The 72089-nt window shown below is 35.2% G+C and overlaps 2 protein-coding genes and 1 long non-coding RNA gene across 3 annotated transcripts; 2 read left to right on the top strand and 1 right to left on the bottom strand.

Annotated features, from left to right (window-relative positions):
• Nucleotides 1–10214: 10214 nt before the first annotated feature.
• LOC137927313 (coiled-coil domain-containing protein 1-like) lies at nt 10215–12479 on the bottom strand. The gene is made up of 2 exons (XM_068771105.1): nt 12437–12479; nt 10215–10708 (listed from the first exon to the last, which is right to left on the bottom strand). The coding sequence occupies exons 1-2, from the start codon at nt 12477–12479 to the stop codon at nt 10215–10217; spliced, it is 537 nt and encodes a 178-aa protein (XP_068627206.1).
• A 17758-nt stretch (nt 12480–30237) lies between these two features.
• Nucleotides 30238–39424, top strand: LOC137922583 (uncharacterized). The gene is made up of 3 exons (XR_011107536.1): nt 30238–30287; nt 33586–33751; nt 39162–39424. It is a non-coding gene; the product is annotated as an uncharacterized lncRNA (long non-coding RNA).
• On the top strand, nt 39424–71122 carry VAChT (Vesicular acetylcholine transporter). Its single transcript, XM_068765597.1, has 2 exons — nt 39424–39509; nt 67894–71122. The coding sequence occupies exon 2, from the start codon at nt 68085–68087 to the stop codon at nt 69876–69878; it is 1794 nt and encodes a 597-aa protein (XP_068621698.1). The 5' UTR covers nt 39424–39509; nt 67894–68084; the 3' UTR covers nt 69879–71122.
• The last annotated feature ends 967 nt before the right edge of the window (nt 71123–72089 follow it).

Raw genomic sequence — 72089 nt, 5'->3', positions numbered from 1 at the left:
TTGATACTCTGCATCCTTGAATATTATATATGCATGATAATAGCCATTCTTGTGAATCTAAGAAAAAATTATCAAATGGATTAGTTTCTAAGATAATTTTTGAGGAATAATTTTTACTAGAATTTAAAAAAAGACAAAAGTAAATGAATTAACACGTTCACTGCGGCTTGAGGCCGATTCAGCCTCATGGTAGACTTTGCACTGGTGCGGCGCGTAAAACTCGTGTTTTCTCTCTAGTGCGGCGGCTGTTTACACTCAACCGTATGAGGTATGACAAAGACAAATATAGCTTTCTTTATGTCTGCGAAGCATTGACTCAATATTGTAAAAAAAATGATTGAAACATGAGGCAGAAAAGGCCCCAACCGCACTACTAGGTAGTTCAGCTTGAGGCTGATTCGACCTCAGCCGCACCAGCTGAAAGTTCTTCAAAATTGGGCCCGCAGTGAACGTGTTAAAAAGGTTCATACCATTAAATCTATGTCACATTCAATTCAACTGCTAATACCATTCAGGTTACAACGTCGCAATGATATAACTTTTATGGGACCTTAAAGGTAATGCAATAAAGATGCCTGCTCGTAGAGGCATTAGGAGACAGTAGCCGATGACGTCAGATGGCGTGCTCGCGTTTATCTGTGTACAGTCAGTCGCGTGACCTCAGCCCCTGTGACGTCATCGCGGGAATCTATCGTGACTCAAAGAATTTACAAATCACGAATATGCAAATACGTAATAGGTTCTTCTAAAAACATATATAAGATTTCGTTGCTAATTTCTTATTTAAAGACTTGGTTTATTCGCCATTGTCTCTACAACAACGCCCCTTGACCAAAAGGTGAAGGGCTTTTTCAACTTATTAAATTGGTCAATGTGAACACAACTTTCTTATTTAATACGGTTATATCAAGCATGAGAATCGGGAATAACTGTTACCTAGATATCAGTGATTTTATTTATGATGTATTTTTTATAGTTTTGGTGCACAATTAAGTGTAAATAAAAAACGAAGGAAGCAAACTGGATAATATGGTCGATAAATTTGTCTGTAAAAATTGTGTTTTAATATTAAACAGTGACGTAAGTAGAAGAGCGTCCCCCTTTGTAAAATCGAAGGAACTAGTTAGATTTATTGGCATTAACAATGGTAAATAAAGGTAAAGATGCGTCCACATGCCATGAATGTACTTAAAATGTGTACATATCTTTAAAGAAATGCTAAATTTTATGAAATATTTCATACACGAAAAACACAACAAGATGATCACAGATAACACAAAATTTAAAAAAAATATACACGTTCTTTCATGTCTAAATATAAATCAGTCTAAAACACTCAAAACTGTTAAGTAAACAGGAACAATTGACATGACAATGATAACAAAAGAACGCGATTGTATTGTGCAAACGACAGATGCATGTAAACGCATCTTTACCTATTATCCTATATCGTAATAATTTGTGCCTTTTATTGTATTATTTCGGTTTAGATCACTACGAAATTTACTGGTATTTAATTTTTAATTTAATTTTCTATTTTAGGTTCACAGACTTGTTGCAGATGTAATAATATATAATATTGACCTTATCGACAAAGAAGCGAGCAAATATCTCGATTTGAACAATGCTTGCATTAAAGTTTTAATATCTGTACATATGTTTGGTCTATATATGCTTGGAGTTTCACTAAAACTATTCAAGGAAAAAAATCAGGAATGAGGATATCTGCAGAAGAGCACCGATGTAGCTCGAAGAATTGCTCGTTTAAAGTGGCATCGGGCGGGCTCGTGCAACCGATGGCAACTGGCAGGAAGTCGCTGGCCAGGAGGCCTATACCTTGCAGTGGGCGTCCATCGGCTGAAAAGAAGATATATACGTCTATCACTCTCGAACGAAGAATGAACAAGAATATATATATATATATATATGTAATATTACTGCTAAATTTAATAATAATCACGGTTTACATAGAAAATTAACTTGCGGAATATGAAATAGCTAAAATTTATTATATTTGTCTAAATCTTTTTATTTTCATATTTCAGTATTACATGTAACAAGTGTTTAGAAGTAAATTTAGAAGCTCAGTAAAAGATCTAAAAAAAAATTTGTTGGAATTTTACGGTATCACAATTATATGCTGTTGACTGTACTCTCAATATTGAATATTCGCGCTGCGTCTAACGTAGGCGATGGTTCGTCATGGTGTTTCCCCACCGTAAAAACATCGCCCTCTGATCTTAACCTGCTTGGCGTTGCTCCATATGATTGTACTGCAAATAAGGACTAACTACTCAGTTAACCTTTTCTGGCTGCGATGTCTTATCGTTTGAAAACGTATCGTTCATCGTCAACACAGCAGTTCAGTATAGATATCATCTAAACACTTCCATTAGACACGGTTGGTAACGGCCGTGAAGCGTCTACCGACTTTGAAAAGCTTTTTTGTTCACCTTGTGGTTTTTCTATGGTCGTTACTGCAAACTATAAAACCCCAGAGGTTACCTGTTCTACGCGCTGTCACATAAGATAGACAGATCATCTTATCAAAATCGTCAGATGACTTCTAAGTAAGAAAAGGACCAATTTTTAGCCACTTTCGCACATGCAGTGGTAGTCATGCAATAAAATGCACCGCCCGCCAGCCCGTTGATAAATGCGTATGTGGGCGGAAGTGGCTAAATATTTGTCCTTTTCTTACTTAAGATGGACTTCCGCGAGGTAACGCCTGATTCCATTAAATAAATATAGAAGACTTCTAGATGAAGGCCGGTTTCAACGAGTCCTACTGGAAATTTATGGGAAAACTTCTGTCCAGCTGTGGACAACGATGGTCTTCACAGACCATCCACGAATCTGCGCGTGCGAAGAGCCTAAGTGATTCATCGATGTGGTGAAAACGGTAACCGCCGAGAACGACAATTTGGAGTGGGATAAGGAAGTGTTTACACGAACTGTAATATTAAAAACTGTACATTATTAGGGTGTCGTAAAAAACAAACAAAATAACAATGTTTTAAGAAACGCAGAAAACCCTTAATAACCAAGAGTTCAATTTTGATACCAACCTTTTAAACCGAATGTTTACATTACTCTTAGTTTTTTTTATTGGTTGGCTGTACGTATTTTACTGTTGTATAATATTCTTTCCAACGAAATTAAAAAAAAATCTATTTTTCCCTTCGTCTAGACCCTCAAGCAAACACAGTAATATTAAAAAAATCACTTTTGTAAATCAGACTACTAAGGGTTAAGTAAGGAAATAGTTTGTGACTGTAAATATGGTAACATACATAAATGCGATCACATAAAAATATAATTCTGAAATTTTAAATGTATATATAAAAACAAAGGTACGAATGCTAATGTCTGTGAAATAGAAAAAAGAATCTAGGTGAAGAAGAGATGGCAGTAATCACTCTTACTCTTTCAAAGGATGACGAGTCAGTTTTTTTGAGTTGATTTTGAAGTAACGGATTATGTGGGCATATCCTATATCCATTAGCCGGAACTGATAGGTTCTCAATTGGCGACCACTGGCCGGTAGATGCAGCTTAGGTAACCTTCCAGAAGGTAGACTGATGGCATAGTTAATGTTGTTAGAAGTCATTAGTTGCAGGTAAAGCAAAACCGAAGCTCTAAGCGTTCTTTAGGGAGAAACTATAAGATAATATCTAATATATAAAATTCTCGTGTCACGGTGTTCGAACTTGAACTCCTCCGAAACGGCTTGACCGATTTTTACCAAATTTTACATGCGTATTCAGTATGTCTGAGAATCGGCTACTATTTATTTTCCATACCCCTAAGTGATAAGGGTGGTCCACCTCTAAATTTTGTTTTTAATTTTTTAAACAATTTTTTTGGTTTTTATTTTATTATGATACAGCATACAAAAATACATACAAACCTAAATTTTCAAACCTAATTTTTTTAAATTTTCACCCCTCTACGATCAACTCTTATCTTACATTTGTTAATTAAAACTTTAATTTTTTTTGCAAAACAACGTTTGCGGGATCAGCTAGTAATCCTATATAAGTCGCCTCATGATCAACTGCCTTTCATAGTGAACTTTACAGAATCTAGTAACGGAAGTTATTCTAAGAGATATCATATTTGAGATGTTTTATAACAGCAATAAAACGTTTTAAGGCGTAGAACATTTGAGTTGTCGATTGGGAGCGATTTGACGCGTGAAAAGATAAGAAAAACAACTTGAACGCGAAGCGATCCGTCAAGCCGCCGGAGGCGCGCCGCGCTGGAGGCGAAGTCGAATTTGTAAGACCCAGATACCGACTATCTGTATGAGATAAGATGAAAAATGAATAACGATTCGGTTCACAGGAAAACTTTCAGGATTTCAAACACGGTGCTACTAACAAAATGTTTTTTAACACGTTCACTGCGGCTTGAGGTCGATTCAGCCTCATGGTAGACTTTGCACTGGTGCGGCGCGTAAAACTCGTGTTTTCTCTCTAGTGCGGCGGCTGTTTACACTCAACCGTATGAGGTATGACAAAGACAAATATAGCTTTCTTTATGTCTGCGAAGCATTGACTTAATATTGTAAAAAAATATTGATGAACATGAGGCAGAAAAGGCCTCAACCGCACTACTAGGAAGTTCAGCTTGAGGCTGATTCGACCTCAGCCGCACCAGCTGAAAGTTCTTAAAAATTGGGCCCGCAGTGAACGTGTTAAACATATTCAAATTGTTTATAAAATATTTTCAATTTTTATAATTCATGTATAATTTATGTCGTCATCATTTCATTATAAACACCCACTGCAAGGTATCGATCTCCGCTAAAGATGTCTATGGAGGGATAAGATATTATAATCGCCACACTAGGCAGGCAAGTTGGGGATAGCAGTGTGGTATTATGGTACGCAAAGGATGCTGCTGCCAAACCTCTGGAAACTTGTTTATGGGCATTGGCCATCCTATATTAATGCATAGTGTGAAATATATAAGATTGCATCCAGGGAATCGAATTTATGAGACTTAGTCGTCTGCCGCTGAACTAAATGCTTTGTAAGCTGATCACTCTTAAAAATTTTTTTTTTTTTTACTAAAATATGACAGGACAATAATTTGTGGCAGTATAAAGTATGTAGACAGATAATAAACGACAATAAATTTTAACGTATAGTTTTTTAAATTTTCAAAATTATTTTTCTTACTATATCAAAATAATTGTTTTTCGAATATGTTTCTCCTAAATTAATTGACAGGAAATTAGTCATAAATTCACCACTTTTAATATTTTATGCCTAAAACCAATCACCCTTTGTACAATTATAATGAATAATCTACAATAGATGTTTTTAATGAGAAACTTATTTTAAATAAATAATAGAGAAACATGTGTACGCAATAAATTTAATTAAAAAATAATAATTTAAAGTTAATCGTTAATAGCCTGTACTAAAAGCTTTATATATATATACACACACATACTTACATATATATATATATATAGATACATAAATTTATGTATTTTATTAACACCTTTATTACTTTTGATGTCCAAAACCAATCATCGGTATTTTAAGTATGATGATGTAGCTGAAATATTTGACACAATTACTGTATACTAACGATGCTAGTGTCCGTCCGTACGTTACACAATGCAATGTAATAAAAATAATATATCTATTAACCTCAATACTGATCAGTTAGCAACGTGATGAGACGCATTATGTTCTCAACGAGCATATCTACGGTCCACACTTGTATATAATAATGTTAGACAATTCTGTCAATAGAATATATAATAGAATATTAACATTAATTAAAAAAGTACCTCAGTTAAGAAGTACACATAATTCTTTTTCTTCTTTGCCTCCCTGATCATTCCTCTGTCCGCATCCAGCGCCTTCCTGCCACTTTGACTATGTCGTCGTTTCATAGTTGCCACTTGAGAGCCTTTCGCCACTAACGACCATAGGTTGCATGTACCCCGCCCGCTGCCACTTAAAATTAGCAAAATTGAGCTATTCCAGTACACTATATATACATAACTACACATCATTATCAATTCGAATTTAAATCACGTGAATAGACACAACAGAAAAAGATAAACTAAACGCAGAACATACACTGGTCTGTCATATTAATACAGAATGTTTAGGAGTATGTGTTATATGTGTTTGAACAATGACATATCATAAATAAAAAGTATTATTTATTATTTATTTTCTATGTATGTCATGTCGATAAATGGTTAGTATAGAAATGAGACTTGCGTTCCTAGGTCGCGGATTCTATTCTTTGGATACAATCTTATATTATTCACAATTTGTGCATTAATTATATAGGATTGTCATTGCTCACAAACAAGTTTAGAGAGAATGGACAGCAGTGTTTTTTTTCTTGAAATGGCTTCGCTATTGGAGGCTTCTTGTACCCCTAACTTATTTATGGGTAAGAGAATTTTATATTTTTTTTAAATTTTCTTAGTAATATTTTTATTTTTGCGCTCTTGTTCCATGCATCTTAAAATCTTTCATTCTTTCTTTACATTCTACATTTCATCTGTCTTGCTATTTCATTTTCCCTCTTTTCCGATGCCTTTCATCCATCACCTTGTTACTCAGTTTTTTTCATTTATTTACATTATTTATTTTTATATTTATTATTTTGCTTACATTCGCTTTATTTTATTTACGTTTTTCTTAAATTACTGACTCTTATTTCTTTTTAGTAGCCTAAGAAACTCTGATCGCATTTCATCATTATCGATAAGCGAGGCTATAGCGTTCTCGAAGATCTTAGTGCCTAACCGGCATTCGGAGCCGACTCGGAGTCCTCCGAACGCGGAACATTGGCCACAAGGTGGATCACGATCTGGTCCACGCCTGGTTCACAGAAGCACGAGGGGTCCTCCTTGAGCTTGAACCTGTGAAGGTACTCAGAGAAGCCCCCGTGCCCCGTGAAGAGCTGGACAGCAGCGTTTTCTGCGTACCATAATACCATACTGCGATCGTCAGCTCGCCCCCCAAGAGTAGCGATTATGGTATATCTCCCCACCTTCGGGAGAAACCTACCCCTTTTAGTGGGCGCCTATGAAGACGGAAGAAAGCCTTTCCTAAATTATTATTACTGAACATTAATCCAAAGTTGTCAACTACAGTTTTTAAAAGGTGAAAGCGGTAATCATATAACCAATATTAAAACAGTCAACTGTTAAACTCTAATTTAAAATTAACTTATATGTGTTTAAGTTAAAATTAACACATAAAATTACTTGCAATGCTTTGCAAAATGCTTTAAAACGAGAACCATGATATTTTTTTAGTTTCAATTAGTTTAATTAGACGCGTGCTGCAATGCATAGGGCTTTCCCAAAAGATCGCAGTGTGATACTATGGTACGCAAAAAATACTATTTCCTGTCCTTTGGAATTTTTTTGTGGCAATTTCATATAATTAATGCACAAAGTGTAAATTCTACAAGACTGTATATCGAGAATCGAATCTGCGACCTTCGTTCCCAAGTACAGTCTTCTACTATTGGGCTTTCATTGCTCCAGACATATTTTGTTTAACTTAATTTTTTTATATAGTGTTGACCAGCCCAGTGCAGGAGGTCAACTAATGAGGAGTGACATCCTTACTAAGATCCGCGAAGAGGCTAGATACAGGCTGCTTCCAACCAGTCCTATTGCAAGCGTATGAAGGAGTATATGTTCAAAAATGGACATCCTATAGCTCTTATGATGATGGTAACTTTCCATTCCAGAATATGATGTAAAGAATCATGTAACCATTATATTATTATTTGTTTTAACTGCAAAACTATAAATAGATATTTTATATTAAACACTGTTACATATTATTTAATCTATTAATATATTCTTCTATATAAGAATTTAATTTAATCGATTTCATTATTAATGTTCACAACAAAAAACTTTTTTTTTAAAGAAAAAGAACGCATCATGTCACTCAATACAACCAAAGTGTCATATGGCGAGATTTTTTATCTTTATTACAATGTGTCGTTGTCTATTTATAACAAAATAAATATTGACAATGAAAAGTGTACAAAAATACATTCGACATTTATTTCATATAACAAATAATCACGTAATGGGACGAAAGTGTAGTGAAAATGCTATTTCAATTTCGTTCACGTTTTCAACAGTTTCAAACTGTCAACGTTTATTATTTAATCAAGTAATGTAATTTTAAATTACATTGAAATACTTTTAAATTAATGTTCACATTTTCCCGCGCTTTTAGAAATGTCAAATACTTCTTTCTATTTAATTAATTGCGAGGCAAAGGTCGCGCGTCCGTCGATCCTTTACGTAAGGCGAAAGGTGTAAAATATCCCGGGTCAAGATGCAGATAACAAAGCCAACGTAATTCGTGTGAATGTTTAGATTAACACGCGATTATGCTTTAACATCTTAAACTTGGCCAACGCCGAAAGTCAAGGTGCTAATATAAAGAGCCAGCAACATTTAAATAATTTATAGATTTTTGACATTTCAACAGATTATATAATTACACTGATGTGGAATCTATCGCCTAGTTTATTTTACGTGGCAAGCGGAATAATGTGCATATTGATATTAATATTTTAAAAATTAAAATAAATAACATTTACCAAACGATATATATCGACAGATAAAGATAATTGTAAAGAAAAAAAATGTCAACCTACACCACCTATGTGACGTTTTGTTAGTCGTTGTATTTCGTGCGACAGAGATAACGCCCTACGAAGCCGAAATTAGCCGATTGTCTCTTTCCAAAGGTCGATGTGCAATATCTATCGCCGATTACTGTAGAAGAGTGTTGTTCTAAACACACTTTGTTTTGTAATAAGCATCCACAACGGCCCTTTCGGTTCATGTCAAATTGATTCCTTATCTATATTATTAGATTTTAATATTGAAACAGAACTTTTTTTTAGTATCATATGAACTTTATTACATGCCAGATCTCAAGAGTTTTCTGTGGAATTTATTGTAAAAGTGCACACGGTCATCGTATCGATCTGTATGTGAAGCCTATGCCTTGCAGCAGGCGTTTGTTGGCTTTTAATTAATCTTTTAATTACTTATACTAGACTCAGACTTAACATTACTCCTGGGGATTCCGAGTGAAAGGGTGAAACACGTGTTGAGTGATTTAACGGTGGCGTTTGTGTAATTCGCATTGTTTGCCGCATGCGCATTTGTCAGCGGGCTGGCAAGCGGTGCACTTTGTTGCACGACTACTGCTGCATGGCGGAGTGTAGCTGTATATTGGTCCTTTTCTTACATAGGATGGAAATGCCAAAATAATGCCTAAATTCACTAGATATTTATACTAGACTCAAATCACACCCGGGTCCCAGACGTTGGCCACTTACGACGGGCTTCATTAGAAGGTTCACGATCATCCAGAGAGCAATGGAGAAGGCTATGAATTTTGCTGCGAGATGGAGTAGAGGAGATGATGAGATGGATGATGAAGAGGAGGGGAAGGATAAAAACGAAATAAAATCACCAACGTAGCTCAAAGAGTTGCTCGTCAAATTGGTAATGTTTGGTGCTAAATAGCTCGTGAAACGGCAGCCACGAGCTGACACGACGTGGTTAGGTACATAGGTCACAGGAAGTCGATGGTTGCGGGCAGCGCAGCGCAGGCGCAAGGCGATCTTTGCCATCGCTTGAAAAGAGTGAGAGAGAGAGAGAGACTGATAGACTTATAGCAGTATCTACAATCAGCTAGTTCATTGATTTTTGAAGCATTTGATAAATATAAATCTCTTGAATTTCTTATATTGTTCTACAAAGCAACACCTAATTGTAAGTTCATATGCAATAGATACCCGAGATATATTGGTTTCGTAACCGAATCCAGGGTTAGTTGGCGGCCGAACTCGACCGCAGTCGTTCTAGATCCTGACTGCTGGATTGACATACTTAACAAATGTATTATTATGTAATTGGGTGTATATCTATATCGTATTAAGTTAATACTAGTTGGGGATATATGTTCATGGATATACATCTATAGAACGTCCAAACTCTAACTCTTTGTTAAAAAGAGTTATAAAATGAACGGTACCACGAGGTACCAAAGCGAGAGATTGACTAGATAGGCTGAGGAGGTCGTGGCTGCAACAGGACGAGAGTGGCTCCAAGTTACTGAAGATAGAGAAAAATGGAAAGCTTTGGAGGAGGATTTTACCCTGAGGCTGTTTATACAAATTTAATATAATTTATCATCATCATAATAATCATCTTCATTGTCATCGTCGTCTTCATAGTTGTTGCCGTCGTCATCATCGTCAACATCGTCATCATCGTCAACATCGTTGTCGTCATCATCATCGTAAACATCGCCGTCGTCATTATCATCGTCAACATCGTCGTCGTCGTCATCATCGTCAACATCGTCATCATCGTCAACATCGTTGTCGTCATCATCATCGTAAACATCGCCGTCGTCATTATCATCGTCAACATCGTCGTCGTCGTCATCATCGTCAACATCGTCATCATCGTCAACATTGTTGTCGTCATCATCATCGTCAACATCGTCGTCGTCATCATCATCGTCAATATCGTCGTCTTTGTCATCATCGTCAATATCGTTGTCGTCGTCATCATCATCAACATCGTCGTCGTCGTCATCGACATCATCGTAAAGAGTAATAAAATAAAACAGATTAAAAAAGTTGAATAAACGAATTTTATCTCCGTCTTGATAGCGTTTTTACATTATTTTCTACAGAAATTTTACATATTACGTTATTAATTACAGCGTAATTAAAAACGTTTTATCTTTAGTAATGTAAATTAAATTTTTGATAAATTTTCAGATATGCTCGCACTGCCAACATGAAGCGTACACCGCATATAAATGCAGAAGGTTTTTTATTTATACAATGACTACATGTATAATCAAGAAGTCAAAGGATATGAAATTGTGTATAATTGGAAAATGTGAATAAGAAAAAATATAATATAACGTAAATGCTGGTGATGAAGATACTATGCAAGGCAATAAATTAACATACGAATCAATGATTGGTCAATTTTAGATTATGTAAACCAGTAGTATTTAGTTCAATGCAATCGTATTGAAATAATACAGATAATAATGAATATTTCAATATAGATAAATCATTAATTAACATGAAAATATGACAAACTTTATTATATATTGGCAATGCGTGGATAATGACAAAAATTTCGTATGTTATTGTGATATTTATTATTTTGTAATCGAGTTTGTAATAATTATCGAAAGAAATATATACAAATACCGATTGATTTGTACCAATTCGGCAGTGATTTTGTATACTAGATGGCAAAAGGTTGTTGATAACGAAGGTGAATATATTGTTGATAAGAAATAAAAACTCGTTAGAAATGTAGTTGTGTGAATTTAACTAACGAAAACGACATTACTTTCCGGTACCCTTAACAATAATGATATTCCTTCATCTCTTTTTTTTCATCTGACAACAAGACATGACATCCGTACATATTTGAAATCCCTTCCACCAGCACTAAGCGTTTTGCTAATACTTTTATGTGAACAGCCAAGGAGTGGAACACCAACTAAGTTAGAAATGTCTGGAGAGAATAACGAAGGTTATTCTCTCCAGACATTTCTAACTTAGGAGTCTTCAAGATAAATACTTGGTTCTCGCTTAACATCAGGTGAGACAGAGGTCAAATGAAACCTATAAAGGATAAAAAGATAGAATACTTATTTATTTCTAAAACGAAATTATTAAAAATACAATCATAATATATTTATTATAAACATAGTATTTTTTTTAGTTTATATCAGTGAAATAGCCTTAACGGTGTTTATTAAAAGATAATACAACATGTAACAGTTTTCTAGAATCTTCTTATATTCGACTAAAATCATAACAACATTTTGAAATAATACAAGTTTCTCCACTGTCAACAATTCTTCTCTTGTTTTTCTTCTTTTCAGCCGATGACGCCCACTGAGGAGACATAGATCCTTTCCTAAAGACTTTCCACGATCTTCTGATTCGATCTCGCAGCGAAACTCTCGGAGTGAACTTGAGCGTTTTTATAAGGTCCGTCAACAATTATTTTTTGACAATCAAGTATACAATATATATGTCTAAATCTTCTTTTTTATTCGTGCACTCTTGTCAAAGTTCTGGTGCCTATTCTGCTCTTCAAGTCGAAGGATGGCAAGAGCCAATATTATCTTAGATCCTTCCAAATTTGGCTATTATTGTATTGTTCTCTTTACTAACACTAATGACAATTGCCAATGATACACAGTGAGTATGATATGAATAAATAAATAAGTTCATCAAGTAACATTATTTAACAAAAGTAAACCACATTATAAAACCTTTAATCTAAAATCTAGAATTTAAGCGTGTCTTTTATAGTCTGTCGGTCGCTTTGAAACCCGCGATAAAGTTTTATTACCAGTTTTGGACAAGTTTAGAATGTTTCCAGAAACTGACGCCATTTTGAAGGTCGTTGACCCGTACGCAAAAGTCCATTTTGACAGTACAAATGTCACAGGCACCATCATCTGTCATTAACAATGTTATTAACGTGGCTTATATTTTTATTTAAAAAAAATGATATTTATTTCTCCTTGTCGCTTTAAGCACGCAAATTATTCGTATTTTTTTTTTAATCGGGAAATCGAATCAAATTACAAAACATTTCGTCTACTATTGCAGCGTGTCTTGAGACACGAGTGAGACCGTAACATTTGCAATTGGTTACACCATTTATAGTAATAATTGTTGTGTATTATTAGAAATAAATTATGTTCGCTAAGGTGACACCACTTTTTTTAAAAAAAAAAAGAAAGCTTTTGCGGAAGCTTGGCTGATACAATAGGCAACTAGTTTATTAAAAAAAAACTTATTTTACAAACAAAAAGCGTCTAATTATACTCTTTTGACAACTCGCTACTGTCATCTGTCATAAAAGGGCGCCAAAAAAAAACAAGACAAAGGTAACATAAAATGGGTTTGATTCGTGTACAATGTTATATAATTCACAATTTGTACATTAATTATATAGGATTGCCACTGCCACAAGCAAGAATCTATAAATTGGGCAGCAGCGTCTTATCTGTGCCACAATACCGCAATGTGATCGCCAACCTGCCTACCAAGCATGGTGATTATGGTATATCCCCGCATAAATATCTTTGGGGGAGGCCAGTTCCCGCAGTTCCTTGCAATGGGCTGAAACCTAGGATTTTTTCATTGCAAGGAACTGCAGTAATTTATTAAGAAGTCTGTTTCCGATTATTAGGATGAAAATTATGATAATAATGTTTCTTAGAGGTTTGTAAAAAATAGGTTAATATTTCATCGACAATTGTGTACAAAAGGTAAATATATGAAGGAATGTTTTAAAGTAAAATTACAAAAGATAATTAAATTTAATATAACAATGATTGTGTCATCGTGTTGTGGATTGTCGCTGGACAATATCAACTCCGAATATGAAACACTACAGCATACACGTGTAATTCGATTAGTAGTTCTAAATCCGTGAGGGTGTCTTCAGAGAAGGCGGGGGAGGGGTTGGGAGGGGTTGCGGAGCGGGCAGAGAGGGACGGGAGCAGTGGGCGTGGCTGCGGTCGATAATGTTCTGAATGCCAAGTGTCTGAAGAAGTCGTGAAAAATTCCCTCCCATTGGATGTCGGATTGATGGGCTTTTCGCGCTTTTATTGGCCTTCGCTCGAACCCGTTCGTCTATTTAAAGAATCTTAAAAAAAAACCTTTACGTATTTATTACTTTAATATTTCGTAATAGCTAACCAAAGACTGGTACACATATTGATCGTTTAAAAGAGAACATTTTTTAAATGCAAAACTTTATCAAGGCACGTTGTATACAGGTGATTGGGTATTAATGTACTACTACTACTACTCCGCTAGCTCAGTGACCCAAAGTGGGTCTTGGCCTCCGAAGCGAGAGACTTCCACTTTCCTCTATCTTGCGCCATCGTCTGCCATTGGATGACATTCAATTCGCGGAAGTCTGCCTCAACGCGATCGATCCAGCGATACCTGGGTCTACCCATTGGTCTTCGACCCCTCGGTTTTTCCAGGTACGCTACCTTCACGCTCCGATCCGATCCCATTCGCTCCAAGTGACCAAGCCAGCGGATTTGTTGAGCTTTATATTCGCCAATGGGTATTAATGTAATTAAAGTATTTCATTTCATTATGTCAACTGATTAACATCCACTGTAAGGCTTTAGTTTCCTCCAATCAGTCCTGACTATCAATGACAAGTCTTCCTCTGCACGCATCAAACTGCAAAGTCTTGCTGACAATATAGTGTGTACACTGGATCCAAAAAAGCGATGGTTTCAGAAAAACTACATTTTAAAATGAATAACTGTTCATCTGTCTCTCTCGACTTTTTACTTGCAAGAATATATTGTCAAAATCCTTTAAAAGGTTCAGCGGTACTTCAGCTAGGAACAGCTGCTTAATCTTTCCACTGCCCAAGTTCGATCCTGCATGGAGTACTGCAGTCACCTCTTGGACGGTGCAGCCAAATATCATCTGGAAGCTTTGGACTCAATTGATCAAGAGCCCGTAGGTTAGTTAGAAACGAAAAGTTCTCAAATAGCAGACTACATACCCTTGAATATCGTCGTCGAGTTGCCAGCTTATCAGTTTTTTATAGGATACACTCTGGAGAGTGCCCGAAGGCTCTTTTCGAACCGATTGAGCCATCTTCATTACTTTTTTCGGACAACTAGGCGCAGGCAAAAATTTCATCCATACATTGTTGATATACCCAGGTTTGACAGTACGTTTTTGGTAAAAGTCGCCAAGGTATGGAACGACCTGCCTGGATCTATTTCTCCTGATGAGTTGAACTCTGGAGCCTTTAAGAGTAGAGTGAACAGATTTCTTTTGGTAGATCGTGTACCACCTTCGTCTTCACCTACACTTTTCATCAGGTGAGATGAAAGACAAACGCCTATTCTATTAAACCTATAAAAAAAGACAATTGGATTAATGGATTAATTGGAAATAGGTGACGTTTAAGGCTCTTTGCTGATAAATGTGCAATACATTCATTCGTTTGAAGCTATTACACCTGTAACCATGGTAAAGTGTCCAAACGTAAATGCTAATCTGACAAGGCGGTTTCTCTTCTTATCTGCACCAATGTCGGCTGAAGAACATACCGATGTGGAAGAGGGGGCACTGCACCTGTTACTAAACACCTGCTTGTCCAAGGTATGAGCAGCGTAAGTTCAAAGTAGAGACAGAGCAGGAGAAAATATTAGACTTAAGCAGGCTGTCGGAGATACTCTTCTATAGAAAACGGTGAAACACTTAACCTTGACTTAATGACAAGGTCTACGATGGTACACGCTTGCCTAGAAGAAACCAATTCACTCTTGTCTAGAAGACTCCTGAGTTATAATTGTCTGGAAACAATGATGCCAGGTTGTTCCACTGCTTGGCTGTTCGCATTATAAAAATAACAGCGATACGCATAGTGCGGGTGGAAGGAATTTTGACCGTGTACGTATGTTGTAAATCTGTGCATCTTGTTGTCCTATGGTAGAAAGGAGATGAGAGAATAAATATAGTTCTTTCGTTTTGCAAGTCTATATACACATTACAAAAAGGGTCGGTTTATACAAATTTCTTTGTAATATTATTATATTTTTTTCCATAACAACATCTTTAATTATATAAAAAAATCATTTTTATACATATATATATATGACGATGTGATCGAAGGTAAAACAGGCGAGGACAGTTAGTACCTGTTCCTTCTGACCCTAAAGAGACCTGGGTTATATTTCTTACAAAATTACAATGCGAGCCTTCCGACAGTAATATTTACTTGATTGTGAAAAAGTATAATGTTGATAAACGTAACCGTCGCGGTAAAAAGACGGTGGGACCCCTTTGTCATATTTAAGTCGACAGAAATACGAAATGAACTTTAGGAATGACAGATGCTATAAGGCTGTATTTACATTAATAAATAAAATACGACTACACGTATAATATTTACGAAGAAGACAAAAACAAAATCTTTTCGCATAAATTTGTTCTAAGAAAATAGTTAAGAAATATTTACTGAAACTTTCTTATTTATCCTCTAAGTCATTTCTTTTATTTCCCTATTTCTTTATTCTTTTTGAGGCATTTGAGATACAAGCATTATACTTTATTTATTATAAATATGTATGAATAAATGCTTATTATATGTACATATGCTTTTATTGCCACTACTTTCTCCATACTATGGTTGTCTGTATGAAATTGCCTCGGAAATGGGTACACCGACCCCCCACTAGGTACACCGACCCCCCATTAGGTACACCGACCCCTCACTAGGTACACCGACCCTTCACTAGGTACACCGACCCCCATCTAGGAACACCGACCCCACTAAGTACACCGACCACTCCACTAGATACACCGACCCCTCACTAGGTACACCGACCCTCCACTAGGTACACCGACCCCTCTAGGTACACGGACCCCTCTAGGTACACCGACCCCCTCTAGGTACACCGACCCCCCACTAGGTACACCGACCCCCCACTAGGTACGCCGACGATATAGGTAGGGTCGCAGGCAGTTGCTGAATGCTAGGTAACGCAGGACGGGTCTTCGTCACTGTTTCTTGGTGAAGCCTATTCCTTGCAGTGGGCATCTATCAGCTGAAAGAAATAGTTATATATTAAACTGTATTTATTATAGATATATGAATAAATGTAAAAATGTATTCCATACTATGGTTGTCTGGAAGACTGCCTCATGTGATAAGACCGCCCATTGTACTTCTTTCTTTAGTATTATATTACTATGTATATATCTTCTAGCATGTACTAAAATAAGTATTAAAAATAGTCTCTTTGTCTGTACTATTGGTGCTGGTTTTGATGATCACCAGCCGGCAGGCTAGGCGTAGGTAGACATCCCACTGGCTGAATATGGGCAGTGCATTTAACCAACGTCGTGATCTGTGATGCCTTGCAGTAAATGAAAAGAAAGAAGTTATTAAAAATGTCTCGGATTTTCGAAAAAGCTTTTTTAAAAAGAAGATAAAAGCCACTTGTTTGGCATCTGAAATAGGGATAGTAATAACTGATTAGCAGCCATTAATTTATTCGTATTTATGTAATAATTTTTTCATGTAAAATTTATATATGTATATATGTGTGCGTGTGATCGTAAAAGTGCGTGCGTGTGTGCGTGTATGTGCGTGTGTGTGAGTGTGTGTCTCTGAAATGCGTAGTATGTTTTAATTTGTTTTTTATGTACATAACAGACTTTGGTTTAAGTGAATGTCTTCCGTTTCACTTGCCGATACAAAAGTAACCATTATACATTTTTTAAAATGAAAAATTAAATAAATTTGTAAATGTTTTTATTAAGTAATAAAAAAAACTCACAAACTTTATTTCTAGTAATAGCAAATATATACTTTACAGCGTCTATTGACGATCACATCTGTCAACATAAATATAAAATAAAATTAAAACAAAGATTATATTCTTTCCCTATCGCACTTTTACCCACAATAATATACGCGAGATGTTTCCACAAATACAATCAACGCTAGAATCTGACCGCGAACATATTTCAAAAGGGATTACCGTTCTTATATCGGAAATTTGAAGATTATCCCTTCCATTTACCACCCAGATTAGGTTCCGCTGCAACATCTGTAACGGTTTAAAATCGGTAACAATTATCTATTACGTGAGATAAACACGATACATTAAATGTTTTGTTTTTCTATTTAAACTCTATCATTGAATTTATCTTAACACGTGTTTACTTTTGCTGATAAGGTTATTAAGATATTTATTTATTGTTATACACTAACACAGGAAATAAAAACAAATCAGATGAAATAAAAATGGCGGTCATATTGCATATTTTTGTGTACATATAGTTAGAGATGCATCCTAGTGTCATCTCTCCTAGTATGGATCTCCTAGTATAAAATGCTAATGTAAGTATATTTTTATTATTATTATTAAGTAAGAAAAGGGGTGTAGTGTAGTGTAGTAGTGCCAAACACAGAGTGTCGAGTGTCAAACACTCTAATCGGTGTACCATAACTCCTGAAGATGCCCCGTGGAGGTGTAAAACACGTGTTGAGTGAATTAACGGTGGCAGTTGTGTAATTCGCATTGTTTGCCGCATACGCATTTATCAGCGGGCTGGCGGGCGGTGCACTTTGTTGCACGACTACCACTGCATGTGCGGAAGTGGCTAAGTATTGGTCCTTTTGCTTACTTAGGATGGACTTCCGCAAGGTAACGCCTGATTCCATTAAATATTAGCATTATGATCTGTATTCTACAGATATTAGCGTTTATATATTTGTTTTTAATTTTACATTTATTACTTTCAAAATTTATTTTGCTTACGTTTTTGCATGTTATAGTGTTCACTACGTCTCTTAATTTATTTTATTGACGCTATAATAATGTCCAGTTTTAAAGTTTTTATAAAAATGTAGTGTCAACTTCATCCAACAGATAGCGTTGTGCGAACTAGATTAATTTATTAAAGTCACTGTGGGAGACGGAAATATCCGCAAAGAAGATTGAGCCACTTATCGAAATGGCACGGAAACAAGTCGAGTGGAGTTATTTCGGCTGGGGGTCGTGCTCGTTAGTGCAGGGCGGTTGGTGTCGGGCCGGGACTTGACCCCGATGCGGAGCTGGCATCTGCCTATCGGCACACTTCGGCGCACCGAGACATAGGTCACTTCGCTTACGTATATTTTAACACGTTCACTGCGGGCCCAATTTTTAAGAACTTTCAGCTGGTGCGGCTGAGGTCGAATCAGCCTCAAGCTGAACTTCCTAATAGTGCGGTTGAGGCCTTTTCTGCCTCATGTTCATCAATATTTTTTTACAATATTGAGTCAATGCTTCGCAGACATAAAGAAAGCTATATTTGTCTTTGTCATACTTCATACGGTTGAGTGTAAACAGCCGCCGCACTAGAGAGAAAACACGAGTTTTACGCGCCGCACCAGTGCAAAGTCTACCATGAGGCTGAATTGACCTCAAGCCGCAGTGAATGTGTTAAACAATACTTAAAATAGAAAATAGCATAAACAAAGTTTATTTAAAAAGTACGCAAACTAATGAAACGATTTTAACTCAATTGTGAGGTCGTTTAGACTGTCCCGGGAAAGTCCCGTTAAATTCGAGGACAAACATTATCGAAAGTTTCCATTAAAGATAAATATAAAATTGTTTATTCGACATTGGAGCTTTTAACAGAACTCATATTGATCGTCTACTTATTATCTATTTAGTTTTCAATATATTTTATTTGTGACTTCGCTTCGCAAGGTGTTATAGTTGTAGACGAGAAGCAGGAAGAAACTCCACAACAACACATTTTTTTAATAAAGTTTAGTACAGAATTATATTATCACACTTTATCAGATATAGCCTGAATGAAATCAAAATAATCAGTCGACATTACTGCCTATGATTCTTGTTATTTAAATATTCGTTCATAGAATAATAAATCTTTTAAAGACAATTTATTTTTAAATTTAAAATTTACGGAACTTTATTAATAAATCTGATTCAGTTTATTACAAATGAATTAGAGACTTTTTCCAGACGAAACTTTGATGCAGTCAGTTTTTAACGATGCCTTGTAAATGCACTACAGATGCTTATTTTTTTTTTTTAAATTTATTATAATTATTACAAAATATTTTCATAGATATATAGACTAAATCAAAACATCTAATAGATTCAGGCGTTACTCTGCGGAAGTCCATCCTAAGTGAGAATGGGACTAATATATAGCTACTTCCGCTACGCAGCAGTAGTCGTGCAATAAAATGCACCGCCCGCCAGCTCGCCGATAAATGCGCATGCGGCAAACAATGCGAATTATACAACCACCACCGTTAAATCACTCAACACGTGTTTCACCCCTCCACGGGGCATCTTCAAGAGTAATGTTACACCAATTAGTGCCAAACACAGTGCACTCTGTGGTAGTTGTGTAATTCTGGCGGGCGGTGCACTTTATTGCACGACTACTGCTACATAGCTGAAGTAGCTATATATTAGACTTTTTCTTACTTAAATCAAAACAGGTGTGCCTGTTGGGCCATACAGTCAACGTGTACAAAGTACATGCATTTGATATATGTACATAATTAGTTTAATCGCGACCTAAATATTAGGTTCATTGACATTTGACTGTACATACATTATTTTTTATAAAATAAATTAGTGTTCAATCAGACTTTGATTGGATCGTTTGGTTTTATTTGCCGTTCCCGAGGCGCAGCTAATTTAGGCACTCACATTGACATTTTGACATCTTGCATTGACATCAAGATGGCGTCTTTCGGCGACTTCGTGGATTTACTTTCAACGCAGTACTTTTTAGTCCGTAGTTTCCTATCCAGAGCATTGTTGACCGCTATGTGGCCTGTCTAATACCACTTAATATTGCCATCTCAATGAATTATATCAGTGTACCTTTTAAACGGTTTTATTTAGTTCGACCCGTACGGAATTTGTTTATTTATTTGGGTCAAAAATAGAAATTGAAATTTAAGCACCTTCCCGTTGTCAGATTGATCTGAAATTTTGTACACACATTTAATTTAGATGACAATACAATATAATTAAATCAATAACATTATAAATCTAAGATGGCCGCCGATACAAGATGGCGGATTACATATTTTTCCTTAACCCCCTCAATATGGGTATCAAATGAAAGGGCTACACTAGTAAAACACGATGATTATGTCAAAATTTAAAATTAAAGATGGACGCCGTTCCAATATGGCAGACTAGGTACAAAATTTTTCACAACCGCCACAATATGGGTATAAAAAAAACCGTTTAACTTAAAAGGTTTTTAATTGTATTTATTTTCGTGTACCAATCTCTCCTTCATTTTAATTTCCTTTCGAAATCCTTTGCGCAGTCTTGTAGAGATAGAGTAGTAGAGTATAGAAATGCCTGAATTATTAGTTATTTTATAAAATATAGTAAGTTAGATACTCTCTACAATTTATTCACGATAAATTGAAGTCGCTATAAACTAGAAATATTATAAAATCTAGATATTTTAAATAAATAGATATATATTGTACATGCTAACGTTGACTAGCTTCACAATTTAAAATAAAAATAATCAGAACTAATCCAGGTCAAAATGCAGCTGTAGCACGCCTCGCTTGCCAACATACTTGCTAGCAAATTGGTGAACTTAAATTTGTTCACTAACTGTTTCCTAACAAAAGCTGTTAAAATAGTACAATTTTATTTATTATTCTTTACCGTACACGCTAGAAAAACATATAAATAGTTTAATAATAATAAACATAAAAGTACAATGGGCGGTCTTATCAGACAAGGCAATCTTTTAGACATCCATAGTATGTAAAAATTGGAAGTATTAATACCATATACCTACATACGTATATATATCGCACATATACTTATAATAAATAAGGTATCATATATATTGCGGTATAACACATTTTATAAATATAATACAATAATAAATAAAAACATCAAACTGACTTGCCTCGGAAAGAATAAAGAAATGAATATATATGAATGATAAATAACTTGTATTAAAAATATTTACTTTAAAGGTAAATGAAATATCTACTGAAATTATATTGGACTCTTGTTTCTAATGTTCTATCTATCATATAATAAAATATATGAAACGATTTCGTTTCATTTAAACTTATATGTATTTTATTGTGCATTGTATTGACGCTTCCAAAGTATATAAATATTAAATAAAAGATTTTAGCATGTTAAATATTTTTAATTTTAAATCATTACCTATTATAAATTATAAACATAAATGAATGGATAAAGTAACATGGCCTTAAAAAGTTTAGAGTGAAATATACTTTATTAGTATAGGAATACAGTCAAAATTTCTTTTACAAAGAATTTTTTAATAGATCGTTATCGACAGGTTATGAATCGCCACAAATAAATATGAACCTAATCCTAAAGATTTTCAGTTAATATTTGTATAACAGTCGTAAAATGTAAATTTTGCTAAGCGGTGTTTCAATTATTTGTTTCAATATATTCGAGTTTCCTCAATTATCGAGCTTTACAATTATTTTTAATTTTGGTCTTTTCATTTTTGACGTATTTTATATTTAAGAAAAGACATTTTGTACTTTATTCATACTGCCATATGCTATATTTCTGCTTGGACTCCCGTAAATAATAATTGTTTAATGGAATCAAATATTTAATGAAATCGGGCGTTACCTCGCGAAAGTCCATCCTAAGTAAGAAAAGGACCAATATTTATCCACTTACGCACATGTAGTGGTAGTCGTGCAATAAAATGCACCGCCCGCCAGCCCGCTGATAAATGCGTATGCGGCAAACAATGCGAATCACACAACCGCCACCGCCAAATTACTCAACACGTGTTTCATCCCTCCACGGAGCATATTCAGGAGTAACAGTAATAACAGAGTAAATAATCATTGTGATAGCCGTAAGACGTCCACTGCTAGGCATAGGCCGCCCCTATAAATGTTTAATGGAGCAAGTTTATTCGAAACTCCTGTCTACTTTAAAAGTGGTCGTTCTTTGGCACGCTTCTCGGTCCCATAAGGTTCTAGCGGCCATCTGTTCTGCTACACTTAATGAATTACTTCTGTTCATCTACATATCTTCTCATTCCATGTAGTAGAGAAATCATAAGTATTTCCTTGTTGAACAACTTAGAGCTTGGCAATGAGGCCTTAAATGGGAGATAATAATAAAATATTTAAAATAAAATAAAGAAAATAAAATAAACAAAATATTTTAAATATAATAAAGAAATGTTAAACTGAGGAATGAGGTGAGGAATGAATGATATCGAATAAAAGAGAAAGGCAGAAGATTTGTGGAAAGAAAGATAAAGTACGAAAGATTATAAGAATGCAAGAAGAGCGCGCAAATAAAAGTAATGTGAAAAAAATTATTAAATTAAATGAAACGACCCTGTCCTTACCAAAGATAAGGGTACGATAGGCCAACAATAGCGTGGGTCATTTTTTAAAAAAAGAAATGGGAGACACAGTCCTTGGTTCACCTTGTGACAGACTGTCCCGTATAGAAGGACTTCGGTATAGAACGAAAGGTAATGAACAAAGGAAAATATGAAACACGAAAGAACAAAATAAAATAAAAATCGAAACTAAAAACAATTTACATTTGTAAACAAAGTCCATATCCCACATCTAGAGGTCAATGAGAGGTACCCGAAAACAAAGGCCATAAAGAAATAGGTACCATATCTCTTTACCATATTTAATGGAATCAGGCGTTACCTTGCGGAAGTCCATCCTAAGTAAGAAAAGGACCAATATTTAGCCACTTCCGCACATGCAGTGGTAGTCGTGCAACAAAGTGCACCGCCCGCCAGCCCGCTGATAAATGCGTATGCGGCAAACAATGCGAATCACACAACCGCCACCGCCAAATTATTCAACACGTTTACCCCTCCACAGGGCATCTTCAGGAGTTATGTTACACCATTTAGTGCCATATTAAAAATAAGTCTAAAATGTTTATTTATATAACTGACGAGAATTCTTATAATTGTTCTTCTTTTCCACCGGTGGACGCCCACTGCAAGGCATACGCCTACCTTTAAGATGTTATGAGGGACTTCAATGCAGAGCTGGACTCGTTTGAAGTGACAGTGGGCGACCACGAGCCAGTAGACGCGGCGTGGGCGGGCCCACCACTATACCTTTGGGGGAGCCCTATGCCTTGCAATGGGCATCCATCGTCTGACAGGAAGAAGAAGAAGTATGATGACGGAAGAAAATGATCATCAAACGTTCAAACTGAAAAATGATGTATTTAATTTTTTTTATATTTTATTATCGCGAACAAAAAACCATCCATATTTATATTTGTTGTATCAAAAGGTAATATTAAATAAAGAAAACATGATCAAAATCAGCTTATTACGTCCACTGTAAGGTGTATGCCTTCTTCAAAGTTCCATCTACTTCACCTGATCTTAACTAAATAGTCAGTCTACCTGATGGGGGATCTAAAGTAAACTAATCAAAAATTTAATTACAGTAATGATTAAATTTACACAAGTTTTTGTGCGTAGTGTTGCTACGAGTGTTAATATATGTTTAAGTTTGTCGTACGTGACATTAGATTGAATTTAAAGGAAAATAAACTTAAAATTATGTTACATACTAAATTTGTAAAAGACCGCACACGGAAAAGAGTTAGTATTTCTAATTTTAATTCGTAAAGCTAAGACCACATCCGGTGAACTAGGGCCGCATGCGCGAAGCCATCGACCGCGTGCCGTCGCCCCGGCCCACCCCCGTGGGGCGCAGCCCTGACTGCGTGGTGCTCCGAAATATGTTATTCCGAAAACCTTTTGACTCATTAAAATAATTGCTTTTAAAATTAACATATAAGTGCCTTACTTTTGAGGACGTTAAATTATCGGAATTCGTTTATATTGTATTTCAACTTCGTCAGTGTCTTTGTATGTATATATCCGTATATATGTGTAATATACATTTTATGATAATATGTTCATAATGTACACTAACCAAATCACTTTGGGAGTTACTGATGTGCCTCAATTGATCCATGTGGACCCCCTGGGGTCTATAAGGGGCTTGTCAGAGGTCTATAAGTACGTGATCCTTGATGAAAATTTAGGTTCACAATTCTAAAGCATTCTTTTAAAATTTATTTGTAAAAAAAAACTTACATTTTCCATATTACTTGAAGTGTGTGCAAACACGAACGAACTAGTTTGATTTTTACTAATATAAATGCGAATGTCAAAGATAAATAACTCCATAAATAAATATAATACATAAACTTTTATGTGGTGTTTTGAGTATAACTTAGAATTATAGGTACGGAGTGTCTACAAAGACAACGTAACTTGAAACAACAGATCACTCACCAAGCAAAGGGTAGCGAGGTATATGACATACCAGGAATAACATCAAGTTGTGATTTAGTATTCTATTTGAAGTTACAAACACGTCTCTTCCTTTATTTCTGTATTTTAGACATAAAAAATACTTCAAATCAGGTATTTGTATACATTTATTATCTTCTTCATCGTGAGGTATGGTACCCCAGCGATAGAGAACTGAAACTTGCAATCCAAGGTCCTGGATTCAATCCCCAGGATCAATCTTAATAATTCTTACATTGAATAATTATATGAAATTTCTTTTGCTAATAAACAAGTTTTCAGAGGATAGACAGCAGTGTTCTCTGCGTATCTATATCACACTTTGATCGCCAAACCGTCTGCGAATTGTGGCGATTATGGTATATCCCCCATAGATATATTTGAGGGGGGAGGGATGCCGTGCAGTGGGCGTCTATGGACAGATATAGTATACACGGAGTGAGTAGAGATAGATGTATACTACACGGATTCGAACGCCCACTAGAAAGTAATGATTCTTTATTTTAGCTAACTATGTCGTTAGTCTATTTAGTAGGAGACCTACCCACCGGCTTGTGGTCGCTACTTAACACGTTCACTGCGGGCCCAATTTTTAAGAACTTTCAGCTGGTGCGGCTGAGGTCGAATCAGTCTCAAGCTGAACTTCCTGGTAGTGCGGTTGAGGCCTTTTCTGCCTCATGTTTCAATCATTTTTTTTTTACAATATTGAGTTAATGCTTCGCAGACATAAAGAAAGCTATATTTGTCTTTGTCATACCTCATACGGTTGAGTGTAAACAGCCGCCGCACTAGAGAGAAAACACGAGTTTTACGCGCCGCACCAGTGCAAAGTTTACCATGAGGCTGAATCGACCTCAAGCCGCAGTGAACGTGTTAAAAAACATTTTGTAAGTAGCACCGTGTTTGAAATCCTGAAAGTTTTCCTGTGAACCGAATCGTTATTCATTTTTCATCTTATCTCTTACAGATAGTCGGTATCTGGGTCTTACAAATTGCCGATTCACCTCCCGCGCGGCGCGGAGAGAGAAAACACGAGTTTTACGCGCCGCACCAGTGCAAAGTTTACCATGAGGCTGAATCGGCCTCAAGCCGCAGTGAACGTGTTAACTGCCATTAGTTGCACGAGCAATGTGCCACGGCAGCTGCCAATTCGGATAAGCAATTCTTCGAGCTACATCGTTTATCTTAAATCTCTGTCATAATTACACATTTAAAATTGTAAAAATTAATATAGAAATTCGAATACAGTGTTAAAGATTTATAAGTAATAATACAATGGGCAAACGAATCAATTACATATTTAAAATATTTAAGGATATTAAGGACATTAAGGATATTTTTGAAAGATATCAAAAATAAAAACTTCTGAGTTTGCAATGCGAATCACACAACTGCCACCGCCAAATCACTCAGCACGTGTTTCACCCCTCCACGGGGTATACTCAGCAGTTATGTTACACCGATTAGTGCCAAACACAGTGTTTTAGTAGTGTAGTTATTTTAGATCACAATCACATTAGATACTACTACTACTACTACTGCATGTGCGGAAGTGGCTAAATATTGGTCCTTTTCTTACTTAGGATGGACTTTAAGGTAACGCCCGATTCCATTAAATATAAAAGATGTACACAAGGTTAGTACTAGAGAAATGATAAGTTTGGTATTTATAACAATCTCTATTTCTTTTCTTCTTTTCAGTCGACAAATGTCGACTGGAAGGCATACACCTCCCTCAAAACACTCCTCGATGACAGTTCCTGCTCTGCCTTCATTCAGCTATTTCTCAAACTTTAACTATGTCGTCGGTCCAGCTAGTTGTGGTCTACTGCATGGTCACAGTGTCTACAGCCTCGTGGTTGCCACACGAGAAAATTTCTGTCCCAACTGCCACTGCCATTACAGACGGGTAATTCTCCCAGCTACATCAGCGATCTACGTTCTTCTGCGTATCTCATTTCTCGATATCGCAGCGGTACTCCAACCATAGCCTTCTTCATTGCTTTCTGGGTCACCTGGACCCTTATAAGGACTATTGCAAACAAATAGCTGAGAGATGTCCTTTACAAGGCATAGGTCTAGCAAAGATAAGACACGATTGCGCAAATGTGTACACTTGTACAATATTTAATGGAATCAGGCGTTACCTCGCGGAAGTCCATCCTTAGTACACACACATGCAATGGTAGTCATGTGCATGACTACCATTGCATGTGCGGAAGTGGCTAAATATTGATCCTTTTCTTACTTGAACAATAAACTCCTGGGGTAGAAGTAGGGTGGAGGTTTACCCACGCCGCCTTTACTAGCCTCAGCTGTCATTGATTGCATGAAAAGTGTTTAGCCTCTATGAAATTATTAGCTTATTTTTACACAACCGTGTACATAGTTTTACAATAAATTCCATTGTAAGTTCCAGAAATATTATCTAACAAAGGAATGATTAATCAATTTTCTTACACACAATCTATTTTTTCAACACGTATTTCACCCCTCCACGGGGCATCTTCAGGAGTTATGTTACACCGATTAGTGCCAATCACAGAGTTCAACAACAACAGAGACAATCTATTTTTTGTTAAATTAAGTGTTAAAATCACATAAAATCGATTATAAATCATGACGTCATCGAGAAGGAATATTTCTTTTCAAACTTGTGACATGATTTTTCTGAATTATCTCCCTCAGAGTTGTAGCTTATTGAAATTCAACCAACGCAAGTCAGATCGGTTTAGCTAAATGCGGAAGTTTACTTGCCGGCTTCCCCATCGCATTATTTCATCTGGCACCTTTACCTTTATAATTTTCATAGAAATTTATTTTAAAGGATCTGGGCTATCAATATTAGTACGTATTTTATTAAAACATTGTTATATTCAAAAAATAGTAACCAGGTTTTGGGGGCCAATATATATATATATATTGTCCACTTGTGACATTTTTGGATTAAAAAATAATAAATCCAAAATATAGCAGGTAGTTGAGAATTGGGCCGATGAACTCTCAGAAATAAAACCATACACTCTTTCTGTTTGCTTAAAGTTATTAAAAATACATTAGCATATTTAAAAGGTTTTACAAGATCACTGAAAACGCATTTAACAAATTAGTTTCCAGTCTCGCGCCGGCGCGATACGCTGGGTGCACGATGAGGGGCCGATCTCGCGCCGGCGCGAGTTGCCTTCCGATCAATTTTTATGAGCCAGTACGGTATTGGCATCGCACGAAATAACACGGTAACGTGTCTGCACTGCGTTTGAACGTTTTGACTTAGTTGGCGAACTATTGGTTTTCAGTTATCTTTTATATTTTTTTATTACCTCTACAATATGAATACGAGAAAGGATCCGCCACCTGCCCAAAACGCGAGACCCGGCACTGTTAGAAAATATTCCTTTCGGAGTGCCCATCTCGCGCCGGTGCGTGATATTTTTAAATTCAATTTTTTATTTTAATTACTTTATAAATGCAAATGGTATTTAATTAATAATATTTGAATCCTTTTTAAACAAATAAACAACAAAAAATAATGTTGGTTTCTGACTGACTCCTATATTCAAGACACTGGCAGTGAAGATGATCACTGTTGAGTTGCCAAAAACGAACTTTTTGATAGCACGGAAATCACTAGAATTTTCATTAAGCTACAACAGCGTAGAACAATGTCCCTCCCCCTCCTCCCTGTGTTTTACATTTTTTTTATTTATTTACATTCACAAACATTTACATCACACAAATATGATTTTTAGTTTGACAAAACAAAGTGCATCTTGTTCGATTTGAACACAACTTGCATTAATGTTATAATATATATAACTGTCACTCTCTTACAATGATAGAAATTATGAATTTATGTTAACAATAAAAAATTATAATATAAATATTATAGTAATAACCGATACTCGATATACTACGCTCGGAGATTGTATCAGAAATTAGTAGATTCATAGAAGAACTAAGATAGTTGACGTAGCTCGAGGCGTTGCTCGTTTCAACTGGCAGTGGTCAAAGCACATCGTTTTGCGACCGATGGTCGTCGAGGCCGTAAGGCTCTAGATTGACGACCACAAGTCTACAGACGCGGCGAGGGCAGGCCTTCCTATAGGTGGTCGTCGACATAATTAAGGTTGTGGTAATTCGCTGCTTACGGTAAAGACAAGTCATATTGTTCATCTCTAGGAGACGCCTATATCTTGGGAGTCTATAGGCTGAAACGAAGAACCGAACCCTCATGAGGAACACCCGAAGTATCTCGAAGTCTTTAATATTTAATGGAATCAGGCGTTACCCCGCGGAAATCCATCCTAAGTAAGAAAAGGATCAATATTTAGCCACTTCCGCACATGCAGTGGTAGTCGTGCAATGAAATGCGTATGCGGCAAACAATGCGAATCACACAACCGCCACCGCCAAATTACTCAACACGTGTTTCATCCCTCCACGGGGCATCTTCACGAGTTATGTTCGCTCGCATTTATCAGTGGGCTGGCGGGCGGTGCATTTCATTGCACGACTACCACTGCATGTGCGGAAGTGGCTAAATATTGGTCCTTTTCTTACTTAATCTCGAAGACTGTCATGCAATCACTGACAATAGTAGCTTTCAATCCAGCTTGCAGCTAAAATGTTTGCTAGTCTCTAATTCTAAATTCAAATAGAATTTGTATTTGAATTTAGAATTTCGATTTATCATTGGAAAATATTGAAGCAAATATCTTCGATAAATCGAAGGTATATTTACTTTAGGATTATCCCTAATGTTTTCTATATCTAGTATCTTTGGGATCTTCCGATACACTTCTCTTGAAGTACAAAAGTGTGTTATTGAATCAAAGTGAATTAATAAACACTTTTTTGTCGTGGAGGATGTCATTTCTAGGAAAAATAACGATCACAAACCTTATCTTTATTATTTAAGACTTTAATAGTGTTGTCTCTCTACACATGTAGCTTAAATTGAAGTTCTTCTCTAATAAAAAAATAAGTACAATTAGTGTACATATGTTCACATGCTTTATAATCTGCTATAGAAATAATTATTTGCCTTATAACGATCCGTTACAGTTCACGGTGAATGTAGAAATTGTGCGCGTGCGCCGATATCATGCGCATTTACTTTGGATCGTTGAACAAATGATCATTAAACGGATTTTAGATTATTTAAATATTTCTTTAAAACTTTTATGGTATAGAAGGAATGTTATATAGTTCAAGTTTGTACGGCGAACAATTCTGCGATGAAAATAGGAAAGATATGTAACATCGTTCTTGTGAACCAAGAAATATTGTTTACAAAGCAGGTATGTATTGATTCATCCAGCCGATACTTTTTACTAATAGAACTACGGTATCCCCTGACAGTCATAAGAGCTGACTAAAATAGTTAAAAGTGGGAGGAGGAACCCGAGAAGTGCAGCAACGTGAAGTGGTCTCGTATTGCTGCGGTACAGCGAGGATATCGGGAGAAGCATAACTTCCTCCCGGGATGTGTGGTAAGGTACGGAGGTGCAGCTGCGAGTTCCGTAGGAGTTCCAGCGGAATCTCCAAAGCTATCGAAGACTACCTCCAAGGGCACGTCCTGCCCCCAGAAGGCAGAGTATCTTATGTCCATCCTGCTAGACCTAAGCCTCCCCCATATATTTCAAATAACACCGGTAGGAAGTGATCTGCATCTATCGTTTTTCAACCTTAACAATGTCACTAATCTTTGGGTGTAGAGTTCCATTCTAGAACGTTATACTTAATTTATTTAAGCACAGTGCAAAGTTATTAATAATTTTTTTAAATGTCGATCTAAATAGTTATATAATAAATGTAAAAAACATATAGAAAAATTACTTAACTTTTCTAAACTATACCAGTATAACAGAGAAATATATCTATATATTACTAAAGAAATATGGTCTGTTAAAAGTGAAATTCACCTTATTTCTGAATCGGGCTTCTACCATTGGTAAAATATTTAAAATTTGGTTAAGTAGAAAGAATAGAGGTGGATGAAAGTAACAGTAAATGCATTGCAAGTAGGTATCCTTAATCTTACAATGCGAGCCATCAGCCCCGAGAACCGCGATCGACTCTTGTCCCATTAACGCGATAGACCTGACACCGGCGCGGTCTATGTAATATTGGTATATCACGCGTTCTATATAGATATAATAAATTAAGAAACACGCTAGTAATTGCAGTTAGTATTTTTATATGCAAATATACTCTGTGGCAGGGGTGAACAACATGCGGCCCTCGAGCTGCTGTGGTTTAAACATGTTTAAGCGTTTTTCTAAAACTAATTGAATTTATTTTATCTTATTCCTCTCATTAATTTAATGTTATAAGATTAATTATAATAACGACAATGAGAAGTTCATGGAAAGGTAAATATTAGTTAACCACTGCGTAATTTTCCAGGAAAGTATGAGTGCGAGAACTTTGAATTTTTCCAGTCACAGTATCAATAATTAAACTCAACAATTTTATATATTTGAGTTCGTTATATCACTATTTTAGTTCATAAACACTTGCACTTTATGTGTGGTGAACCAAAAAAATTACAAATTTAGATTAGCCCGTTGAAGAAAAATCTTGCTCAACCCTACGATATGGGATGGTATACAACTGATTGTCAAGGTATACCACAATGTCCACCTGTTCGACCGTTGAATTCCCGGTTCGAAAATACATCTTACTATCTTAGAAATATAAGATTTTCATATCCCGGCACATATTGTCGAATTCAAAACATTCGTAACCATTGTTTTGGGTCTGAAGTATCATTCTGTGTAAAGTGATCGCTCTGAAATCATCATAACATATCAGCCGATAGACGCCCGCTGCAAGCCATAGGTCTATTTTAAATATCGTCATAATTACCGGTCTTGTCGAATTCAGCGACTTCCCAACACTTCTCGTGACTTCCTGCGACTTCCTGCGACTTCCAGCGACTTCCTGCGACTTTCTGTGACTTCCTGCGACTTCCTGCGACTTAGACTATGTCTTCTGGACCCTAGCAATCCTAAATTTAGGATTTTAATATGCAGTAATCCTAGTTTTGAATACTCATTTTGTTACAATATTATCATTACGATATTTATTATGTCTGAAATTATTGACTCTTGTATAGGTTGCACCATAACTAACAGCAAATAAGCTAAACATCAACATGTCCAAATCTTTTACACCGATAGCTAATTTTGACCTGTCGTTGATTTATGGGACACTTTGTAGTCCCTATAGGACATATATAAATATATTTGGATCGCATGTAAAGTAAATTATATGACTGCAAATGAACCATAAATTGACCCCATAAAATTTTTTATACCTATAACTAATCAAGCTAAAATTAATGAGAATATAGTTAACCTAATTCGAATGCAGTCAAGCGCCAATATGTCACAGTAAATTAAATTATATATAACTTGAAATAAGTAATTACTTGCGGTTATACAATGCTATTTCTTGACGGACAGTCAGATAAGAGATTAAATAGCGTATCAAATATTTATACTTAGTTATGAGGGGATTCGTAGAAGAACCAACATCACCAATGTAACTGGAAGAATTGATTGTCTTAAGTGGCAGTGAATGGTTTTCGAGTGGTGACCACCAGCCGGTAGACGTGTAGTCTAGGAATGAAGACGAGGGAAGAAAGGTGATGCACGGGAGACGATATGAATGTGAGTAAAGATGGAGATTGTGAATGGCAGAAGAAAATTGTAATATAACACAGAGAAAAACCTAGGAAGAAATTTACCTGCTTTCCTTATTCCCGGGGGCTTTAAGTGACAGTTTCAATTTACTTATATCTCACAATAGTACATTTACGTTTTATTTTGAGTAACAATGTTTTTTATTAATTTATTTTAATACAAGTTTTTTTTTCACAAAGAGCACGTTACCTGTTTTGACATATATCAAAATCCATGCTATGTTTTTTTCGGTTCCGTAGCGTATTTTTAACCATAATTTTTACAATGTTCCCTAATAGCGCGAATGACGTTTGAATGCCGCATAAGTTACGTAATGATATAGTTATATAAACTTACTGTTGTACTATACAGTATGATTCAAAATAGGCGTTAAACATTTTGGTGGAGAAATTAATATATACAATTACGCTTTTAATGTTTTTGCGTCTATTTCAAATCTATATAAATTATCTTATAGTGTTAGGAATGTTATGACTAAGTCGTTCTTTTATATTTAATTTTAAATATAAATAAGTGTGGTTTTAAGTTATTTTTATCATGCGCATATGCTTGTCTTAAATTTGTATTAAATATTTGCTAAATTGTACAGGATATCATGGTTAACTCTGTTATGTTATGTTTCATTGTTTTGGATGTATGTGTGTGTAATATTATTGTGTGAAATAAATATTCATTTATTTACCTGCTCTAACTAAATTTAGTCTACGTCCTTATTTGTGCCCTTGTACAACCCCCGGAGTTTCAGGTTAAGTGGGGTTTTATTTCATTGCAACAAGAACCATGCGACGTCCGCGCTGACCGCTGCCGGGGCGCGGGTCCGTATCGACCCTCGCGGGGCCTATTTTTAGCGATCGAGCCATCGCCTCCCATACCTACGTGAAACTTTCAGAGCCACGCCATTGGCGGAGCCTCAGTGACGTCACGGGGAGGCGGCGGCGAATGAGCTCGCGATGCTCTGCGCATGTCCGGCGAGAAAGCTCGGCATCCCGCGCCGCGGACGCCAGTCTGGGCCCGCTGATCCCAGGTGTGCCAAGTTCCCGCCTGTTTCAACAAAGGTTAATATTCTATTATTCCTATTCCGCCATTTTGATTGAAATCCGCACGTGTTTCCGCCGTGCACGTTTCCGGTTCGGATCGGTGAAGTGTGCGGTTAATTAAAAAAAATAATGATTACATAACAAGTGCCGGCGGTTACGTAACGATGCGCCGTGCAAGTGCACGCGTGCGTGTACATGGGCGTTTGTGGGCGACGTGGGCGTGGACGTGAGCGCTGCCGTGGGCAGCATATATACGAGCGTAAACCTAACACGATGTTACCAATATCTTAAACTATACGATCTTAAGATCTTTATATTACTTTATTAGAATATATTTATTTTACTTTAGATAATCCATACTATCGCGTCTTGTGCAGTATTCTTAGTATATACAGGATGATTTGTTAGGTGTAAAAACTTTAAAAGGATGAATGTATATCTCTTATATATAGGTCATTATTATATGGTACACCCTTTTTAAAAATCACAAATGACGTAATGATAATATAATAACAAAAAAAGTTTTCAAAATTCTACTTATTACATAGTAAAATTAATTACTGTTTATTATCTGTACTGCAGGTTTTGTAATGCCAGAAGTCATTGTCCAATTGAAAAAAAAAATAATGTTACGTATTTAAAAGTGATCTCTTTACATCCTAACTAGCGTAAAAGATCTAAAATTGTTGGTCAAAATTAAACTATACATTCATCCCTTTAGTACTTAAAAACCTATAACCAATCATACTGTATGTATTAGTAGGCGTCAACTAATCGATAAAATAAATATTTATATTACCATTTGCAAGCATACTGTATATAATACGCATTAAATTCAGACAATGTTTTACTTATAATGTTGTATACAGTTGTAAGCTATTAAATATTATTCATCTAAAATGTTCAATGCCTGAAGACGAAGGTCTTTGACCAATGAGTTGCCGGTGATGAAATACGGATCCCAGACGTGGTCAAGACCGGCCTCATAAGGCTGCAGATCTCCCAGAAAGCATTGTATAAGACTGGGGGTTTAATGCAAGATAGAATCAGAAATGATATCAACAATAGAACCAAGTTCACTAACTTGGTTCTAAGAATTTCTGGTCTTAGTGGTAGTGGGGGACATCGCTTGTGAAAACGATGGTCGTTGGGGCAGAAAGGTTCTCGAGGTGATAACGTGCCGATAGACGTGATGTAGGTAGGTGGACCAATGACATAGTAAAGATCGCGAAAAGTTGCTAAATGCAGGCTGCGCAGGACCCGTCACCCTGGCAATCTTTAAAGAGAGGGTTATGCTTTCCTGTGGTGATCTATCGGCTGATATGATGAAGATGATGGTGGTGGTGATGATAATGGTAATGTGTAGTCAATAAAAACGTAAGAAGTGTACTAAAAAAGTACGCAAACTAATGAAACGATTTTAACTCGATTGTGAGGTTGTTTAGACTGTCCCGGGAAAGTCCCGTTAAAAATTATCGAAAGTTTCCATTAAAGATAAATATAAAATTGTTTATTCATCATTGGAACTTTTAATAGAACTTATATAAATCGTTTACTTATTATCTATTTAATTTTCAATATTTTATATTTTTGACTCCGCTTCGCATGGTGTTATTTGTGTAGAAGAAGCAGGAAGAAACTCCACAACACATGTTGTAATAAAGTTTAATACAGAGTTATCCATATACACTTTATCAGATATAGCCTAAATGAAATAATAATAATCAAGCGACATCACTGTTCAAGATTCTTGTCATTTAAATATTAGTTCATTGAATAATAAGCCTTTTCTGTCAATTTATTTTTAATTTGCGTTTTGTATTTTATTAATGACTAATGTATTGCGGCATTTTATTAAAAAGTTTTTCTGATAATTCTTTAGGCGCACAAGTAATATATAGTTAGTATTTAGTAATATATATGTATTTAAAATAAATTAAGTCGTATTCTAAATTCGTGTGATAATATATGAATCGAACTACGCACTTAGACCTTTTTTTTATTAGGTATTATTTTTCACAGACATTACAGTCTCCTTTGTTTTTACATTTACGTTTAATATTTTCGGAAATATTTTTTTACTCAAGTTTAACTATTGTATCGTGTTCAAGATCTTTTAAACTATTTACTAACTTAAATTGTAAGTTATTTAAATCCAATTTCAAGTCAAGTAATTATTATGATTATGTTTTTTGTAAATTGAATTGTTAGTTTTTAACGACGCCCTAACAATGTTCAGTTTTTAAAATTACCTTTAGTGCGACCACTTCCTCATCCCTACTCCATATTGGCATCCTCAGGTTTTACGCCAGTATCTGTGCGGCGGTTGCCGTATTCACCACATCGATTAATCTCGCAATCGCATCTTGGGTCCCGTCCGTGCAATACACGCACGAGTTCCTGTGACGTGATATTGCTACTACCGCATGATGGACACTGTTATACAGCCCGAGGGTGTTGCCTCGCTCTTTAGCCCCTGAGCCTGATCAATGGTGAACGTCCTTCAACCTAGCTCTGTACCGTAGCCTTGGCTAAGTTAGGTACAGGGTGTTTTCCCCAAAGTAAGGACACTAACTCAGAAAGAGTACCTCCTCCTTAGATGCACTATAAAAGGCTCAATGCTTTTCAATATTATTCTGAATAATAGGCTTGATTTGATTTTCTAATTCACCGTTAAATGCGTGACAAAAGAACATTTACATTGTACGCGTAACGGGTTTGCACGTACAGGATTGTCCGCGTGAAATTTTATTTTATGGTCACGTCTTGAATATTTTGATTTAGTTATATAGTACCTTATAGATTGATTTTTTATAATAATTATAATACTTTTACAAAGTAACATTTACTTGAAAGAGAAAATTATGATATTGAAATAAATATATGATACTGTATTTATCCGTGGATTAATTATTTTTAAATTTAGTTTTTTTTTATTCTTAGTTATTTCACCTTTACAGTTTTATAGGCTAGTGATATATATTTATATTTTAAACATATTACTATCATTTAAAACGTACATTGACACGAAACAATGAAAAATATTATATAATTCTTTTTCCTGTACATTTAAGCAAAATTTTGATTACGTACGAATGGTTTTACTGAAAAACTGGAGGTTTATGACCAGCGCTGGACGTCTTACGGTAGAATTGTTGGGCAGTAGCGTCCTGTAATACCACACTGCGATCGCCAACACTCGTGTCAAGGCGTGGCGATTATGGTATATCCCCACCCATAGATATTTTTGGGGAGGCCTGTCCTATCTTGCAGGGGCGTCTATGAGCTGGTCCAAGCCGATTTGTGAAGCGTGTATATTATTCGTATTTATCTTTATACTACAATAATAGTTTCAATATAATATGTTAATATATCACACATATGTTAAAAGAATCAAAGCGATAAAATAATTAAGTTTATCTATCAAATTGCTTATATAAGGTCCACCAATAATAAACTAATGTAAGAAAAATAAAAATATATGCAATTTTATATTGATCGACACAAATAAATCAAGAACATTTAATAGATGTATCAAAAGTAATGTCTTAATGTGAAAGCGTCTTAATTTTTACAGATATACTTCATCGCTTATTGAAAATTAATTCTTTATATGTTTACGTCATTAACGTCAAAATACAGTGACATTTGACGCCATTTGTAAATATTAAGGTGCGTTCATATTACGATATTACTTTTGCGCCACGTTTGGTTTAGAATAATCTATCTTCTCAGTCGTGAAATCTTGTTAAATACGTGGTCATGACCAGGTCGGTTCTAGTGCTTCCACTACTTTCGCTATGCGTCGCCATATATATGTCGCCATAGGTGTGTGCACATTCATATAAGACATATCTACCATGGAGAACGTCTATGAGATCGCTTGCCTTCCACCAGATGTTCCATTGAGTCCTCATTAAGAGTGACATGTCCAAAGAACACGAAGATTCGTATATGCACAGTCAACAATAATCTCTATTTTAAGTTGTTTGAGGATAGAAATGTGGGTCTGGTGAGCTGTCCACGGGATTCCAGGCATCCGATTCCAGCACCACATTTCTTGGGCGTCAATTTTTTGACGACCTTCAGAGTCCAGGCCTCAGCTCCGTATAGAAAGATCGTAAAGACCAGACTTCTCATGACTCGAAGCGTTGTGTTTCTGGGTATTTTGCGATCTATCTAGATCTTCGTGAGGTTTTCAAAATAAGATCTAGTCATGGCGCATCGTCTACTAGAATTAAAACAAAGTTAAATTATTATATTTATATACTTAACATATATTTTACAGGAGTCTTGTTAAAACATAAACCTCCCTCTTTGTGTATCTACTACAGTTGTTGAAAGTTTTCATAAATATATGTACAATAGGTTAGGTTGGACAATATCTTCTAATAATATTGTCGGAGGATATTATTTTTATTTTCTTCCTATACATTTATTGATTCAGTTATATGATGATTTCCATAAGATCCTAGACTAAATTTTTAACACTAAGGAAGTTTCTGTTATTATGTTTTTTAGAATAATAACTTAAGAGTACGGTATATTTTTTCAAACGCGTTACATGTCGGTTTACAGTAACATCAACAGTATTGAGTACAAAATTTATTGAGTTTTAACATATATACATAAGTATTAATCATTTCTCTTAAACCTTATTACTGATATAAATCAAAGTTTAACTATCCACAATTTAATAAAAGTGTTATTAGCGTTTTTTAAAAAAAGCAATTTTTAAAGTCGAAATTTCCACGAGCTGTGCCAAAAAGCAATCGGATGTATGGGAGAGGAAAACGGCACTAGAGCCTTTCCGGCCGCCATCTTGGGAGCGGAAACGTGCGCTCTACAACTTCCGCTGCTTTTCCTACGTAAATGTAGCTCGGAGAATTAACTCGAAGGATTAAAACGAACATTTTCAGTCGGAAATTTCAACGTTTTTTTTAAGTTCTATTTTATTAACAAAGCTATAAATAAAATTTAGATTACGCTTAGTTAATAAAAAATTAAGAAAAAGGTGAAATTCATTTATTCAACAATGTAACTTTTAACAGAACTATTATTGATAGTCAACTAAATTTTTAAATCTATTTTATTTTTATTCTACTCTGCTTCGCAAGGTGTTATAGTTGTGGAGAAGAAGTAAGAAGAAACTTCACAACAACACATCACATTCACATCTTTTAATAAAGTTTAATACAGATATATACATATACATTTTATCAGATATAGCCTGAATTAAATCTAAATAATCCTTTTAAATTTGTCTATAAGTCTTGTCATTATTGTAAACTGAAAGTTTATCAAGCATCCTTACGAGCAAACAAACTTTTGAGTCGCAACAATGAGCCAATAGAAAAGGCGGTAGTTAAAAGTTAGTTATTAAAAATCTTGACTTAACCCTTTATGAAACCTATTACTCTTGTTACAGAATCGCGGAGGCGCACCACGGCACAAAGCGAGGCCACAAACCAATACATATCAAGCAACGCACTGAATCTATTTAAGTTTAAGTAATCGTAAGTTGGAACTTAACGGCTAGCTAGTTTATATTTATACAAATAAAAAAAGAGTTACGTGAGTATACTTCGAAAGTTGTCTGCGAGTTAGGGGCAGACGCCCCAGGGCTCGACGGTGGAGGGCGAAGGGGGCGCCCTGCTCGGGCGGCTGCAGGGGGCGCTGCGGGGCGGTGCCGCTGCCGCTTCGCCGACGCGTGTCGCCAGCTCTATCAGGGGCTACCTTAGCAACAAGGTCGGCTCGCTCCAGCTGAGAGATACAGGTAAGACAATTGACCATGATTTCGTTTTTATACTAGCAATATATACAAATGCTTTGGTCATCGAAGAACTTGAAATTGACTATGCCTCTTCGTTCTACTGTATTTATGGCGAAATATTTAATTGTTGTCGCTGTCAGGTTATAAAATGAGCTACCAGAAATATTAAGATGGGCTAAATCACTCTCAGCATTAACAAAAAAATTATGAAAGAGCACTTCCTAGGCCTTTAAAATAGGAAAATGAGTAGCATTTGCAATTTATTCTTGTTTTTAGTGCTACTTTTTCCACGTATATATATATATATATATATATATATATATATATATATATATATATATATTATATATATATATATATTATATATATATATATATGTATGTATATATATATATATAAATTTATGTATACACAAGTATCTATATATGTACACCCGAAACTGCCCTCTCTTTTATATCTCGTATCTCCATCCAAAAGTTGTTTAGAAGAGATCGCGTCGAGCGATAATACCGCTACTTGTACCTCTATACAAAAAGTTTCTTTTTTATTTATTCTCTCTGGTGTATTATAAAGTATAAATAAATTAATGACTGGTAAAATTACTCCAGTCAAGCAGATCTAAGTTATCTAAATAATATCATACAATAAAATCATCAGTTACAACTGCGAAAAACTGCAAACCTCCTGCATTTTGAAGAGTGTGATTCGCAATTACGCCAAATAATTCCCCTAATTTCTTTCATCGCACTACACGATACGTACACGGTTGAAATTCCTTCCACCCGCACTATGCGTTTTTCTAATACTTTCATAGTGCGAACAGCCAGGGAGTGGAAAAACCTTCCGGCGTCATTGTTTCAAGTTAATAACTTAGGAGTATTCAAGACAAGAGTGAGTAGGTTTCTTATAGGCAAGCATATGGCATCGTATACCTTGACATCACATAATATCTGGCGAGACAGAGGTCAAATGCTTCGCCTGTAAACGAAAAAAAAGTATTGAAACTGTTTAGCTTGTCAGGTTCTTTCTAATCACCATCATCAGCTAAAATTATCACTTTATAAGTATAATCTGCTGATTGATGGATCACAGTTGCGTTCGGAAATCCCAAACCGTTATCCCTGATCCATGATACGTCCAAAAACAAAATGAATTTCCAAAGAAAACACGGTTATGTCAAGAAAACAATGCTTCGATCCGCAAACACTCGTTTCGTCCTAAACTAACAGTACTCACATTGCAAATTGAACTTTACTGCCTTGTAATACGATGGGTAATGATAAGCTAATATTTGTATTACATGGCCCTTATTGAATAAAGAGGGACGGCAGGATTATCTTTAGCGTGTTTAGAAACGTGTCAAGGATGCTTGGAATTTATAATGATCAAACATTTACATTCTTTATTAATACGTTTGATTTCTATACATCACGTCTTTTCCATTCATTGATTTTCAATTCTCTGCAAATTGAGTTGTAATTAAACGGTTTTATTAAGTTCGACCCGTACTGAATTTATTTGTTTGGGTCAAAATTAGAAATTGAAATTTACGCACCTTCCCGTTGTCAGATTGATCTGAAATTTGGTACACACATTTAATTTAGATGACAATATAATATAATAAAATCAATAACATTATAAATCTAAGATGGCCGCCGATACAAAATGGCGGATTACATATTTTTCTTTAATCCTCTCAATATGGGTATCAAATGCTACACTAGTAAAACACGATGATTATGTCAAAAATTAAAATTCAAGATGGACGCCGTTCCAATATGGTACATATTTTTTCACAACCACCACAATATGGATATCAAAAAACCGTTTAACTTGAAAGTTTTTTAAATGTATTTATTTGACGTTATATTTGTACAGTAAGTACATGGTTTTCATATTAATAAAGTCTATGTACTGTCGTAATATATTATTCACGAAAATCTTCTGTGAGAGTCAAATGAGTTCCTCTGTATTGACATAATTCCAAAATTAAACACGAAAAAAGCTTATTATTTAATAAACGAAAATTTAAATGATAATCCTTGGCAGTGATGTCGCCTGATTATTTTAATTTCATTATGGCTATGTTTGATAGTATATAATAAATCTGTTTTAAACTTTATTTAAAGATGTGTCGTTATGAAGTTTCTTCCATATGATTATTCAAGCCTCGTGTTCTGCTCGACACGAGTCGAAAGATATATCAGGAATGTCCCTCTTTAATAATGAAACATTGTCACCCTAGCTCCACCCCGAATCGGAGCCTATTTCCGTCGATCCCGCTGTAACTCGATATCGGGAGTTTGGCTTTGCTAATTGGCAAATATTAGAGCTCCCCCTTTTTATTAATTACTATAAAGTGGTTTAGTGCTTTTTACCAATTTAGACGTTTTGTTTGTCGTATTCGTGATTTATTTTATTATTTAAATAATATATTGCAAATGATTCGAATAAATTACTGGTATATTTAGTCTTAGAAATGGAATGGAAATGTAAAGACTAAAACTAGGAATTCTATTCTTTAGATACTTCTCGAAGCTTCGACCAATTCTGCGCCTGGAAATTTTCATTTCATTCACAGGCGTGGTATTTAACCTCTGTTGCCTGATCTACATGCTTGCCTATAAGAAACCTATTCACTCTTGTCTTGAAGACTCCTAAGTTATAATTGGAAACAATGACGCTGGTTAGTTGTTAAACTCCTCGGCTGTTCGGACTATAAATGTATTAGCAAAACGCATAGTGCGGGTGGAAGGAATTTAAAACGTGTACATATCGTGAATCCGTGCATCTTGTTGTCCGATGGAAAAAGGAGATAGGAGAATCATTAGGCGCAATTGCGACTTACACTCTTTAAAATACAGTCTTAAATTTTTCTTTATCTGAAACGACATCAAGTATTGTTACTTCATATTTCATAGTAAACACTTAAAATGATTACATATATGAAACTATTTATTATACATAAATAAAAAAATCAATGATGTTGATAATTAAAAATATGTCGTCATATTTATGCCAGATTAAAGAATTTGATAAGACTAGGAGGGTTCCAAACGCGTGTAAGAGCCCACTACAAACACAGACGGGTTTTTAGTGGTCACTTTTACAATATATAATACAGTAGTCAAAGTAATTTATTTCATAGCTTTATTATCACTTAAAAATCCTTCACATTACAATAGTAATCTTTTAAATGTTTTTAATTAAATTCATAATCTTATGTTGTTTAAGAATTGATTTATAGGTGTTGTTTATTGTACATGTTTTTTTTACTTTATTCTCGTTCCTAATTTATTTAGAGCAGGGATGTTACAATGCGGGTAGGAATAATTTTTTCATTATTTATTTTCATTGCTATTTCTTCTTTCTTTTTTTACACATTCTTTCTCTCTTTTAATTACATCCTTCACGAAATCTTTCACTCTTCACGTCATTTCATCTTCTTTCACACATCGCCTTTCTTTCCTTGTTTACGTTCATAAATACACATATACATAGTACATGGTATCGTTTTAAATAACAAAGAAAGTAGTATTATTCAAAATCTAAATTATTGACGAGAGTTTCAAGTGTTCGTGTATCGCGAGGGGTTGCAATATGAATATTTGATATCGGGTCTCCGGTAAATCCCCGCTCGGCGAGTACTCGACAACGCCCGCCGCGGGGCATCCCCGACTAGCACGCGTCACCGGGCACTGTGGGTTGTCGCCGCCTCATTTTACTTCCAAATCATTCGCCCGTATTTGATTTAGTTAGAATATCTTATACAAAGGGTAACCTGCAACACTTACACATAACAACTCGAATATTATCGGCATCGTCTTTTCAATTTCAAAACGTCAACTCATCTGGAAAGATTTTCCACGTAGATTTACAATAAGGCCGGCTCGAGGCGGCCTATATTCACTGTCTAATCTACATATATTTTATGTAAGACATTTTCCCTACGAATTGTCTTATCATGATATCTAGATAAACATGAGGCCTATAGACTTAAAATTTATTAAAAAATATTTCTTTTGTAAAGTAGACATGAGCTAAGAAGGAATTTAATGAAATTTTATCCACAGAGCTTGATGTGACGTTTATTAAAAAATCATATTTTCATATAAAAAGGAAAAGCGGGAAATCTACTCTTCCTTTAGTCTTTTTAATAGCGTGTTTGAACGGAGTCATCGTTTTTTCAGCTTCTTAAAAACTACTGGTAGGATTATCCAACTATCTAAAAGATTCAGGCGTTACTTTGCGGAAGTCCATCCTAAGTAAGAAAAGTACTAATGTATAGCTACTTCTGCTATGTAGCAGTAGTCATGCAGAGCGGTGACGGACTGAGCTCGTTCGGTGTTTGGCACTAATCGGTGTAACATTCCTCTTGAGGTTGCCCCGTGGAAGGGTGAAACACGTGTTGAGTGATTTAACGGTGGTAGTTGTGTAATTCGCATTCTTTGCCGCATGTGCCGCATGGCCGGATAGCGGTGCAAAAAAAATGCGCGACTACTGCTACATAGCGGAAGTAGCTATATATTAGTCTTTGTCTTACTTAGGATTATACTACATAACGGAAGTAGCTATATATTAACCTTTGTCTTACTAAGGATTATACAACATCTCCACACTTACTAGAGTCAAATACTCGGTTGTTTGTTTGGACTTTCGTGCATAGTTGTTTTTAAACTTTTTTGGACTTGCTGACTGACTGAGGCTGCGATATTCGTTAAAAATCATAAAATAAACTTTTTCACATGTTAAATTCAAAATAACGAAGCAATGTAATTTTGGAGTTTTTATGTTCTCGCAAATTTGTAAAAATAAATCATAGTATTACCTAATGTATTACTTGTTTTTTTTTTAATATAAACTCATTTAAAGCAAAAAGTTTTTAAGCATTTAGACCTCCTTCAATCATTCTTTATTAAAATCACCCTTAAATACTATACATATTTTTTTTTAAATACGACTGGCCAATAGTTTTTGGCAGTACAAATTCTGCAGAGACAGAAAGTAAACAATAAATAATTTTAATGTGTAGTAATCTGTATTTTTTAGCAATGTTTCTTATTATATAATCATATATTTGTTTACTTGTGATATTGCGACATACATATAGCATACACATTTAGCCTATATATTATTTGTCAACTAAATATCTATACACAAATCTCTTTACAACTTATAAATCTATAACCTATCATTATATATATGACGTCATCGTTTCCAGACAATTGAAACTAAGTCTTCAAGACAAGTGTAAATAAGTGTCTTCTAGGCAAGCATATAGTACCACAGACTTTGTCATTGCTTAACATCAGGCGATATGTCAAAAATAACATATATAATCTATAACATCATCAGTTACATAATTAATAAGAAAAGTAATAATTTATTATAGCTTTTTTGACATAAATGCTATTTTCTTTACGTTAAAACGCTATAGCTATATTTTACACGTTATGTGTTACCGCACCAGCGCTACCTGAGATCAATACTCACGTCGCCTCACCCCGCCGCGTTCCAATTTCAATTTACCTACGTAAATAATAAATAATCGTTTCGTAACACGAAGTCTCGTCCCTTGTACGACCTCTCATCTCTCTTTCATTTTCTTATAAATACGTAAAAGTGATTAAATGATGTTTATACAAAAAGTGCCCTTGTACAATATTAAATGTTTTATATTATATATCAAATAATGTTTTTTTTTATATTGATAATATTTTAAAACACCTGCCGGTTTAAGAATATTACTTTCTATCTGATGCAAAATGAGCGTAGTGCTGCTTTGAAATACTAGATCTATATGCTCAATTTATTTAAAAAATTTTTGATATGTTTTAAATAGTATAAAATACTAATAAATGACATCACGTTCTATTGAGATGGTTACTAAAGCCAGGTCTGCCGGTCTCATCGGCTGTCGCGATCAATTCTTCAATCTACCTCAGTGACTTTGGTTCTCATTTCTTATTCGCTCACACAACAAAGCTCCAAACGTAACCCTCTCCATTGGTCTCTGGGTGACATTGGCCCTTCTTAAAAAGCCCATGGTGAGCGACCACGCCTCGGATCCATATGTGATCACTAGCAACACATACTGACCACAGACAGTCTTCAAACTTTGCGGTATTTCATATTAAGACACTTACTTTTATATTATTACAGTTCAATTTCTTCAGTATTTATTCTGTAATTAACAGAACAAGATTTTTATAAAATTTAATCAGCTTATTAAAAGTATATTGACGGAAAATGCTTATTATTCAATAAAGTAATATTTAAATAATAAAAATCCTTGATAGTGATGTCACCTGATTATTTTGATTTGATTTAGGCCAGAGTTCCCCAAACTTTTTTTGTGTCGTAGACCCCTTACCATGTTTTTCCGTGTTGGGTAGAACCCCTACTTACCTGATATTGATTTCCTATAAATTTATTTGTTTGTACCACCTTCGTATTTATAGAGTGACGAATTGAACAAGTCAGTGCAAGGTAGCGAAGCTCTGAGACTGCGACTCTCATAATTCTTCATAATTTTATAAACATATGTAATAATTTTTTACTTCATAGGTACTTTTATAAGTAATGTAAATGTTTTAATATTATAAGATAGTATGATGTAAGAAAATAGGTACTATCAGTGTATGTGTTGAGATCCACTATCGTGGACCCCCATTATCATTTCATGGACCCGCAAATTTTTTTTCGCTGACGTAGACCCCTTGCAGGTTGTCATAGACCCCTAGGGGTCGATATAGGCCACTTTGGGAATCACAGATTTAGGCTATATCTTATAAAGTGTATATGTATAAATCTGTGTTAAACTTTATAAAAATATATGCTGTTGTGGAGTTTCTTCCTGCTTCTTCTTCACAGTTATAACACTGCGAAACACAGTAGAGTTAAAATAAAATAGATAAGAAATCTGTAAAATGTTCCAATGATGAATAAATGAATTTTATCTAACTAAAGATATTAAGTCTATTTAAAATTACCAGTTGCTTTGGTTATGAATTGTAATAACAAAGATGCAATCCCTAAACAAAGGCAGTTAAGCGCGACGCGGTTGCAGAGCACAAAGACACTGTCTCCGTTCTCTGCGACCCTCAAACAAGGGAACCCCTGGCTTTGTTGCGGCGAGGGTCGACCGAGCGCTCCCTTTATCAAGAGGATTAGGTTTGTTCCGTTCGAAGTAGAAACAATTGACAATTGCGTGCCGTTGTTCCGATGACGGATTGTAACTAGATGTTTCCGTGTTTGCCTGCGGTTGATTGTAAATCGTATAAATACAATGAACTATTTTTATCGTTTCATTTCACCCCGTTGTAAACGTCTCTTTCAGCCCCTATCTTGGGTAGACCTGACATGGGTCTCTGTTTACATTGTAATGTTTTACATCATTTTAATTCAATGTCTTTCATTCTTTTTCATACATCGCCTCTCTTTCTTCACCTTCTCTGCTTTCTCCAACTTACGTAAAAACTAAATGCAGCACTATTAGTTCGTCTATCGATTTATTGACATTATCTGCAATAAACAGGACTATTTATAATTTTTGGAATGTTGCACTTGTTTAGAAAGAAAAAATACAAAAGAACCTTATTCGACTGAAAATATAACCATACAGATATACTTACAATAATAATAGGATTACTCAAAAAAAGTCTTTATTTCTAGTGTTGATAATTTTGCAAATATCTATATTTATTAAATACATATTTTCATATATGTGTTTATATGTTGATTATATTTCCATATATAATATTTAAATAGGCGTTTGTCTAATTGAGACTAATAATGGTGGGTTGCTTGTTCGATTCCAGGGTTAAAATCTTATATAATTAAACGCTTTGTTCATTATATAATATAGGATTTTCGATGTTGATTGACAATGATTCTACGCAACATAATACGAACATGAGAATTTTATTAAATATGCTGTACATTCAGACTTATGAAGGACAATATATAAGACCCTAGTTCCGAGTACGCAATGAATTGTAAAGTGTTATACATTGAACGTCACAAGTAAGCAGTTTGCGAACCTCGTCCCGTCGGAAGTGGTATTAAAGCGACACATATCCGGGATAACGCAGTCCAACGAGCGCCCTCTCGTCTTATCTTATCAAGGAACAAACCAGAAGGGGCGTGAACAAACGAGCGTTTTGTAATAAACGTCGGTTAGAAATAACTGACGGTACTCTTGTGAGAGTTTTACATATTCACCAGACCGATATTTTCTCTTTATCAATTTAAAATTCGGCTTAGACTAGTAAGAAAGAGTTTATTTATAAATTCTTCTTCGATATCTTCACCCGACTACCTCGTACAGAATTGTTCTGGCTTTTGTTCTAATTATAAACTTGTTTTAGTTATTTTTATAAATATATGAAAGTAGTCTTTTGTTTTTAAGTTTATATATATATATATATAATATTTTTAGTAATCGATTAGAATTTTATTTTTGGGATTCTCGGTTGAGTTAAATAGCTCATGCGGTAAAGATCTAAATTAGATTTACATATGTAAAATGATTGGTATAAATATATGAGGGGTGAACGTATAGCTTTTATCCTCTAAAAGCTTCTAAAACTTTTACAGCTATTTCTAATCCCTTGACCACTTTGAAATATGTTACAATAATTAATTATATCTATTGGAATGTTACAATCTGATACAATTAAAAAATAATTAATTTTAATATGTTGTTAACATTAAAAGGCTTTGGCTATATATATGTAACTTATATAATAATAACGTATTTATTTACAATACATTAATTGACTGCTACGGGAGAGATTATACTATATTATATTTACACTATAAAGCTTTCATACTTCATTTTTTATTTAATGAAATAAATGGTACATAGATATTTATTTAAGTTATCGCCTTAGTGTGTACGCAGCTTTAGACGTCCCAAATTAGCCGTAGGCCACAACCGATAAGTTACGACCCGTCCGCGTCCCTACGGCGTAGCGCCCCTACGGCGTAGCGCCAGGAAAATTGCCTGATTGTGCAGAGATCCCCATCTCTAGGGCGCCCTCTCGGACACTGCCTTAAATATCTTTATTAAAAAAAGAAGAAAATACTGTGGTAAGATACATTGTTCATTTATTTTGTAAAACTAAATATAACAGAGGTAGGTGTAGTTTATCGTCATTATACGAGACTAAAGATGCAAGATTCATATGGCGAATAAGGCAACCGCCGCACAGATACTGGTGCACAACCTGAAGATACCAATATGGAACAGGTATAAGGAAGTGATCATAATTTAAATAGCGTCATTAAAAATAAGCAAAACACCAATGATTAAATAAAAACGATCATAATAATTAGTTGACTTCTACATAGTTTCAAATAAGGTTTAAAAGGCTTGAACACTAACATACAAAAACATGAGCAAAAAAGGTTGCTATTGTACTAAAGCCTAATGTTTTAAAATCTTCAAATTTACTTTGGAATGTTCTAGTCTAATAAAATGTACGTAAACTAAAAAAAAACTGTTTTAACTAAATGTTATTGTCTTTAATCCGAGTATACCTTGAGTTTCTCGTAAAATTTCAAAACGGATTCTCACTTTCAAAATAAAACGACACAAGTCACACAAAAAATTGACTCTTTTATAGCCCCTTTTGGTTTTAGATGTAAAGACTAGAATAAGTGAGTTTGACGCTCTTATGTTTTTACTCGCGGTGTAAGACGGCTTTTGGTTTTATTGAGCCATTTTCTTCGCTTCTATCTTTGTTACGGCATTAAAGTTTGGGAGATACGTACGGACCTCCTGGGGCCTGGGATAGAGGGAGAGAGAAAACGTTGCTTGTTCGTTTATCATTTGGTTGTATTTATTTTGAACGGTACTGGGGTGAGATAAAAGGTTTATTGCTAAAGCACCATCACGCTTTAGTCCGTGGGGACCACAGTTCACTTGACAGGGATTTATACAGGATGATATTTTTGTTATCTTTTGTATTTTAAGATTAATAAAAATTATTTGCAATGTACAGCACCTGACGATAAATAATGCACATCGACACAATTGGCTAATTTCGGTTTCGTAGAGTGTTATCTTTGTCACACAATATACGACTGATAAAAAGCCACAAAGGTAGTGTGGGACAGAGATAGTGCTCTACGAAGCCGAAATTAGCCAATTGTCTCTTTCCAAAGGCCGATATGCAATATTTATCACCGGAGAATGTATTAAGATCTTTAGAAATCGGTGGACATATGGCGTTTTAAATCGATCTTATTGAATATCTCAGAGGGAAAGATTTATCTAGAATTGACTGTAGTGTACTAATAATTTATTTCGACAATATGTCGATATCTCTTGCTAATAAATTACGTAAGCAATGCAAGTGTGGTTTATTAGAGAATAGATTTTATTTTTGCGTCATTTCTTTCTATTTGTGTAAGTGACCATGAATAGTCCTCTGAGTTTGTTATGTTCTTCTCAGATCACGGTTCCTTTTGAATATTTCGATTTATTAACTGAAGGCTATATCCAATTGGATTCTTCTATCTCACATCGCTATAAATAATTCTTTTACGTTTCCTCGCTAAACGTAGACTGTAAACAAATACGTGATATTAGACGCCGCCTGAATAAACATTCTTACATCATTTTACATCGCCGTGCGATATACCTGATCTCTGTTACTATCAAGATGAGTCTAGCGAGCATAAATCAACCCTATACCTTTGTATTAAAGCTCAGATTAAAACTACCAGAAGCACCCTCAGTTATAGTGAGATGGCTTCATCTCCCCGACGATCCCCTCGCACAATTACCGGTGCGTCTTGTTTCGCGCCAATTTAATGGCACAGTGTTGCCTACAAATTATCCAGTGTTGCCAGCACAAAATCTAATTCATTTCCGGTTAATTGTTTCGGCGGTAACCGACGATTTGGGAAGCGGTTTTGGTGCTCCAATTACGTCAGTGTGGTTTGCAAAAGGTGCAGGATCTTATCTTCTAACAGCGGTGAATAGACTTGTTTAGATAATTCAGATTCGATTATCATCCTTTGTGGGTTATTTTGTATTTTTTACTTACATTTAAAAAAATATTTATTATGTAATATAAGACACAGATAAATCCTCCTATTTATGCATACATAATCCACATCATAAATAGAGTAGTGGTAGCTTAGCGGTAGAGAACTGAACCTTGCGAACATAGGTCGCGAATTCGATTCCCGATATACAATCTTATATAATTCACACTTTGTGAATTGTTTATTTAGGATTGCAACTACTCACAAATAATTTGTCCAGAGGATGAACCGCAGCAACCTTTACAAGCACCTTATCAAGCTGCGATCGACAACCTTCCAAGCGCGGAGATTACGGTATATTCCTTCATAGATATCTTTAGGAGTTGTTACTTGCAGTAGGTATATGAATCGACATAAGAACATGCTATATTACTAGCCACTATAGTGACAATACTTTTTAATCTTCAACCATTCTAATGCATTCAAATTAAGATTGGAATGGCGATTTAAATTCGAACATCATCAATTATGTACTCGTATGTACTGCGTTCAGGTCGATATTGCAAATTGTAAACATTATTCACATTCACTTGTACACATGAAGAAAAAACTAGAAGATGTAAATTTTACAGAAACTAAAATAAGATTGGACTCTCCTATACAAATTCAAGTTAAACCTACAAAGCAATATGATATTCATACTTTCTAAGAAGACATTTGCGTCAAACCTATAAAAAAATGTTATACGTCTGTTTCTCTTTCTCCTTCTCTCTCTATATATATGTATATATTTGTATGTTAATATATAAGGGATAGACAAACAATAAAAGCGGCTGTTCCGAACATAAATCTTTATTTTATTTTTAGCAGAATGAAAATATTTTCACTCTATATTTCTCGTGATATTACATCGACTTGATGGTTAAAAAGTCATAAAAATAAGTGACAAATAAGTTACGTGCGTGAAGTTATAAGTAGTAAGTAAATAAAAACGTAAAAATAATTTTATTTACACTTTTTCATTTACATTTTTGTATCTGCACTAGATGAAATAATTTGGTTAGAAATTCCAGCACTCAACAGACACACTGCATTATTTTTCCGAGAAATTCTTGATATATCTATTGATGTATGAATAATTATTGTTATTTAATATAAAGTTTATAACATTTTATATTTCAAAATACTTGACAGCATTATATTTTTGACTGATACACTCTGTGAACAGCAAGGCATCCTAGGTAGGATTAGTATTCTACAAAACCGTGTACGATTGCTACCTTAGGCTATTATCAATTTTCAAACTGTAATACGTTTGTCTAGATTTAAATTTGAATTGTAACTATAGAAGCTCCTAGAACTAACAGTATTAATATATTCTACCAGCACTATAGATTACATACAATTAAATAAACTCTATTATACACAACAAATAACATGTTTGATTTAATATCGATGTATTTAAATGACTGCATAGTTGTTTTGAAGATAACTGTAAACTTAAATGTATAAAAAATTAAAAATTATTTTTAAAAATTAAACTTAGGAACATCCTGTATTTCAACTTATATCGCTAACGGCTCTCAGACAGGTACATGTAACTTATTACCAACCCTATTGCTTACAGGGGATTCATGCCACTATGATCCATGTGTGTATCTCTGTATGTCACCAAAAAATTTCTAAAAAATTACTTTGTAACAACCTTTGTCACTGTCTTTGTTTACAACGTCCAACTGTCCCACCGCTGGGACGCGATTTTGTACATTTCGATCTGTTATACATACTTGTACTGTATATTTTAAATTATTGGTTCAGCTCGTACCTTTAAATTTATTATCCATTCTCATATATCGTTGTATAAGCGTACAGACTTTTTAACTATCTCTAGCACGAATTTGATTTAATCCTATTTAATATTACTGCTTTTCAACTAAAATAGAAAACAAACATTTTATTTTAAAATCTTCGTGTGCTCATTTGAAATGAGATAAAACAATTTATTCCATTCCACAACCAACAAATATTTTTTTTTTATTTTATCATTAGTAAATTCTTTGTGGGCTATACTCGGAGTTCGTTGCGAGATTGAATTCGAAACGAGAAGATGCACAGAACAATCAAAATCACCGATGTGGCTCGAAGAATTTCTCGTCTGAAATGGCAGTGTGAGCACATCGCTCATGCAGCTGACAGCAGTTGAAACTGATAGCTTCTTGACTTACGACAACTAACCTGTAGATGCAGCATGGATAGGCCCCCCATAAGCTGGACTGATGACTTAATTAAGATTGCAAGAAGTCGAAATAAGTCGCTGGAGTCTGACAATCCAAGACCGGTCTTCATTGCGATCTTTAAAAGAGGCCTATACCTTGAAATGGCTATATATTCCGCAGACATGAATAAGTAAACGAAATTTTTTATTCTCTGTTCATTATATATTTATGAAAAGCTTTTAAATGACCTCCCCGTGTTAATTTCGTCTATTTTTAGCTAAAAGTATTCCGAAAATAACAAATAAATAAAAAGCGACTTATAACGTGACGCTAGCTCGTAACGCCGTCCGCCGGGTTTATGGTGATTCCCCCCTTGAAAAATGGGGGTTCCCCTTCCCCTCTCCCCGCGCCTCATGCCCCGCAGCCCCGAGGGAGTCGGGCGGTGTAATCCAGTTTTAGCCATTCTCCCCGTACGAATGGAAAGCGGGAAAAACCAATTTAGATTTTCCCTTTTTTTCGCGTTGAACGAGAATTCTTATGTTTGTGAGAATACGGGCTTACAGGCATTGTGGTGTCGAAGTCCTCGGGGACTCGGGTACAAGTCTCGTGTTTTCTTTACTCTTGAAATAGAGTGAAGGAGGCGAGCTTTTTTAAGTTTATGTTATTTAAGAACGTCAAGTTTTTACTTCGACTTTTTCTGTAACTTACACTATTTATGTCGGGAAATAACTTATTATTAACTTGGACTTTAATGTATTGTGATTTTAAGTAATCCTTGTGTAGGTTGCATATTTTTTTAAAGATATCTCTATGCTCCCGGTTTTGGCGCTACTCGCTTCTCCTTGTGATAGATGGACAGGGACAAAATTTTCTTAATAATTTATTCTCATAATAATTTTTATTCTCTCGCTCTACTTTTATCCGTCTTCTTTTACTATTTTTATTTTATTTTCTGCGCATTAAATATTTGGTTTAATGCTTTTCTGATCATATCTATATCTATTATTATACCTATCGTATTATTTTCCCTTTTTTTCACTCTTATCACACATTATTTACTTCCCGACTATTTGGTTTTGTCTCTTTTTATAACTTTTTCTATTACCTTGAAACAGTACTTCGGAGAGACCTGGCGCTTTCCCTCTTGGTTCACCAATGAGGCAATGATTTCTTCTTCTTTCCTTTCCTAAAACTGGAACTGGTATTCTGTTCATAATATGCCAAATACTGGATAGCCGGTGTCCTGGTGTGCCACGGTCTGGTCCACCGCTGGGTCACAGGTGATAAAGGGTTTCTTTGAGGTTAAACCTATGCATGCACTCAGCAAATCCCCCGTATCCTGTGAACATCTGGACCAAAATCGTGTCCAACTCAACCTGGTGAAGCACGCGGTTCTTCTTGTATATTAACCAAATTATAATGACTTCTTGCAGAAGTCTACCTCTTTCGATTCTAGTTCATGAATGTTGTCAATGGTACAAATTAAAACACTCAAGCGGTTATCTGATTTTTACCTCAATAACATAGTAACAATGAGACAGATGATATAGCAAATGGTTGCACAGACTTATTAAGACTAGGGGCCACTCGGGCAAATCATGAACTGAAGTATAGGTAATTAATTAATTTTTTTTTGGTTTTATTCTGGAATAGAATTCAATACTTTTCGAATGTACGAGAGTATTATTTTTGCTGTCTGCGGGCCACCATTATTCGACCGGCGGGCCGCGGTCTGTGCATCCATGATATAGACAAAAAAAATTACTTCATCTTACTCAGACAATTTTTTAGTTAAAGGTATCAACAAATTTGATATACATGATGAGGTATAGGTGGAAAATCTTCAAAGGAGTGAAAATATGTACATAAGTAATGGTAGTCCAGAGGACTAAGACATGTAACCATAGGTCTCAGGTTCAATTCCCGCGATAAAATCTTATATTTTGTAATTCACACTTTGTACATTAATTATATAGGATTGGCGCTACGCACAAAACAAGTTTCTAAAAGACGGGTGGCAATGTCCTCTGCGTACCATAATACCACACTGCGTTTGTATATCGCCATAGATATTTTGTGGGAGACCTATGCCCTCCAGTGGGCGTGTACGAAATGAATGAACGACGACACTCTGTCCAAAAATCAATGGTTTTACAAATAATTAACAACGTAATGATAATATAGTAAAAAAGAATTTCAACCTTCGGATAGTTATATATCAAAATTAATTATTGTTTTTTTATCAGTCAAGAGGCATTTTAATATAAAAAATTTAATTAATGTAACCTATTTCAAAGTAACAATTTTCTATATGTTTGGAAGTACGTGTAATATAAAGATTTTTTTTCACCCTTTTAAATCTGCTATATCTGTATTCAATCATGTAGTAGAACAGATATAAAAGAATAATAGAATTATGAATAGTTTTATACTGTTCCTTTTATAAAATGTAAATAAACATTTATATTGTTTATTTATTATATATGTCATTTATTATATATTTATTAATTGGAGAGATAGAAGAACAAAGATCGGCGACCACGAATAGACGCGGCGAAGAAGGAGAAGGCTTTAAAGGAGGCTTGTCTCAAAGCGGGCGTCTATAAGCTGAAATAATTATTGTTAATTTTAATTTAAATAAAAAAAAATAAACGTGTACTTCTGTTGTGAGAATCCAACTCATACATCCAAACTCTAAGTCTAATGATGTTGGTACAGCATTATTACTGCTCGTTGCTTGCTCTAATTTACAAAGTATTTTTTAAATGCTCTGATATCTCCAACGGACCGTGTTCGTTAGTATCAAAGCGCCGGTAGACAAAGAGGCTGCGAGGAGGGACGGGAGGTCAAGCGCCCTCCGGCGTGCCCTATCGCCGCGGCCGTACACTTCACAGATGCGCCACTCAACATTAGTTGGCACAAAAAATACACGGAGACGACAACTTTTAAAATTCCGTCAAAGAAAATTTTTGCTTCTTATTTTTTTGTACAAATTATTTCTATTAAACGAATATGAAATTACATTAAAGCATAAGATACAGAAAGTTATGTTTGAAAAGATAAAAGATAGAATACCTTTATTCAACATTGGAACTTTTAAAAGAACTCATATTGTACGTCAACTTATTATCTATATGGGAGTCGTATATACACTGATGTGATGTCTGAATGAATAATAGGTGTAAGATTTTGTGGGCGAGCGTAGCCGACGGGCGAACTTAGTGTGCCGAATTAGTGCAGCGAGCACATGCACGCACCGGTGACGCGGGCGCAGACCTTTTGTTACTTTTGTTTCTTTTGTTTCTTTTATTTCTTTTGCGCCTTTGTTCTATTGCCCGCTTTCACTCGGTCGCAGAGCACATTGCGCCCCAGAGCCCCACGACGAATGCACGTCCTTTTTGCTCGCACTCAAGCGCTAATAAAAATTTGTTCGTGTGTTAAATAAATTGATAAAGTGTTACAAATATCTTTTAATAAGATACCAACTCTTTATCTATTTACTTCTTTAATCTATTTTATTTTTGACTCTACTCTGCTTCGCAAGATGTTATAGTTGTATAGAAGAAGCAGGAAGAAACTCCACAACAACACAACTTTATATAAAGTTTAATATAGATTTTTGCATATACTTTATCAGATATAGCCTATATGAAATCAAAGTAATCAAGCGATATCACTGCTAAGGATTCTTGTCATTTAAATATTAGTTTATTATGAAATAAAAATGTTTATTCTCCGCATTTGAACGAATTCTATCGAATGTTATCATCGGGTCTTTGATCTTACATGGAGTATCAACTACAAGAAGCCCGGAAGTCAGTTATTTATCATTTATACCATCACCACCATGAAATTAGGTGATCAGGATTTAGAACAAATACTATTTAGTCTTCAGAACAGATCTGAAATGTCAACAGAGTAATCTAAGTGTCCTGTTTTTTTACCCAGGGATCGCACAATTAAACTTTTAATCAACAATTATTCAGCTATCATTTGCTCATGTCAGTGTTGAAAAAGGTAGTGTCGAGCGGTGCCTTTTAGAGAACATCTAATAGGCTATCATATAGGTAAGTGTATTTTACAAACAGAGATTGTATCATCACATTATGTCAGAAAATTGTAATCAAGTAATTGTACAGTGTGGAACAGGCCTTCCCCAAATATATTAGGGGGAGCGGAAAGTAATGTTACTTAAATTCACGCGACTACATTTTTAACAAGTTTTTATTTCTAATGAACAATATATTCACCTTCGTTATCAACAACCTTTTGCTATATAGTATACAAAGTCAATGCCAGAGCGGTAACAAATCAATCGGTTTTGTTTGTATATGTCGACAGAAACGACATAACTTTCCGGTCCCTCTAATGTAAATAAAGGAGGATATACCATAATCGCTACACTAGGCAGGCGGGTTGGCGATTGCAGTGTGGTATTATGGTAAGGGACGCTGCTGCCTATCCTCTGTAAATTTTGGTGAGCAGTGGCAATCCTATATAATTAATATATAGGATTGCCACTATAAAATCGTCCATAGACATGGCCTTCAGGGGGGAGTGATATGGCGGACAGGACAGTCCCACTACGTCGGACTGTCCTGTCCGCGGCGGCAACATGCGCGCCCTAGCGCATTAACGATGTGACGTGAGCCAGCGGCCCGGATCCCTGGTCGCTCGGCGCGCGCGTCTCACTCTCGGTCCGGCCGCTCATCAGCGCACACGCAAGCACACCGTAATAAACTCTCGCTCCGACGCGTCTACCTTTGTATAGTGGTTGTGTGTACAATAAATTAAGATTTTCTCAATTGCATCCGTTTATTTCATTTCACCACCACAAATGCATAAAGTGTGAAATATGTAATAATGTACTACAAAAATCGAATCCGCGACCTACGACCCCAGTATTTGTCCTTACCGCCCGGCTACCACTACTTTACAGTACTAAAGTAATGGTTTGATTCAATCTATAAATAAGAAATAATGTTTGACGTCAGCATCTCTGACTTCACTAATACTATTTTACGATAATTAGGCAATATATATATATATATATATATATGTGTATATATATATATATATGTATATATATATATATATATACATACATGTATACATATATATGTATATATATATATACATATATATACATATATATTAAGGGCCAGGACTATATATATCTATCATATATCTGGGGGGGGGGGGTATATTATAATGGCCACGCTTGGCAGGGGGGTTTTCCACTACAGTGTGGTATTATGGTATGCATAGGACGCTGCACGCTATCCTTTGCAAACTTGTTTGTGAGCAGTGATAATGCGATATAATTAAAGTGTGAATTATGTAAGACTGCCGAGAATCGAATCTGCGATATACGATCGCAAATCTCAAACCTGTACCGTTGTTACAACTGCTCATTTATACATAAGTATATAATATTATTTACCTAGATTCAGAATCAAAGGTAGGTTAAAATATTAAACTTGTAAATATATAATATGATATAGGCCTTTTATACACTTTTCTTATGACCATTCTTTATTACGTAGTAATATTTTTGTACATGATTTTCAACAATTAGCTTTAATATACTTTTCACATTTTCGAATATGTCATCTATTTCTAGGACATTCGATATCAAGTTTCAATGTCAGTATGGTGTGTATATATTTATTTAAAATGCCAAAAATACCCAAATAACTACGATTTAATTACTGTGAATGTAAATAAAAGAACTATGCTTAACAGAGATGAAATAATCATATTTACAAAAGGCGATAACATCCGCAACCTAAGCTAGTAAACAGTCAAAAGAGACTACATAAACAGTACAACCTTTCCAATAGATCGATGCTCGCTGACGCATATATATCTAACCACTTAGTTATTAACTTAAAGTGCCTGTGCACTGCTTTCTAGAACAATAACATCAAATAGTTACCTCCCTACTGCTCATACAACTACAAGGCGTTTAGACAACTTCGTTTAAGTATACAAGTCAGTTTGATTAATCAAAAGAGTTGTGTATTTGTTTACATTAGATTTACATATTACTACACTTACATTCTATTGACAATAATCATAAATAAATATATAAATATATATATATGTTAAATGGCATATATTAACAATAAATATGCATAACTTTAAGTCCACTGCTGAACGTAGATGTACTTCGTAGATTTTCAATAAGATCAGATTATAATAGTAATAAATATGTTAAACTACTTTCAAGATCATTCAAATAAGCCTGCATACAGTTATACAGTTAATAATCTGAGGATGCCAATATGGAGAAGAAATACGGAAGTGGTCACACGAAACGTAATTTTAAACAGGTCATTGTTAGGTCGTATAAATAGATCAAGAGACTTAGTAAACACTGTAACATGAAAAAACGTGAGCAAAAAAGATTCGGAAATATTAAACGTAAATATAAAAAGAAGGGCACGGGTGTCTGTCTGTGGTATAAGGATCCTAATAATAATAAAATAAACCTGTATCCAGTTCAACTGACTTAAACGAATTAGCCTGTTTACTTTGTTCATGTCTGGCCATCTGTTCTGCGTGCTATTTGGTCTGCTAGCTGACATTTCAACTAGCCAACCAAATTGGCTATATCATCTTTTCTTTGTATAAGGATCTACACATTCCTATTTCGATCTCTTAGGGGAATCCCGGGCAATGTCCTCCACTTGTTGAACCTGAGTTTATTATCTCGTTATCAATTAGCAATTACAAGTATAATAAACATGTATAACTTTCGTAGTCTATTATCATACATAAACTACAACGGTTACAATTTTATCAGGAATTAAAATTAAAATGTAATAGGAAAATTGAAATTAGAATCAAAAAAAATTATAATTAAAATTACTAAAACATTAAACATATAAAAACATAATCATATAAATACAAAATAAATACTGGCTACAAGAAATAAAAGTGATTTTTTTTTCATATCTCGAAACTAACACGCTAGGATAACACAGCTCTGATGTTTTATCTTCTCATCGGGAGAGGAGATTAAATGTGTTTTTGTTACCTTTAGTATTAATTATTTTTAATATTATCTCGGTCGAACGTGAAATATATAATATAGTGTCATATAAGAGAGCTGTCAGTCAAGTGTAAAAAAAAAACATTTAATGTTTTTAAATTAAAACACAGTTCAGTTTCTTTACGTACAAAGACGTGCATATATACATATATATATATATATATATATATATATATATTATTTAATATATATATATATATATTATTTAAAAATAAATTTGTAGGAAAGACTACGCAAATATTCAATTAATTTTGAGTAATATTTTGATAAAAAAATAACCTAGAAACCTTCATGGGATCATGTACAATAACTTTGCTGAAGATCATCACCTGATCTAACTCATAGTTTATGATTCTACAAAGGACATACAGATAAACATATATATATATATATATGTTTAAAAATGTTCAAAACGTAGCAATGCGAGCAGAGTACAGCTAGTTTTAAACATATTTTCTTTATTGTGTTACCGTGTTTATTAAAAAAATTGAGAGTCATTTTTAAAAAAGATTTAAATAAATGTCGAATTTCACTAGACAAAAAAGCTTTGGAAGAGTATAGTTTACTTTAATGAAGGATATACAAGAGTGTAACCACAAGTACAGACAGGACCTGCGTTGCTCGTTAGTTCGACGCGTCGCGTGAGCGAAGTGGCACGCAGCGGGGAGGCTGGGGTAGGTAGCGGGGTCGTCCTTTGTCGACCACCCCTCGGCTGCCGGCGATGGCCTTTACGAACCCTTCAAATTCCTTTCACAAAGGTAACGTTTGTTTTATTGGGTTCTGCGCCGGGCGTTTTGATTTTCATAACGTCAATGATTTTGTAAAATTTATGCTTAACAACAACCTTAATTCAAAGGCTTAAAAATTTAATGGAATCAAGCGTTACCTCGCGGAAGTCCATCCTAAGTAAGAAAAGGGCCAATATTTAGCCACTTCCGCACATGCAGTGGTAGTCGTGCAATGAAATGCACCGCCCGCCAGCGCCAGTGACTCTGTGTTTGGCACTAATCGGTGTAACATAACTCCTAAAGATGCCCCGTGGAGGGGTGAATCACGTGTTGAGTAATTTGGTGGTGGCGGTTGTGTGATTCGCAGTTTGCCGCATGCGCATTTATCAGCGGGCTGGCGGGCGGTGCATTTCATTGCACGACTACCACTGCATGTGCGGAAGTGGCTAAATATTGGTCCTTTTCTTCAGAGGCTTAAATTTGTTATTGCTCGCCATCTAGATATTCTATTTTGTTTCTTTTTTTATAGCCTCCGATTTTGGAAACCACTCGTTAGTTTCTGTCTTAAAATAACAAAGATTTTTATTTCGTAATAATTTTTTCAACATATATTTTACCGACTCTCTTCTCTAATCTTTCACAATTTCTATTTTTCTGACTTCTTTCGTATCCACAATCTTTGAAATCAAAGTTTACTACTTACAAATTTTTTTATGACATTTAATGCATTATGCTTCACACGACCTTATGTTTCAAGTTTTATTTTAATATATAACCTCTTTCATATTTATGTGATAATATTTAAATATAGAAAGCCGGTGACATTGTTTTTTTTTTCATTTGAAGGCCATAGTGTCACCCCTCTCTTTAACTCCAATTCGCAAAAAGACCTTCTTAGATTTTCTGTTACCTTAAACTATAAAATTGGTTATTTTTTACAATCGAACTTACTCTAGACCAGAGGTGGCCAAGTTCTTTGATAGTCAGAGACAGTATTCGAAATTTGATTTCACGCGAGCCGCAATTAAATACACATTTAAAATATGAAAAAGTGTTTACTTTTTTTTAAAAAAAGGGTATGTGTTTGTTACGAGCTCTCAGATCATAGTGCGTTTGGCACCTTCGTACCTTATACACGAGTGCAATTTGATTGTAATTTCTAACAAAATAGGTTCTTCTCTCTTTCTTCAAATTACGTAAAAAGTCATTCTATGTGATTGTATGTGTATAATAATATGTATAAATATAATCACCTTTTTGAAAATATTCAGAGAACGTTAGAGACTAACGCTTTTACATAAACTCTCCAAACTTTATGATGATAGACTAATCAATCGTGTAAAAGCTGAAAAAAAGAGGTTATAAAATATTCAGCCCGCGCCCCTCGCTGGGAACGGGTCAGCTGCCCCTGATCCCCCTAACGCCCCCTGCGCTACGTGTGCCCGGGATCTCCCTACACCAAATTAACTCGCCCTAACTCACCTGCCCTTTGAAGACACCGACAGTACACGTGGACGTTATATTGACACTCTCGTATTATCGATTATAATTAAAATATATATTACATAGTTGTAATAGAAATCCATCATGAATTTACTCACTGCTTAATAAAGATCTACCACAATGCCTGTATTTGCAAGATCAAGACCAGACTGTAAAATAGAGTTAGGAAGAAAGGTAGAGAGTGACACCTTCGCCTCCCTTATGGGAGATAGAGTGTCGCCACATTTTTTTAAGGTGTTACTGAAAAATTATAAATAAACTATGGATAAGATAACTAATTGTTAATTAGTATAAATGAAATATAGATAGTATAATAAAAGTATAATAGTCTTGAAATAAAAATCAAAAATTGAAACTGTACTGTGATATACCAAAAGGGTGTGGCAAAGGAAGAGAAGCGAGATGTGAATGGAACATAAATAAATGGTAAGAGAATGAAATAGAATGGAAAGAATGGAAGAAGAGGAGACTGATAAAACACAAATTTAAAAAATAATACTTTAAATAAATAAGTCTCTGTCCTCAATATAGCAGGGGGAATGAAAGCGATAAACAAATCCAATGCCTTTCACCTAAGATGGTGCTGTTCGCTTCTTAAATTCACTTCCGGTCGCTGTTATGCCTTCGTTTCACCTGAAGAACTCCTCTTCCATATTCAAATTTACATGCTTTATTCAACTCGAGACTGATTACATCTCTTGTTATAAAAATGAGTTTACCACTTATACAAATGTAATGCCTTATGTCTAAAAATAAAAGGTGAAAAAATACGGCAGAACTGTGTATTTTTTTAATTATTTAAATTATACATTATTGAATACCTGCTCTTGGTCATCCCCCGAGAACTTTTCGGCCCCAACTAACAACGGCTTTATGAGCCCCGCTCACTTCATTTTAGACAAGCAAATCTTCGAGCTATGTCGGTGATCTTAGTTCTTCTGCATATCTCTATTGCTCCCTGAATGGCTATGTGCCTTCGTATAAGGTCAGAAAATTAAAGTTAAACAACTTTAAATAATGCATTATAATCAACTTGAAGGTCCAATATAGCGTGCGGGTGTACACCCGCCTACTCGCACAGAAATTGCAATTTCATTCCATTTTAATACGACTGTTTACATTCAATACAAGCCGGTCTTCGCTCGCGCCCCCTTCGCCCCTCGGGGCTCGGCAGCCATTATAAATTTCGAACGCGCCTCGCCTCGTTTTTTTACGCCTTGTTAAAATTACGATAATATTTTGTTATTATCTTGTGTATACAGCTTCGGCAGAATACTTCACACGATTTAGGAACCCAATTAATTTTATTGTCAATTTAGGACACATTTCTGCGCCCTTTGTTTCTACTCTCAATTCTCCATACTCCATCATCTTCATTTCAATTCTTATAACCATCAGATTATCGTTATTATTTCAGCCGTGGGATGTCCACTTTTGGGCACAGTTCCTCTAATAGAAGCGGTTGGATGCGGCCCGCGTGCAGGGTCTTTCAACAACTTTAACAAGATCGTCTGTCTGTTGACTTTTAGGCTCAAATGGTTATCTGTTCAGTGCGCTATTTGGTTTTATTACTGCCACTTGAACATTCCTATCCGTTGGTCAATGTCGGTTGTTTTCATCTACGGATCTTCCTATTTATGATTCGATATATTAGAGAACTATGATAGATGACTATGTGCCAATGTTGCTTAAAGTGAGAGACCACATTTCTTTGTCCTGTTAAGATAAGATAAAAGATAAGATATAATTCGTTTATTCAACATTGGAACTTATAACAGAATCATATTGATCGTCAACTTATTATTTTTTTAATCTATTTTACTTTTGACTCTACTCTGCTTTGCGAAGTGTTATAGTTGTGGAGAAGAAACAAGAAGAAACTCCACAACAATACATCTTTTAATAAAGTTTAATACAGATTTATACATATACACTTTATCAGATATAGCCTGAATTAAATCAAAATAATCAAGCGATATCACTGCCAAGGATTATCGTCGAAATATTATTTTATGGAATAAAAAGATTTTTACGACAATATACTTTTGATATGCGTTTTTTAATGTTTTTAATGGTAGTCCAATAATTTTATACATCGAATATTAATTGTGTATTAAATAAAAATGGTTATAGAAAACATTGGTCGGAATTTCTAATGGGCCATCGCGACTTTATATATATACATATTATATTAAAAAAAAGTCCAAAATATAGTAATAAAATCTTACTAGTGTAAAAATTTTGAATAAATTTTCATAATACGATTTGGGAATAATTTACTTTTTAAACTGTAAACAATAAATAAACTACTATGTTTTTGAGAGTTTTCTCGGACCAGAATTGTTTTTGTGTTTTATTTTAAGTCGAGATATATTGTAATAATTTTGAAAAAACGCGTACGAATTATTGCATCAATTGCAACATAATTACGTGTTACGTAATTAGATTTATTATTGATATTTTTAATTATAACTTTAATTGAACTTCAAATAAATGACTGAACGAATGAGACATGTTTTGTCAAGACAATGCTATTTATAAGAATCAAAGTAACCTTTTTATATTCTTCTCTTAAGGTACACAAAATCATCCAAAATAAGTGAAATGAATAATAATAAAAATAAAAAATTTTTGACTACACTATTGATTCTAAAAGCTAAGGTTATCAACACGTAATAAGGTAGTTTTATAAGCGGCGACCTCAAGCTTCTTGCACGCGCGCTACCAAAAGCTCACGCGATGTTTCCGGTGCAGCGAAGGCATTGCGGGTAATTTCCGTCGCAACATATATTCGTTGCGTAACTTTATTTTGGTGCTTTTGATTAAATTCTCATGTATAAATCAAAACTAACATTTGTGAACTATATTCTGTTCATTTGCAGTTTGAAATGAAACAATGTTCACCTTGTGATATATAACATATTAGCAAAGTTTTAGATTTGATATTTCGTAACAGCATTGAACATGCGATGAAACTTTGAGCTTTAATAACATTACAATGGTCTAGCGCTCACTGATTGCTATACTGTATATGTAATAATTTGGATTACATTAGGTTCATAAGAGCCTTGTACAAAAAGACTATTTAACTTTATTCTATTAGTAAATAACACTATACATTTCCAAGTACAGTTTGCAAAAAAATCATGACTTTTATATTTTCATTTTATTCGTATCGTCTTATGTTTAAATAGTAAAATATAATTTATTAATTATTTAAATTTAACCAACTTCAATTAATCTGGAAAACATTTTTTTATTAAGAAAAAATTTGAATAGAGAAAGAATGAGAAGAAGAAAAAAAATTTAAATAATTTTTAAAAAAGGAACAAACTTTTCTCGTCACAAATACCGCAATGTTTGATGACGAAGGTCTTTGACCAATGTGTGTTGTCGGTGATGCGGGCAGCGTTAGATCGGTCATCGTGATGATCATTGGGGGAGGCATTTGCCTTGTAGTGTGCGTCTATCAGCTTATACGATGATGAACGAAATATTATGTTCCCAATCCAAATTTATGATGTACGACACAAAAAAATACGTCGTAAATAATTTATGTCTTATAAGAAAAGAATTGTTAAAATAGTATTTGGGAAAATAATGTATTATTGTGTCGGAACAAAGTGAAATTTCACAAAGCTCGCAAAGTGCTTTTATTACAAAAATTCACTTCAATTCTTAATACAACGTCGGCTTTCGTGTGTAGAAACGAGCTTTCGTTTCCTTTCAACTGTAATTTACTTTCGCCAGCTTTTGCCTTTTGCGAATATATATTTTTTCCTGTTCGTAATGTTGAGTGAATAGTTCATGTTCGTAGCGGTGGCCGGGTTTCGCGATATTAGTTTTGGAAGAAGCTCTAAAAGTAAATCAATACGTAATATCAGTAAAGAACTACAGTTCTAACATATATAAATAATAATATATGACAGGTGGCGCAAAAGTAATGTCATAATGTGAATAATAACAAAATTATTTTTTACAAATGGCGTCAAATGTCACTGTACTTTGACATTTGGTTAAAAAGTGTAATTTTAATGACATTGATTTTTACACTTTCTATTAAACTTTATTTACAACAGTTCTTTTTTTAAGTTTATAACAAAATGGCTACCGATTCAAATTATGACATTACTTTTGCACCATATTTTATATATCGACTATTTTAGAGAAAACTTTTACCAAGAAAATATTATGACCACTATGTTATATATATGTATACATGTATATACATATTTGTGTGTAATTTATGGTAAAAAAATTATAAAACTAACACTGGTAAATTACTTCTTGAGTCATATTTCAAGCTGTTTGACCGATGAAAAAAATTTTCAACAAAAAATTCAATTTGCTTTTTTGCCTCGATACACAATTTCGCGAAGCATGTCTCCAAAATGTTAAAATAAATATCGAGCAACGAGAAGTCTCCCCAAGCAAAATACCGTAGACAATGCTAACGACTTGTTTGACCAAAATCCAATTTGTCTGGTGCACGTCGCAGAGAGCGAATCCATTACACGGCCTCGGCGGGGGGACGCCCTCGTCTCTGATTCGGGATGAAAATGGCTCGTCATCTAATCAGCCGATCGTCGCTGAATTCTTACAAGTTATTTGAAAAGATTTCCGGGAAATAAATCGTTGCGAGCATTTTCTCCTCGTCTTTATCGCGCCGAATTTTCTCATTCAGCGATTTTCTTTTGTGTTGTCGAATTCGTTTCCTCGCTGGTACATTTTTTATTTTACCAGTTAGATTCTCCGTAAGATATTCACTGCTACATAGGCCTCTCACGTATATAACTCCCAAAATATATTTCGTCTTTCACTCCTCCCCCCTTTCGCATAACCGCGAAGTACCTAAGGCACGGTACAGAGGTTTTGATAGTACTATAGATTTCACCCTATAATGTCAAACATCTCCACTTTTGACCACCTGTACAACTTCATCGTTTACTACGTCAAAATTTACCCAAAACTGACCAGAGAACAGTACCAGGTTACTTCCACCTGCAGTTGTTCTGTGTAAATAGAATTATATCGACAAATGTGTAATTTAACCTAGAAAGAGCTATATTCATTAAAGCCGTAAATCTTCTACTCCTGTGCATATGTCTCCCCTATCGATTTCCAATAATACCGCCAAGAACTAGAACCTTTCTACTACCTTGTCTTGGATTCACAGGAAAAGTTTTGTTTAATCATTTCTTCACATTCTTTTTTTATTTTTTCACTCTTCTTCATCCTTCTTAATATCTCTCTCCTGTTCTTCTTTTAGTCACATTACTTTCCTTTTCTATCCATTTCTTAACCTTTCATACCTTGCATCTTATCCTTGATCGCTACTCCTGGATTGCTATTTTAGATTTTTGATTCATTTATCTATATATTTTATTTCACATTTTATTTCATTCAAATATTTTTATTGTCTTAAGTTACGTCTATATTTAGTAACTTTTTTTGTTTTTAATTACTAATGATAAATAAATCCAAAAAGGTCTGTCTTACCTTAGCAAGATTATCTGTCTACTTTCTGGATGGACCTTATACGCAAAGTTTGCCGGTCCGTGGTATCCCCACCAAAACCTTAAGGCCTCTGCGGTAATCAGTCACCTGTCTACCTAAAGTGTGTTTAGTGCATATAGTTTATCTCAAATAAATTGTTGTGTTGTTATCGTATTAGTTCAGTGCTGTGTTCAAAAGGACTCTGAATCGTCTTTGAGTTTTATATCCACTTCGCAAACATTCAGAAGGTTGGGACGGAGGAACCATGCAACTAACAGAAACAAAGATCGACTCAAATTCCTTTTGAAACAACGAATGCCGCATCCACGCGGCCCCTCGCCACTGTACGAGGAAATGATAATAAAATGATCATTTCTGTTTGTTGTCAGGTTCCGAAGTCCCATTCGAAGTTCGCGGCGCGGAGTGCAGGTCCAATGCGCGCTAAGCCACGCTTAAACTTATTCGACGCAAGAGGCGACGGCGCAACGCACATCGTACATTGTGACAATTACGCTAACATGCTCAAAGGTTACTCCGAGGAATAATAATTAACGAAGAGGACACACAGAAATACGCAAACATGGCAGAAGGTCCACAGACGATATGGCAGAAGATCGACAACTACACCATCCCCGTGATAAACCTCGAGGTTCGGGAGGTGCGAGAGATCCTGTGGGAGAAAATCAAGGAACCGACCTCGCAGAGGAAAATAATCTTAGTGATTGTATCTATAGCCCTACTTCTCGACAACATGCTGTACATGGTCATAGTGCCCATCATCCCGGACTACCTGCGCTACATCGGAGCATGGGGGGAGGCAGGCATGGACCACGTCGTTACTCTGCCTCCGATCAAGGAGGGTAACAGAACCATAATACCGACGAAGATTATACCGGCGTCCCACGAAGGCCAGGACTCCGCGACAGGTGTCTTATTCGCTTCCAAGGCTATAGTTCAGCTTATGATAAATCCTTTCTCTGGAGCACTGATCGACCGCATCGGGTACGACGTACCTATGATGATTGGCCTGATCATAATGTTCCTTTCCACTTCAATATTTGCCTGTGGAAGGAGTTACAGCATGTTGTTCTTCGCAAGGAGCCTCCAGGGGGTCGGATCAGCGTTCGCCGATACCTCGGGCCTTGCTATGATAGCTGACAGGTTCACAGAAGAGGCTGAACGTTCGAAGGCTCTAGGAATCGCTCTCGCCTTTATCAGTTTTGGTTGTTTAGTCGCGCCACCGTTCGGCGGTGCTCTGTATCAGTTCGCCGGAAAAGAAGTACCGTTCTTAATCTTAGCTCTGATCTCTTTGATAGACGGTTTCATGCTTCTACTTGTTATGAAGCCGCTAAAAACTCAGATGAAGGAGGCAAACGAACCAAAACCAAGCGGTACTCCGATATGGAAACTTTTAATGGATCCTTACATCGCGGTGTGCGCGGGAGCTTTGATGATGTCGAACGTGGCGCTGGCTTTTCTCGAGCCGACCATATCGCTCTGGATGGAAGATAATCTCACGAAGGAGAATTGGAAGATTGGTATGATCTGGCTGCCGGCGTTTTTCCCGCACGTCCTGGGCGTGATAATCACTGTGAAGATGGCAAGGAAGTATCCACAGCAACAGTGGCTGATGGCGGCTGGTGGTCTCGCACTGGAAGGACTCTGCTGCTTTATAATACCATTTGCAAACTCCTACAAGATGCTGATGATTCCCATCTGCGGTATTTGTTTCGGGATAGCTCTGATCGACACGGCTCTGCTCCCAACACTGGGCTACCTCGTCGACGTGCGGTACGTGTCAGTTTACGGCAGCATCTACGCAATCGCCGATATCTCCTACTCCTTCGCTTACGCTGTCGGACCGATCATCGCCGGAGAAGTAGTAGAGATGATAGGCTTCACCGCACTTAACCTCTTCATCGCGTTTAGCAACTTACTATACGCACCCGTACTGATGTACCTCCGGCACATTTACGACTTCAAGCCATTCGAGAACGAGGCGAACATCCTGATGTCGGACCCGCCGGATAAGGAATACCAGACTTACAGCATGCAAGACCAGAAGCCGGTCAATGGAGAGTTCAAGAACCACTTGGAGTATTCTAACGTTTCGGGGCAAGTTGGTTCTGTTCAGGAGTCTAACGTGGATATGAATGCAGAGGGGCAGTATCAAGGGTATCAGAACTACAGTCAGGGTTACGAGCAGAGTTCGCAGCAGGAAACCATCGCTCCTGTGCGACAGCTTCCAGCTCAGCCGCAGCCTTCACCAAGCAACCCCTTCAGAGCTGCAGCGGCGCCGGCTCAAGCTCCTCCTGCTCCTGCACCAGGTCCAGCACCCGGTGCGGTTAGGAACCCCTTCCGGCAAGGCTTCTAGAGCATTCCAATTCGATGTTGTTGTCTATATTTTTGAAATAACTTGTTGTGTAATTATAAATGTGTAATAGTTGATATTTACCTATAGTTCGATCACTGAAAGCGTCTCGTATTAGATATCTACTATAGCAGTGCTTTTAATAAAACTATTCACGGCGAACACTAATAAAACAACATGGCGACTTGAAAACATATTCCACCGTAGACGTTGTTTTGAGAGCAAACGCTGCTATTTCTTGTTGATCTTGTTCGAAAATTACTATATTATACTGTTGTTTATTACTTCTAATAGCTGTAAAAATGTATTAAAATAATAATTTATATCAAGGTGAAATATAGTCACTCGTTTAAATTTCTAAAACATGACAAAGATAACACAAGTTACACTACCCGGCGATAAAAATTGCACATCGACCTTTGGACCACACACTCACACCACCTATGTGACGTTTTGTCAGTCGTTGTATTTCGTGTGACAGAGATAACGTTCTACAAAGCCGAAATGAGCCGATTGTCTCTTTCCAAAGGTCGATGTGCAATATTTATCGCCGGGTATTGTAGATATCTAAAATTAAATAATTCTAAGAATACCTCCAACATTTAATCCGTTCTGAAATACATAATCACACTTTTTATTGAAGTCGCTTGCACGAATTGGCAAGGCCTAAAATATATCTTACACTTTATAATATACCGTATTATGTCTATATATTATAAAAAAAACTTTATACATATAAAAATGTCTTTCGTATCATAAACATATCGTATATTTGTATAGGATGTTGTGTTATGTGACATTACATTTTGTGCAAATGTTCTTGTATTAACAATTTATCGTTCGATAAAAAAATAAAATATTTTTTAAATATTATAATTGTAATATTATATGTCTATTAATATTATATTCAGCTATATCAGCAATATTAGAATAAGAAATCGCTTCTATATCAATTCTTAATAACATAATCAATTATTATATCAATTAATTAAGATTAGATAATCAACTTGTGATAAGTTGCAACCAAGGTAACGATACATATCAGAATCTTTTGATTCATTTTAGCTTAAGGTTAGTTTTAACTAAGTATATTCACTAATTGTACAGTCAATACTGAAAGTCCCGATCTAAACTTATATACTCGTTGTATTTTTAGAATTTAGTTGTATTTTTAGAATTACGTTGTATTTTTAGAATTATGTTGTATTTTTAGAATTACTTTACGCGAAGATTGATCGGTCATTGTGGAATTTCAGCGACTAGACTCTTCGATGACTTAAAATAATAAAGTTTACAAGAAAGTACAGCAGATGTGAACATATATATTCGAACGCTGTTACTTCGATACGCCGATAGATGGCGCTAGTTGTCTATTGCCTTGCTTTATACGTCAAGTAGTTGCATAGAAATGCGCCTCAAGATTATGTCGTGATTAAATAACTAGTAATAAATAATCAATGAAGTCCAGACATATATATGACTGTCTAACAAGATCCTTTTACCGGTGTATGTAAGAGTGTTAAATCTAAATACACATACACATACAAATACATTCCTTTTGACTTCCTTTCCGTTATCCTTTTTTTTATAAATTTCGTTCACTCTATCATAGTTAAAAAAGGGACCTTGATTTCTTAAATAATTTAATAATTTTCAGTATTTAAATTCAATTTTTTCCGGAATTTTCTTGTTTTTTATCCTTAGATTTTCATTCCGAACTTTTATTTAGAAACCATCCTTTCATTATCTCCCATTCTTCACCATTATTCTTACACCGTTCCGTTCTTTTAATATTTAATGTATTGTTTATTACTGTTTTACAGTAATGTATCGCCATCTTCCATTAGGGAGGCAATGTTGCCGCTCTCAATCCTCCTTCCCTGCTATATTACACTCTGTTCTCTATCTTCTAAATACGAGGTAGCAAACGATGCACCACGGTTTGGTCCAACGCTGGGTCAATTACCACGACTTTCCTTGAGTTAAAACCCTTGTAGATACTTTGGGAATCCTTCATGAACCGTGAGCATTTAGGATAAAACCATGTCACGTATTTTGTGGATCGCGCTATAAATCAACTCGATTTCCGGAAAAAATATCCTCGTTACCGAAGCCTTCCACGTACCTCCTGTTCCATTTGTTGAGCATGGTGATTTTTGACCATCTGAGATGATGACGAACGAAACTGGACTCATCTCGTGTTGTATACCAGAA

The sequence above is a fragment of the Battus philenor genome, unplaced genomic scaffold (genome assembly GCF_028537555.1).
Source record: "Battus philenor isolate CCGP_79_NKW_IND1 unplaced genomic scaffold, ilBatPhil1.0.hap1 SCAF_10, whole genome shotgun sequence".
NCBI classification, from domain to species: domain Eukaryota; kingdom Metazoa; phylum Arthropoda; class Insecta; order Lepidoptera; family Papilionidae; genus Battus; species Battus philenor.
This window is presented reverse-complemented; position numbering and strand designations above follow the sequence as displayed.

Excerpts from the sequence above, each read along its gene's own strand:
- LOC137927313 (XM_068771105.1), bottom strand. The coding sequence starts at position 12,479 with ATGGCGTCAGTTTCTGGAAACATTCTAAACTTGTCCAAAACTG. Across the intron at positions 10,709-12,436 it reads TCTAAACTTGTCCAAAACTG|ACGGAGATAAAATTCGTTTA; the intron begins GTAATAAAACTT and ends AACGCTATCAAG.
- VAChT (XM_068765597.1), top strand. The coding sequence starts at position 68,085 with ATGGCAGAAGGTCCACAGACGATATGGCAGAAGATCGACAACTACACC.